This window comes from Mustela putorius, unplaced genomic scaffold (genome assembly GCF_011764305.1).
Source record: "Mustela putorius furo isolate JIRA1106 unplaced genomic scaffold, ASM1176430v1.1 tig00000107_pilon_pilon_pilon, whole genome shotgun sequence".
In the NCBI taxonomy this organism is placed as follows: domain Eukaryota; kingdom Metazoa; phylum Chordata; class Mammalia; order Carnivora; family Mustelidae; genus Mustela; species Mustela putorius.
In genome coordinates this window covers 2,635,114-2,707,202 of record NW_025421284.1, presented here as the reverse complement: position 1 = coordinate 2,707,202, position 72,089 = coordinate 2,635,114, and the positions used below count along the sequence as shown (strand labels likewise).

The 72,089-nt window shown below is 47.2% G+C and overlaps 1 long non-coding RNA gene across 3 annotated transcripts; it reads left to right on the top strand.

The window, feature by feature from the left end:
* The first annotated feature begins 26,515 nt into the window (after positions 1 to 26,515).
* Positions 26,516 to 36,113, top strand: LOC101687758. Of its 3 annotated transcripts, none has more exons than XR_006609328.1 (5): positions 26,516 to 27,015; positions 31,227 to 31,355; positions 32,824 to 32,901; positions 34,439 to 34,542; positions 35,951 to 36,113. It is a non-coding gene; the product is annotated as an uncharacterized LOC101687758 (long non-coding RNA). The 3 variants fall into 3 exon arrangements; XR_006609330.1 differs by lacking the exon at positions 26,516 to 27,015 and adding an exon at positions 32,322 to 32,472 and having other exon boundaries at positions 31,007 to 31,355; XR_006609325.1 differs by lacking the exon at positions 26,516 to 27,015 and having other exon boundaries at positions 31,007 to 31,355.
* The last annotated feature ends 35,976 nt before the right edge of the window (positions 36,114 to 72,089 follow it).

Sequence of the window (72,089 nt, the reverse complement as noted above, 5' to 3'; positions counted from 1 at the left end):
ACATACCTGCCAATGGGGTTCTGGGTTCTCTAGGGGCAGTGAGACGTCACTGTTCCACACCCCTGGAGGGTGCCTGGTCAATAGTCTTCAAGTCTTGCATGTTTAGTAAAACATTTTATCTGTATTAATTCAAAAGATATCCTTGTTTTTTTCCCAAAATATATTGATATTCAAGGCAGTTAATTCCACTTTCCAATTAAGGAAAATATTTTTGTTTTAGCCTGGTCAGTTGATGGGAATATCATCCAAGCCACATTTCTTTGCTTACCTGTAGGAACGAATGCTAGGACAACCCTTGCCTCCCAACCACATGGAGCGGGCTGTGCTGTGCCTGCTGGGTGCCCTATAAATATTTGTTGATTTGATTGGAGCCCCTGGTAAATAAATATACTTTCAAGACTGGAATGATTCATATGCCCTAACATGAACAGGCTTCAGTTTAGAAAACAAAGGCAGAGAAAAATGAAAATAAACACAACGTAGACAGATTTTAACCAGAGATTTCAAAATGCACAGTAAGTAGTAATCTGTCGCCATCATCTTTGCGATGACATTTCTTCGGAGGTCAGGAGGGACTCACATAAAGGAATACAATTTGCCTCCCATCCAGTTCAAGGTTCTGAGCAAAACAGTTAAGACCTGGAACTGGGCAACGTGCCAGCACTGCTGGTGAGTCTCAACTTCTTTATAAAAACTGTTCACAGAGAAAGGTACCAAATAACTCAATGCCACTCTTAAAATGTGCACTCAGCAGCTCCATCCAGAGTTTTAATGAATGCCTCATCCATGCTCACGACCAAGGAGGAGCTCCCTGGTAGCTCAGTAATGTGCTCTGTGAGGCCGGCAAGGGAAATGACTCATGGTACCTCCATTTGAGGGGCTGTTGGCCCACAGCGCATTCGGACCAGAAGACCACACTCTGCAGGTGACCACTGCGAGGGAAGATGGGTGTATTTCACTCTTTGACACCAGATACTCTGACACTTTCAGTACTCAATGTCAGAGATGGCTTGTGCACTGATGAAGAGAGAGTCCTGGTGATCATCGTGGTCAGTCCTGCTGATGAGCCCTCACCGGTATCACCTATGTTGAAAACCCACCCCTAGCTGTGTCCCATGGTTTCCCATTCCGAAGTGATATTCGTGTTTTAGTTCTTCCTTGGGTGGCCACCTCAATAGACCTTCTGCAATCCCACTCACTCATTCCCTTTTTTCCACAACATGTACCCCCTCCTCCTGCTCATATTCCAACTCCTCTCTCCACCTACCCAGTGCAATGTAGTCCGCTCAATACTCTGAAATATTTCACTGAACTACTTTGCACAAATGCTGTCACAGAACTGCACAGCTCCAAGAAGAATGTATCTGTCAAGCATCCATTAACAAAATCAATGTTATTGAAGGCATGCGTATTGAAAAGATTTTGGCAACACGCTCCACTCTTGCATGAACAGGGAGTGAGAATTCTATAACTTATACCCTCAGGAATGGTGCCTGAAGTTTAATCCCTAAAGAGATTTATGCCCCGCTATTGGACCAAATAATTTTGTATGGCTTTGTGCCAACCCTATAGATAATAGAAAATTGTTTCCAGAATGTAGTTACATCAACCATGAGCTTTAACAGGAGCAAACATTTTGTGCAAATTGTCATCAGAGAACTTCAGAAAGTAAAGAGCTGGCTGATACTCCATCATGAGACCATAGTGCGTGTTGTGCGAATCCTGTGGACATTGTGTTCTCCCTTACCCTATAAATGAGGTTGTATGGGATTACCAATATCAAGCATTTTGGAAAGTATTCAAATGAGAAATACCAATGAGAAAGGAAGAGTTAGCAGAACAAATTGGTTTAGGTTGGTCATTGCTCCATCGTGTGGTAGAATAGGTGGTGATCCTTTACAGGGATAACACATTCTGGGACGCACCTTGAAGGAGGACTGGAGTTCAGCCAACCAGAAATGGGTAGTGAAGACACTCCAGATGGAAGAAGAGAACCATGAGGAGAGCAACTCAGCCCAGTCTGGATGCACATAAGAAGCATCCTCATAGCGAGAGAGTCCATGTGCATTCAGCCCAGATGCAGCCAGGGAGCCCCGACACACACCCACTGCCTAAAAATGAAGTCCCAGTAAGTCTCTGAGAGCCCACACTGACCCCTGCCATCTGCTCAGCCCCCTGCCCTATGCCTCACAATTAACACTTTGCAATGGTCACATTAGCGAGTCACCTAGAGGGTGCACGGGCTCTTGTTCTCAGGGCTCTGAGGTCCATCCCTCCCCACAGTGCTCTCCTCTCCTGTCAGGTCCTTCCCTGGGACACCCTGCTGTCCTCACAGGGTTTGTCACCTTCATGACCGCAGCGTTCTTGGGCTATTGCTCCCCTGGCCCTCACAGCCCTCTGCAGACACCCACCCTCATGTCCCTCATGTCAATACATGTCCGTTGAGCTGTTTCTGGTCTAAACTGCTACGGAGCTGGAGACACTCAGTGTGTGGACTCATCTGTGCTCCACTGAACTCACAGCCATGCTGACCCGTGCTTGCCTAGAAGCCCTCAGGGGAACAGTCTCTTCCCTTGGTCACTGGCCACAAGTGTGGCATAGGAGGAAGGTCATACAGCTGAGTCCGTGGCTTCGACAGCCTTCACCCTTCCCAAACTGGCCTTTGCTGGGGAGCCTCCCACATGCTCCCAGACCCCGCCTGTCCCGACCTAGGGGTCCGAAGGCCCACACCTCCTGAGTGCCCTCGTGGTCCTGAGCTCACTCAGGGCAGGAACCCCTCTCACTCATCCCTTCATTCCTGGAAGACCGCCAACGCTCGCAGAACGTTTGCTGAGGGCAGGAACACAGCAAAGTCTGTGCCTTGTGGCCAGGTGGAGAACTGACTGAAGAAGATGTGTCAGGAGCCCATAACGGTACTACAATGGCCGTGGTCATCACAGGAGAGCGCAGCATGCGTGTCGCTGCCCAGAGCGCTGTAAGCCTTGGCTGGCTTGATCATCACTGCAGCTCCGCGTCACAGACGTTTCCTCCCCATGTTACCAAGGAGGACACTGAGTGACCCAGCGAGGGAGGAGCAGAGGGCATTTGGACTCAGAGTCTCCCATTCCGGATGAGGTCAGAATTGTTCCACTTACCAGTTTAAGAGAACCAGCACGACAAGGCACGCACAATCCTTACTTGGATGTCGGTGATTTTGAGCACATTATACAGAAGAGAACGATAGAACTCTCGGGTTGATTCTATTCAAATTCAAATCTTTAACCTGCCCAAATAGCATTAAACCAGCAGGTGGCTAAGAAATTCTAGTACACTAGGACAATGCCTCACAAGGAAGATTTGGTCTAATTCCATCCTGACTGTTTACTTGGTTCATAATGAGGGAGATTGAAAGAAAAAAGAATACGGGAATCTTGTTCGAAAAATGTATGTGCTACTCATTATCAGCAGACTCTTCCAAGGGCTAAATTTAGCTCAGTCACAGGAGGACTTTCTAAGGAGATAAAAGAAATAGAATAAGAAAGAAGAAAGGGGTTTCGGAGTCTGCTCAGCGGCAGCCCTGCATGGACATAGGCAGTTTAAGGCAAAGCTCTTCTTCCTGCCCCCCCTCTGGGTTTTTTCAAGGGTAAGTCACGGGGCTGCACACACAGCTCCTGACCCCAGGCCTCTGACAAAGTCTTCCTGCTCAATTAACCCCTTTACAGAATCAAACTGAGCATCCGTCTCGGGAAGTGGCCACCTTTTTGATGTTTTTTAAAGGAGCTCGGCTCTGCAAACCTGGTCCCATTCACTTACATTTTGAAGAGAATCAATGAAAGCCTAAAGCAGAAAGAGTTCCGTACATAGAGCAACGGCTTTCCAGAAAAGAGAGCTGGGACTCTGGCTGTGACGTTGGAATGCAGCAGGAGGGCTTTCCCCGGTGAAGTTTCTGATTTCACTTGAACTCAGTCACCTACGAAGACCAGCTCTAATGTAGGTGCAAACCAGGTGTTTCCCGGGAGCGACGGTTTAAATGAGGGCACGCGCGCTGCGTTTCATCTTTCTATCATTCGCAGAGAAGCTGTAGGTCGGCCACAGAGCATCCCATGCTTTATTTCATGTTATTATTCTTTATGCCCTCTGCCTTCGCTGAGTTGTTATTAGGCGGCTGTTATTTGAAAATGGAGTTTGGCCTGAGAAAAGAACCTTCTTACCCCAAAATAACAGGGCTCTTCTGTCGGCTCCTCTTAGAGCAGCTTCGGGGCCACAGGCTGGGCAAGGCAGGAGCAGTGGGCCGAGGCCCCTCACCCCAGGATCTGGGCTCACCGCTTGCGCCAACACCTCCCCTGTGACTGCCCCAAAGCCCATCCACCCCAAAGGCGCAGAACACCTGAGTGGTGGTGTGCTTCACTTTGCTTTCTGTGACGGCTGATTTGTTGTCACAAATTGACAGTAAACGTGGTCACTCTCAGAGGTACATCATTGTTCCTGCTCATTAAACTGGAAGTGATTCATGGACTCAATAATATTCTGAAATCAGCCCGCTTAATAATTATCGTATCATCCTTGTTTTCAATCATTACCGGCGAAGCACTGAGCGATGCCAGGAACTGGATTTGCTGTGATTTCTACAGCAGGGCCCACGGGAAGCTCGCTCTGACAGCGTCCTCACCGACCGAAGGCCGGCATGCCTGCCCATTAAGAAATCCATATTATTGAGACCAGATAAATTAGACATCATTTTCTTTAATTGCTCTATGTCTACAAATGATTTTTAAAGCCAACACGTGGCCTTGATCTACTGTTAGAAATTCAACTGAGCTAAAGTTGTCAGAGCAAGAGAGAAAAAGGAACTGCGTCCGAAAATGGTATTGCGTAGAAAGATTTCACGGCTATACAATTAAAAAAGAATCTCTTCCACTCATATTTTCCAATATTCCATTTTTATTAGCAAAATCAAAATCCTAGATTTCCTAGAAATCGGTTCCTGTAGTTGAATCTCTCAATTCTTCCTTCCAGATCACGTCAACACCCCCCTTGCGCCCACGGGGGTGATTGGTACACGAGGCCACAGAATCGGTCTTTCAGGGGGAAGGAGGCTGACTTCTGTGATCCTGAAACCCAGTGAGTGCTGGAGAATCCATGGATCCCCACCAGATCCGTCACCCAGGTCTGAGGAAGGGCAGAGGTGGGCCCAGGAGGGGCTAGAACCCCTGCTAGCACAGTACAGCAGTGTGAGAGGCAGGGTTCTCCGGCGCGTGAGAGATCGTGTGATTTCTGCCAGGAGCGGTGGGCCAGCAGGGGTCTGGGCTAAATCGTGCCCCCCAGATTCCTATGTTGAATCCTTGGTGCCAGTACCTCAGACGCCCGGACTTTGGAAACGGGGTCTTTACAGAGATGCCTAAGTTAAAACGTGGTCATCGGCGGGGGTGGGGGGTTCCTCTTCCAGTAGGACTAGGGTCCTTCTAAGAAGTGGAAAGGCGGCCAAAGGCTCACACGCAGGCCCAAGCTCACCGGGAGACAGAAGGACACCAGGGATGCTGACAAGCCCAGGGGACAGGTCTGGGCTTCACGCAGAATGAGCCAGCCCTGCCCACAGCTGCCGCTCAGACCTGGAATGTCCATAGCTGTCGGAAAGCCCCCCTGGGCTGTGTGGGCTGCCCAGGCTGTGGTTTTCGGTCCCAGCAGCCCCAGCACATTCAGGCTGGTTGGGGGTTGCTTGCTGTGAGGGGAGAGTGAAGGTCGTGGCCAGAAACAAGAGAGGACTGTGCTTCTCAGTGTAGCCCGCAGGACGTCACCACCCTGTCCCTGTTCAGGGGTCATGGAAAGGTATTGAGCGGGAGCAGAAAGGCTCACATTTACACCCAAAATCACCTCTCCCGCAGCAACACGGCGCTGGCTTGAGGATCACGCACCTCCAAGGTCACAGTGCAGACCCCAGGCCCTGGGAAGGACACACAGGTGCCAGGGCAGGGAGAGGAAGGGCAGCGGGAGATGCCAGGTGGCGGGCAAGGGTCCTGGCAGGTCCCTGGGGCAGCGGCTGCGGGAAAGAGCGTGATGGGTGGTGGAGGGTCTGGGAGGGCCCACGTCTGCTGGTCCCCAGGCCAAGGGGACATGGAATCTGGAGTTGCCAGCACACACGACAGACCGACCTGGGCCGCACCCAGTGGTCGAGGGGCTCTGTACAGGCCCCCCGGGAAGCGGGCCACAGGCAGAGAGACAAGCTGGCGGGGACTGAACAGAGAGCCAGGGAAGGAGGGACAGCACCCGAAGCCGGGGCTCGAGCGTTTCCGTAACCTCCTCCTTCGAAAGTTTCCCACTGGCACCGCGTCCGTGACCTCCTAGTCCCACAAACTCCAGCAGCAAGCGTGGCCGCCGTCCTCCAAGCGCAGAATAACCCCGTCCTGTCGGCGCTCTTCACTACTCCTCTGCCGTGACCTCTGGGCAGACGGACGAGGGATTGCTCCCACGTCCAAAGTCCTTGGAATCCGTCCCATTCAACAGAGCTCTGAGCATTTGAGCAAATGCACACACCATCCGACAGACTCGGGGGAGACATATTCACAGACCCTCAAGGAGTTTGGGGACTCATCTGAGACGTAAATATTGATATACGGTACTGCTTAAACGGACCAGCGCCTTTTATTATTGCAATAAACATTTCTGAAGTAATTGTGTTTCCATAAAAAGCAAACACACCAATAACTACTGCAAAATCGTGATATCTGAATACGGCTCCAAATAGGCAAATTGTTGAAATCATGTTTAAATATTATCCGAGTCCCACGGGCCTACAGAAGCTGTCCGACCCCCGTCCCAGCAATTCCCTGAGTTTTACTTCTCTTCCTACTCAGCTGGTGTCCCGGGCTTTGGAGGGCTCACCCTACCTGTCCCACTGAGTCAGAATCTTTGAGGCAGAGGGCTTGGGCGTCTCTATTCTAAATTAGCTCTCTTAGATCGATGCTTAAGAGTATTGGCTTTGAGAGACGGAGGACAGCCTGTGAAAATAATGATTTCAAAGTTTCTGTGGGACCCACCACCCATCACAGAGGGATCTGCAGACATACCTGCATCCCGACTTTGAGCTGCCCACGATGTACACCCCCGTAACATTCTCACATCCCCAAGACGCCAACTCAATTCCATGCTCTTCCCCCGTCGGGAGCACCTCAGCCCTGGGCTCCCCTGTTCTCACAATGTTCCCCACCTGGCTTCTTCTGTCTCTGCAGAACCACCGGGGAGACATGGTTCTTCTCAAATCCGGTCCAGCCAACTCTCAGCTGGTTCCTGAAAAAAAACACCTGTTTGCAAACATCCCCCTGCGGACTGTGTCTATCAGGTATTTGTTATTTCCAGCCACATACCCCACTGCAAGCTATTCTCTCTCCGTTTTAGATCAGGTTAACACTTATCTAGCAGGGGTAGGATAAGCCAAAAGATCAGAACTACGCACAGCTTTCCCAGTCCTAGATTAACTTTGACAATGGTTAGGAGGGTAGGCACAGCCCTGGCAGGACACTCAGCGATACAAGGCTTTGCCTGATGTCATCACTGGCTTTCACGTTATGCAGATGCAAACTTCCTCTTTTCTGGTCAATGCAAAGTATATGTGGAAAGAGTTCTAGCAGCTGGGACAGAGCCGCGGCTCACAGTGTGTGCCTCCACCAGCACCTGACTGTGTGTGCCACAGCCCTGTGACGGGCCTGTCAGTGCAGTCACGTTCTACCTGTGAGCTCTATGGTGCCCACTGCACAAGCATCTTTATGCGTAACTGAAAATACTGTTGAGCATAAGGACACTGTAAGCAAATGTTTTCCATTCATAGTGGGAGAAATCGAAATATTTAAAACATTATAGAATGTTCCCACAAATAACAGATGGGGACCCCTGCTTGGAAATCCTGAGGGAAGGCTCCAGTTCCCCAGTATGGCCTGGGGGTTTGTAAGGGATGCAGCCCCGACTGGGTCTCCACACCTGGACGCCTCCTCATGGGTCGGGAGTGGCTGCTCCTCGAAACAGGGGCCCCTCAGCCTCGCCATGGGCAGGCGCTCCCAGGAGACGGTGCCACAGGCAGGCTCGGAAGCACCTTCCACGCAATCCTGCACGGTTGCTATGGAATGAGAGCCCCCCACCCCCGAGGGCTGTGATGTGATGAACCGCTCGGTCCCCGCTGTTTTCCTTCACCAGCAAGAACCCCCGGAATCAGCTTACACCTGAAGTTATTTACGTCCTCATCAGATCGGGCTATTTGATGTTTGAAAGGAATTAGAATAAAAGGAAGAGTTGTGCTTTCCCCTTCCCATAATGCTCTTACCTTGATTATGCAAATGACCTTCTGCAGGCGAGAAACCCGCCCGTCTTTCCTTTTCCTGGCCAGAGTCAAGAGGAATGGGCATCTTCGAGAAGATTTAGAAACACATCGTGGGGAGCGCCTGAATGTGCCTAAGATTAGTGGTTCATATACAAGAAGACGTTCATCAAGTCGCTCCTGTGGATGGGGCCGTTTTACTGATGGCGATTCTTAGACCCATTTTACAGATGGAGACAATGAGTTTCAGGGCTACTTGGTTAAGGGTTACTTGCCTGGCGGACCACGGCTTAGGCGGGACCGTAAGTGCCCCAGGGATCCGGGCGGGCGGCCCTTCTGTGCTTGTCCTGTTTCTAGTCTGCCTCTCTAGGAAGACACTCCAGCCCCAGCTTCTTAGCTTAAGTCATTAGCTGATGGGCCCTACTTATCACATTCAGAAGGCAGCTTTGCTTCTGAAAAATAATATTAGTGTCTTGTTTTTAATTAAGGCCGGCTTGAAGATTGCCATGAACAGTTCACCTCACACTGCTTTGTGGCACCCAGCAAATGTGCATGTAAACGTCTCTGCACTGATGTCCTCTTTCCCACGAGCCATACAGCGATCGCCGCGTGTGTTCATGATCTCAGTGAGAAATGAATTTTTCTTTATCTTCATGGAAAATCTTATTAGGTGTAATTGGGTAAAATCCAGAATAGACAAGCAGTCACTCCTCGTTTGGGTTCAGGTTTACACGTCCGTCATTAGACGTGGAAGGTGGACTGGCTCCTCCCTGCGGCATGCGTGTTCTCTGCAGTGGGCGCCACCATGGCCAAATGTGACTCCGTCTCCAGCAAGGATGCAGTCGCGACAGCAGGATTTAACATCGTCTGCGAGGGCTTCACTAGGAAAACAAGTATTGTGTTGGACATTTGTGGTCTTTTTTGAGGAAGACAAATGCAGTTCACCAGCGCACCCTTACTAATCTGTGAGAAGTAACACAGGGGGGCCCAGTGTGTGTGACACAGAGAGGAAAATGCACTTCTGTTGGCCAAACCATGAGGAGGGCAGTGGGGACGCTCCTGAGTCCCGGGGACTTCCACGTGCTCGCTCCTGCGTCCCTGAAGGACAGAAGAGCCGCACGCCCACGTCCCCCCACCAGAGTGTTCAGCGAGTGGATCACAATGACCCACGTCAACAGGCTTGCGCTGAACCGCAGGAGGGCCTGACTCTGTGCTGGTGAGTGTCCCACAGAGGAAAAGGCGGGGAAGGTTTCTCTGCCACCGGGAGCCGCGATCTGAACGATATGCTCCTGTTTCAATCAAACAGACACATCTAGAAATCCAGAGTGTGAGAGCAGGTAGGGCACTAAGAGACGACGTTCACTTAATATCCACATTTCTGCTTCGAAATCAGAGGCTGAGGTGACGACGGCTGGGTGTGTGGCTTTGAGGTGGTGGTTAATGGCAGAACCGACAGAAACACACCTTCAGATTCCCTGTGCACGGGAGTGAGCACGTGTTTGCAAACCATGTATATTTGACCAGTGAGATGAAAGACCCAACGTACTGCTACACCAAACCCCAGAATTCAGACAGAATCTAATCTAGTCGCTGCTGTAAGCCTTTTCTGACTACGACTGATCTAGCCCATTCACTTTCAAACCAATCAGTTTGGAAAGAGAAGTGTTGGACTTAAGGGGTGTCTCCAGGTGAGGAGGGGGCACAGGCCGGCCCGCCGTTGTCCGTCTTCCTGCTGGCCTTTACCTCTTCCGCCTCCGTCCCGCTGTGGGCCGTCCACTCGGGAGCACAGGCATCAAGGCTCAGGGACTTCCTGGTGTTGAATGAGTGCCATGTGTCTGCTCTACCCTGACGGTGGGGTGTGAGGGAGAACTCAGAGCCCATGTCCCGAACCTGCGAGACAGGCTCCATCGCCACCCTCTCTGTGCTGGAGGGCCAAGTCCAACTGACTTCCCTAAAGTCACAGAGAAGGAGGAGCGGGTGGAGTAGAGGTTCAGACCGTGCCCGTGGATTCCAGAAGCCACCCGGTAACCCTGAAGTCATGTGCTTTCCGAACCCAGCCCCTGGCTGAACCTCTTGGGGGTGCCTACCCTCTGGAGGGTATGGGGAAGGCTCAGGTGGCCCCAATATTCCTCTGAGCTGCTGGAGAGGAGATGCGTGTTATGCCCTGCACCTCTCTGTCCTGAATCACCCGCCTGTCTGTTTCTCTAGTTGTCCCCACTCCACAGAGCACTTGGGACTTCTGTGTAAGGGTTATTCTACCCTGAGCTATAGGAAATGAGCTCCTATACCCACCCAGAGCAAGTCACCAAGGCCCCCATCCCCCAACTCCAGACTTCTGATCGTCCCTCTTCCCACCCTCTTCATAGTGAAAATACCTTCTCAAAGCCCTTCACAGGGAATGAGCTCTATTATTCTCCCCTCTTCGACCATTAAAAAGTATCTTATTCTCAGAACAGAGAGAATTTGAATCTCCTTTCCTTGATGCAGGACAAACTGGTACTAAAATCTGCATAAAGTTTGAAAAAACCTCCAAACTCTATTCAGCTATACGTTATGGGCTACCCTAGGGAGAGGACCAAGCAGTAAGTAAATGATGTTTTCAGCCAATTACTGCTGAGTAGCCACAGACTGAATGAGTTTGAGAACCAATTCTCCCCCAGTTCTTCGTTGAGATTATTGCAGTCCTGGGCAGCACCACAAGGACAGTTCTGCTGGAGACTGAGTCAGAGGAAGCCAGCTAAGTCTTGCCTGGAATCCTGACCCTGAGGAACCTGAGATGGTAACAAATGTTTCAAGTTACTATGTTGTGGGGTAATTTGTTACACGGAGCCAACAACTAGTATATATAGGTTTTGAGCAATTTGATTAGGAAGAGACTTGATATCAGTTATTCATGCTTCTTGTTCGAGGGGCTCATTTAACTTCTGTGGGTTCATAGTTTTGATCAAGTTATACTTCTGTGGCTTACAGCTTTATCAAATTTTGAAAATGTATGACCAGGGGCATCTGGGTGGCTCAGTGGGTTAAGACTCTGCCTTCAGCTCAGGTCATGATCTCGCGGTCCTGGGATCCAGCCCCCCTGTTGGGCCCCTTACTCAGTGGGAAGCCTGCTTCTCCCTCTTCCTGTGTCTATTCTCCCACTCAGGCTCTTTCCCTCTCTCTCTCTCAAATTAAAATAATAATAATCATAATATCATTTTTTAAAAGAAAAAAATGTATAACCAATATTCTTCAAAGATTTTTTCCTGCCTTTCCCTCCTTTGAAGACTCCAATTATACCCATTTTAGTCTGAAGTTGTCCCACAGCTGAATCATGATTTGTTTTGTTTGTTTTTTTGTTTGTTTTTTAAATTTTTTAAAATTTATTTTCAACATAACAGTATTCATTGTTTTTGTACCTCACCCAGTGCTCCATGCTTTTTTAACCTTTTTGGTTTTTTGCCCTCTATATGTCTTCTTTCAAATTGTATCTATCACTGTCTCTTCAAGTTCACTAGCATTGTCTTTTGCAATATCTACTGTGTCATGATTTACACGCAGAGTACTCTCTGTCTGAGACTATACAGTTTTTCTCCTTAGACCAAGACTGTGCATCTCCGGAGTCCTTTCTCTGTACAGTGCTGTCCCCTCCATCACTCTGCCCCACAAACTCCATCTACTATGTTCTTCCTGGGCTCTAAGCTCTTGCCCCTAGAGGTGATTTTTCTAAATGTTAAAAATCAGAATTCCACTCACCAGAGAGTACTGTCTCCCTAATTCTGTACTTCAGTTAGCTAAAGCAAATGTTTTCTTTTGGTTGGTTAAAGAGGAAAATTATCTTGGGTATTGAAAAGAGATTATTCTTGTTGTATTACTTGAGGATTACACAGTGACCCCAGGCCCCTATACATCCTCACAGAGCAGGAAACGTGTCTTCTTATTTGACTTGTTATTTTCAGCAGCAAAGTAGGACATCTTTAATTTTCTTCCCACCTTGCAGAAAAGTGTGCTGTGTGCAAGTACACATTTGTGACACCTGGAAGCAGTTTATGATGTGACTAGAGCCCCTGGGATTCCTTGCGGGGCCCTACTCGTTGCTTACTTTATGTGCAGCATCGAAAGGCATTCCTCAGATATTTACTGAAATTTGGTGTTTGGTCTCCGGAATATATGGACATAGATTAGTTCTGATGATAGAATTACATAAATTTGGTTATTCGTCAAAACATATCAATTAATGTATTTAATTTATGACATATTTACATATAAATGTTAGCTGCATTCTGTTTTACTAAGATTTATGCTGAATTCTGATGAATTTACTTACTTGAGATTTCCCTGTTGCTGGATGAAGCCATCCACGTGGCTGAGTCTGCTTTTCTTATCTTCATTCTAAATATTTTTGTGTTTGCTATTTTACATAGCTTAAAAATATTTTGAAATACACATTACAAAAAAAAAAAAAACCTACTAAAGGTGTACTCAGAACCTTGATAAGATGTTGACCTTGGTTATATTAACCTCCCCAAACCTCGAGATTCAGTGGCCTCATCGGTCAGTGTCTAGCTTCACAGATCCAATCACTGACTCTATTTTAATTAGAACTGTATGTTGCGTTGTTGTAGTAACACTTACATTTGTTCTAGGTTTAAATATTCCCCAAAAGATAAAACTCTCAAGGTATTTCTTGAGGGTATGGTACTAAATCTCTTTCGTAGATATTATATAACAGAGAAATACCTAAATCATATGAAACTCAGGGGACACTTTAACATGATTTCTTGTAAACATTTGGGAAACTGATGTGAAATATGATGCTGTCTCATGGATCTGACAATCATGACGTAGACTTCTCTTTATTTACAGCCAAACTGGCCCAAATAAATCTTCAGGTGAATCTTAACAGGCTCTTTCCCGAAGGGCATGGACTCAGAGTCCCTGAATTGTTGACACCAAGCTATGTCAGTGGAACAGAGATCAAAAATTTTTAATTACCAAGATCGTGTGGATGGAGTCTTAAGAGCCTCATTTCTGTTTTTCACTTCAAAGCCCTGCATTATGAACGACCCACAAGCCTGATGGCTACCCTCTAGAAGAATGAGACAAAAGGCAGCTTCTCTAAACTGTTGACCAGCCATTGCTAGAATTCCAGGACATTTCATCTTAGGAAATAGCATTATCCATGTTTTGAGGTTCAAATTTTGAAATAAATAATGAAACCACTTTCTGATCCTGAATCTGGGAAATCAATCGGTGACTTAATGTCCTTGATGGAAACATTAGACATTAAATCATGGGTCTTCCATCACTTTCCAAATAACCTGAAGGAGGGACAGGGTCTGAGTGCATCTTTGTGCCCTGTGATGCTTCCACCAGGGGGCCTGCACACAGTAGAAGCTCGACAAACACTTGGCCACAACACTGAACATGAAGCCTTTGCTTGTTGGCTTCATTAGCTGACAGCCCTCCAAGCACGGCATATTCTAACTCATGCACTAATGCAACAAAGCCCATGTCGGATTTCCCAGTCTGCCTTAGTAATGCCATCTTCCCCACTTCTCCTCTCCATTCTCCCATGGATGATGGACTACGAATGCAGAGAAGCAGAAAATAAACTCTGCGCCAGGCGCTTCCAGCTGCGCAAAGCCTCACCAGTATGCCTGTGGAATATTTTTTGGTTCATGCCCCAGTTTGAGAGTCTAAGAAGGTGGAGGCAAAGAAGAAAAAGCCAACAGATTCATCTGGTCACATCAATTTGTTGAGTCTTCTTGGATGGACTGAAGAATGCTTTGGGTTTCCCAAATATTTCACTTTGGCCATGAAAACCAATTTTCCTAAATACTTCTCATTTGACTCTCCTCTGTCACATGTGTTCTCTTGGTTGCAAAAATGAATGTTCTGTACTCTGGGTCATGATGTTCATAAACAACTCAGCTGATTTTATAATTTTTCGAGCTTTTTGGGACATGTGCATTTCTCTGAAGTTTACTCGTTCCATAATTGCTTTTGGAGTTTGTTGGTTACTTAATAGAGAAAAAAAAATAGTCTGGATTTCAGTCAGGAAAGTTACTCTTTCATTGTGTCATTGGGTCAGTTTGTTCTTATTCAGAGAATTGGAATACTCTTGGGCAAAAATCCTCATGCACAAACACTTCATAGTAGGCATCATGGGAGGAAGGAAGGGCAGATGAGTCAGTCATTAAGTCGATCACTCAATATTCTTAAATGCTTTTCATCTATCACTCGGGTATGTGCTCTAAGACTGAAATAAGTCCCGCCTGGTGTTCAATAATGTATAATGTCACCATCACGGTCAGCGAAGACCTTGCTAAGAGAAGCTGGAAGCTGCTGCCTTCTGTGCCATGCTCTTCATAGGGGAGCATCCTTTCTGTCCGCCCAGCTGGTGGCTCCAGTGCAGCTGCTTTCTGACTCACAGACCTTCACGTTGTGACTCCAACACTCCAGATCAGATCAACAGGAAAGCAAAATATCAAGTATTTTCTATACGACACAGAGCATTCTATTTGCACATCCATAGTGGAAAGCAAGTAAAGTTGTTGTTTTGAAAGTTTATTAAGGGACATGAAGCAATCTTCACAGAAATGTGAAATTAATGCATCACAGATGTTAACAGTTCTTCCCAATTATGCCAGTCTGAGTGTTTTGTCATATGTGAGATGAAATCTAATCTAATTATTTTTCTGAGGTTGCCAAAACTACCAAACTGGCTGCATATATCAGTATATAAATAGACTTTTTAATTTTCTATCTATACCCAGGTATCTCAATCTTGGGACTATTGGCCTTTGGGGCTGGGTAATTATTTGGCCTGTTCTATCCTGTGTATGGTAGGGACTTTAGCAGTGTCTCTGGTCTCGTGCTGGTAGATCCCCTCACCAGTCATTGCTGGCTGTTCCCCAGGGAGGTAAAGCCCCCTGAACTGAGAACTGCTGACTTGTATAACAGAACCAATCACCTCAAATATACACAGATTTCCAGTACCAATTTCAGAGGTGTATGGCTACAACGTTTTGTCTGGGCTTAAATGAACAACAGAAAATCATGTCATTGATCTTTTCCCCCTTTCAATGGAGAGCAGGCACACGAGCGGTTCATTGTGACGTGTCCATCGATGTCTCCCAGCGCGTTCTCTCACAATGCCAGTGGAGCTGAGCAGATGACGATCTTCACAGCACCCTTGAACATTACAGCCGGGGCAGACAGACACCACTCCTTCAGCATTCAAGGTCAGAAAGGCAGGGAGAGCTGAGCAGCGAGGGTGACAGTGCAAGGGACCACCACTAGGTCAGCGCAACACGAGGCCACACTATAGGCACAGGGGAATGCATCCGCAGAGAAGGGTCCACGCCACTGCGGGCCAGCCAGGGGCTTTAAGCTACAGCGAAAACGTCTCAGGAGGGCTCCCTTTTCTTTCACACACCCTCTCACACCCATTCGAAGTAAATTTGAAATGTCAAATTGAAAGACATTTGGGAATCCAAAAAAAAAAGGAAAAAACAAAAAGGAAAAACCTTAAGGAAAACGTGACCCGGAAAGGAAGGTGCAGGTCTCTGGAATGTGTGGGAGGAAGACTCGCACATTAGAACCTGGACCGCTGTGTCCAAGCGCCTGGGCGGACAGCCTTTCTGAACCTCACTCAGATCATCCCGAGGAGCGGAGTCCACCTTACTGAGCTTGGACTTGTCCAGTAGGACAATAACGCCTGCCAAGCAGTTCTGGGAGAGGGAACAAGGAAGAACACAAACCCACAGTCAATTCCCATGCCCACTGCCCTAAAATCCATCTGAGTGGAGTCTCTGTACCCACGTAAACGTATCTATACGCATTTTACACATACGGCAGAAAGCTGGGTCTATTTGACACAGTAAGGGGGCTCTCTTCTTTGGGGAACACAGCCGTTGCTTTTACTGTTTCAAGGGTTGCCTCTCTGAGAGGGATTGCTTGTGCTCTCCAGATGAGCAAAACCAGACTGATGGATGGACTCTGCACGCTGCATCGTAAAGGTGTGAACGTGGGTCCAGTCCAGTCCCAGGGGCTTCCTTCCCCACCTCAGTATTTCTGTGAGCTCAGAAATGACTCCCTGCCGCCAGCACCATAGATCACCATGGCCCAACCAACCACAAAATCTGTTCCAGTGCTTGGCTACTGCAGTTGATGAACTATGAATGCAGAGAAGCAGAAAATAAGCTCCGCGCCAGGCTCTTCATCAAGCAAAGGCTCACCAGTTTAATGGGTCCATAACTTCTCCCTTCTGCACCAGAAGAGACGGGCTGCAATATTGTCTCAGCCTCAGGTTGATAAGTTATCTCACAGATCTCCCTGTCCGTATCTCACGATGAAACCATGCCAGGATTGACCTGAGTGGATCACCCCATTCTTCTCTCCACGCTTCATAACCATGTGGCGATAGTTTATCCATCTGATCAACTGCATACACACAGGGACACACACTCCCACACATGTTCACACACACCATGATGAAAACATGCACCTTCATAATAGGTGTAGGTTCTTCCATCACATTTAAGATTCCTCCTGCAAATTATCAAGAAATCAGAACCTCCTCTGGAGACTCCTGCCCTCTCCCGGCTCTCCCCAGAACCTTGGAGTCAGAGTGAACTTCTCTGATTTCAAAGACTAATCAGAGAAAGGAGGCAGAGGGCTTGTGCTTGGACCCGTTTCTGCATCTGGGACACTGACAGATCTTTGTCCGCCATGGGGCTCATTTACTTATTCGATGCTCTGTCACTGACACTGACCCCTGAAGACCTCTGTACTCCAGGCTTCCCAAGACATGACTCCCAAGTCAAGGAGGTGCTGTTGGGGTATATTCCAGCCTTCATCACATACTGAGCGGGACCCAGATGTGCCCTGTAGGCACACGGTCCTCTCATCAAGGCACTGTGCGCTCGTCCTGTGATGCTCGCCTCGCATGCTCAGCCCTGCTCCACCCTGCAAGAGACTGAATCCACCTGATCCACACAGAGCACCCCACGCACGAGATTCTCACCTGGGGCAGACTGAGGGACATCTTCATCCCTCCTCCCTAATGAGACTGGGATCATCATATACTATCAACCTGCCTACCCCATGGCAACCGCATATGCCAGGGCCCAAGGAAGAGGCGAACGTGGGTACCCAGGGCAGAGAGTGGCTACATCTGATGCATTTTCATAAACATGTCGGGCAGAGCTGAGGTTGCTCTCCTCTAAGGTGACTTTGTGTGGGTCCTTTTTTCTTTTAATTAAAACCCAACTCAACAAGCCGTACAAAACTTCTACACTTATCTGCACACTCCCACACACGTGGGTACACACATATACTATACTTTAATCAAGCAACTCAATAAATCATGCAAATATAAGGAGAATATCCCTCAACATGCTCACATCTAGGATGGGTCTTCACTGTGCCCATGGTGCTGGTGTTCTCCACAGCCCCTGTTCTAATTCTCCACATTTCATAAACACCGTTTAACTTCCCTGTGGCTTCTCCGTGTCTAGTTTCTTCTCATTGGAAAATTTATGTCGTCCTTTCTATTGAACACTGACCTAGTCCTCTTCATGAGCACTTCCTGGAAGAAGGGCTGTGGGTGAAAATGGCCCCATCAAGCTTCCCGATCAGGGGCATGTAAATGGCCGAGGTGTCAGAAATGATCACAGACGTGTACTTCTCAGCCCTAAAAGAAGCTTCCTTCTATCTACTACTTTGGATGATTTAAATACAGGTCAAAATTTAATCCACATGGTCATGCTTTCTGGTGGGATTTTAATCAGGCACAAAATTTCAGGAATGTGATTTGTCAAATGTATATTAAAATTAAAAATGGGAATACCTTTCAGCCCAGAATCATTTTTTCTAAGATTTTCTTCTTAAGGAAATAAAGGCATGCAAAGTATAAATGAACAAATATAGGGTTAAGACAATAATAGTAGAGTAATGAACTTAAGAAACAATGTAAATTCAAAGATGATGGAATTTCTAATTAAATTAATAGTCATAAAATGGAATGTTAAGGCATCATAAAACATTATATTAGCAAAATATGTTTTGTTTTGGAAATTATCTGTCTTGTAACACAGAGTGAAAAATAAGTCTTCACGGCATATCAGCGAAGGCACAGAATAATGATGGGAAGAACGTCGGCCGAATTATAAAAAAACACTTACGTGCGGGTCAGGATAGTATGTCACCTTCTTCTTCTGTATTGTACAACTTTCCTTACGATGCTTGTAGATTCTTTAACCTCGAAAGTGCCGGGCATGGTTGTGTAATGCAGAGGTCCCCCCCCAGCCAGGAGTGACTTTTATGTTGCCCCCAGAGGATATACCCAGCATCTGGGGACATTGTTGATTATCAAGACTAGGGAGTGGGTGTTTCTCGGCACCTGGTGAGTAGGGTCCAGGGTCCTGCTAAATTCTCTCTAAGGCACAGAACTGCCCCAATACAATAATTTTGGTCAGAATTATCTGACCAAAAGTAACCTCAGTGGTGAGTTTAGAAACCTTGAAATGGGAAAAAGTACTCAGAAGTCTGATGTCAGATCCTGACCCTTTTGCTTAATAACTGTGTAGCCCCAGGTGAACCACTTGGCCTCTTTTTGACTCAGTTTCCACATCTGGAGAATGGGACCATTACCACATCTCTCAGAGGAAAGCTGTGAGGCAGAATGGATCAGTGAATGTCAAGTTACTCGGCACAGGGCTGGACAAGGACAAGTGTCGGCAAGTCCCCCTGTGATGTGACAGCTCAGAGGACAGTCACGGCACGTCTACATCAGGTAAATGCTCAGAATAACCGAGAGATGGTATTTCACCTTGTTTTCTGCAGATTCTTCTTCAAGCTTAAGGTAGTGCTGAACTTAGGTACGATGCCATCAATCTGACTGTTGGCCTCTCTTTGCAGCCCAGTTATCTCCCTGCTTTTCAATCAGGAGTGCCGTGGGTGTTCTCTGAGATCCATAATGTCAGCCTTTCCACAAACAAACACACATATGGATCTATCTGTCTTTTCATAACCCATGTATTTTATCTTTTTAAATACCAAAATCGTGTTATGTCACTTATCTAAAAATACTCATTGTGCCGCCCTCCTCCAGAATGAAACAAGAATGTGCAGTGGGAGCGCCTCCCGCCACAGCCCTGTCCTGTCCTGCAGGCTGCCACGGCATGCCTTCCACTTCCATTTTAAGGAGATGGAAACAATATGATATAATCAATAGCTAATTGCATCCTTCATACAATTGATCAGCTTATCTCGTCCTGCTTTTCCCACTTTGTTCTTTCGGAAGCTTCCCTTCATGAATGACACAAATGACAGGAACAGCGTTGTCGCGTGACTCCATCAGCTCCTCAGCGGGGCCGCGTGAATGGAGCTTCTTCTTCCTCGCTTGGAAGTGAACTCACTGGGTCTGAAGGGCCAGGCCTGCCGTTCCTTGCTCTCCGCTCTCTGCAGGTGCATCATTTTATGATTTCCTAGTTTGTTGTCGCATAGGAGATGCCTCATGTCAGCACGGATAATCACACTGGTAAGTTTGAGGTTTTAATAAAGTCCCTGGTACATTTTCTATTATTATTTTATCCTATGTGATTTTAATTCAAATAGATCTCTTGTAGACTGAGTCTGTTTATTCTTCTCAGCCTGGAATGTGTGCTGACTCTCTGAGAGCCCAGGAAAATGTGTGACCGCCACGCTTTGTCACGCCATCATCTCTTCTTTTGGTAGAAATGCCTGACCCTCTTCTTCAGCCTGTATGGTGTTTTCGTCCCTGTCTTCAGCTGTGACCATCTTCTCCGCAGGGCGCCCAGGTTTTATCTTCCCTATTGGGTCTTTCTAAAATAAATGGTTTATATTTGATTTCCAGGGTTTGCTATTGGTTCCCTCTCATATCAGTGTCCTTTAGGGGGCCCCTGGGTGGCTCAGTAAGTAAGGCATCTGACTCTTGACTTCAGCTCAGGTCATGATCTCAGGGTCACGAGATGGAGGCCAGTGACGGACTCCATGCTCAGTGGGGAGTTTCCTTGAGATTCTCTCTCTCTCTCTCCCTCTGCTCTGCCCTGCTCCCTCTCTCTAAAATAAATAAATACAATCTTTAAAAAGTGCATTTTAATCTGTCTATTTATTTTTATAGACGTTAGATGTCCTTTCATTTATTCATTTACTGAATAATTCAAGCATCTTTTGTTGACATTACTTCCAGACCATTTTGTCTATTCTACTTTCTCATGAGGTATTCTCTCCTTTGGCAAGATTTTTTTTCTCTGTATCTTCATATATTTTAATGTTCCTCATGTGCATCAAGATGTGCTGTGACCATTCAGGAAGAGCAAGGGCTACTTTTGTCCTTATTCAGAACCAGCTCTTGAGTTGGTAACTTTGGATGATGCTCCTCCAAGATCCCAAAGGTTCACGCTGGAGCCAGCTCATGGCATGAACTGGTTCCTGCTTGTGGTGCTTTTGGTTTTCTTGCCTCAGTTGATACATCGTCCATTCTCAGCCATGGCCCTGGACATTTCCAAACTTTTAGGTCCCTCTTTATGGGGAGTCTCTCTGCATAATCAAACCATTTCTCACCTTTCCTATACCTGCTTTTAGGGACGATTAGGACTATTTCTCACTTTTGCTAAATCTCAACTTAAATTTCTTCTTTTCTTCCTTCCTCTTCCTCTTCTTCCTTCTCCTCCTCCCTTTGTTCTTTTCCCTCTCCTCCCCCTCCCCTTCCCCCTCCCTCCCTCCCCCTCCTCCCCTCTCCTCCTCCTCCCCCCTCCATCCCCCTCCCCTTTCTTCTTCTTCTTCCTCCCTCCTCCTCCTCTCCCTCCGGCTTCTCCTCTTTCTCCTTTTCTCTCTCACCATTTTTTTCTCTTTCCCTCCCTCCCTTCTTTTCCAAGTGCCTTTTAATTAAAAACATTGTTAAAAATATTGTCAGAGCAATCTACTTATAGTGAGGAAGCATTTGCTCTCTAGTCAGAGTCTTGCAAATATACAGACATAAGTTAGTACGCTCTCAAGCTATCTCCTTTCCCTAGCCAAATCTGACAAGTATTTGAATGTTATTTCCTGTTGCTTTCCACTGTCTTCCATGATCTTGGGTCCCTGGGAGCCAGCATCAGTGTTGGTGGCTTTGGCACTTTGCTTCATCCATCATGTCGGATTATTCCAGTCTCCCTGGCGAGATCCCTCTTTTAGCCGATCGGTTTTAGTGCATGCCTTCGCCTGGGGCTCCTCATTGCTTTCTGTTTCCATCACATGGGGCTGCGCTCAGTATGGACTGGGCGTATTTGAACATGTGACAAGGACAAGTCAGAAAATATCCTGTTGGGACGCCTGGGTGGCTCCATCGTTAAGCGTCTGCCTTCAGCTCAGGTCATGATCTCAGGGTCCTGAGATTGGGCCCCACATTGGGCTCCCTGCTCGGTGGGAAGCCTGCTTCTCCTTCTCCCACTCCCCCTGCTTATGTTCCCTCTCTCTCTCTCTGTCAAATAAATAAGTAAATAATCTTAAAATAACAACAACAACAACAAAAATGTTGAATTAATATATTAACATCATTTCCTTTGGCCAGACCAGAGCTTTCTCTTCCTAGGACAGCGATCTTTGTTGGTTCACGATGGATCTCCAGCAGACAGAGCAGTGCCTGGCACAAAGCCAAGACTCAGTGCAGCTGTCCTCGATGACTGCGTGAAATCCTAAGGCTCCTGCACTATCTCATCATTGAAAAGTTAATGTGGCATGTGTTTGTCGGTCTGAGGATGCAGATTCCAAAGTGCCTCGCGAATAGGATTATTGTGGCATCTATGTTGTATATCACTTTCCTCCCCCACTGCCAGCATAAGGCTGCTCTATTTCTATTCAAATGTAACTCAGAGTCTCTTGGAAATTCACGGATGGTTTCAGAGCTCAACTCAAAAAGAAGAATATTCAATTGGAGTCTTTAAGGTAATTTCCAAGAAGTGTGTTGTTTGATAGCATGAAAACATATGGGAAGAAAGCATCTTCATCTCCTCCGTATGGTACACTGGAAATAAAAAGTTGGAGTTGCCGTGAGATGAGGTCCATAATTAAAAACAATTTGGGTTGATTTAACAGTTGGTTAAGCAATACTTTCATTTCTTCTTTGCATCATCAGAGACTAAGATAGAAACTTCCTCTCTGATTGTCAATTATTCTTTTTTATTATAGTCATGGCACTGAAGATTTTCTCTGTGCTTTAGCCATCTCTGTAATTCAATATTATGGTTCGAACATTTATTTCTGCCCAAGTTTTCCTTTCAGGTCTCCAGCAGGAACATCACCTACACTTCTCCTTGAAGACTTACAGCAAGTCCAAGCCTGCAAATCTCACATGGGGTTCCTCGGGTCCAGATGTGGCACGGCGACACGGTCTCCCCTGCCTCCATGACCAGCCTGCAATGCGAGTCTATATTCTCAGAAATGCAGCTCTTCCTTCTTCTCTGCATACTACTCCTAGCTGTGGGGTCAGTACCTGAAGCAGAGGATCAATGGGACCCTGATGTAGCCAAGCTGTGATATTTCCAAATTCCTAAGTGTTTGTGGGGTTGAATCCATGTGCCCCTAAAAGATATGCTGTTTTCCTAACCACTGGTACTTGGAAATGTGACTTTCTTTGGAAATGGGATCTTTTCAGTGTAATCAAGATGGAGACATTCATATGGGCTCAAATCCCCTGTGACTGGTGCCCTTGTAAGAAGAGAGGCACAGACAGAGGGAACCGAACCACCGGAAGCTGAAGCGGAGAATGGGGTGATGTATCCAGAAACAAAGAATGCCAAGGATTGACGGTGGGTCTGAGAAGCTGAAAGGTAGGCATGGTGCAGATTCTCCCCAGAACCTTCAGAGGTTGCATGGCTCTACTAACACTTTGATGTTGGACTTCTGGTGTCCAAATGGTCAGACATTAAGTTCTCGCTGTTTAACGCCACCCCCTTTGGGGTGCTTTATATGGCGGCCCTCAAGCTAATGCAGGGCCCAGGCCAACTGTTCAGTGAGGACAGAGTAATGGTCCAGCCACCCCGAAAGAAAGGAAGCCTGAAACTGCCTGGACTGAGACCTGGGTTCTCCCAGCTCAGTGTTCCTGACGTGGCTGCTGCACGCCGGCGTGGGTCCACCCTGCCTCTGCCCAGCCATGGCAGCCTTCGAGCGGGGCCTCCCTTCAAGCCTTGGCCGGAGAGGCTGAGATGCGTGCACAAGCCGAGGCATTGCCCACGGCAACTGTGCAGCCGGACCAGTCCCCGGAGACACGTGGACTCATTCCTGTTCATTTCCATCAAGCACATACCCCCGCCACAGCTTCTGGATTTTGCTGCTTGCTTGTTCCCATTCCGAATGGTGAAATGCCTACCTCTTTCTTCATTAAAAATACAATAACAACCTCATCGCTATCCTACGATGTTTGAGTTCACAGCCAGCTAACAACCGTGCGAAGGAGACCGTTCACCACGTGAGCGTGTCTGCTTCCTCGCCTCCACCGGTTCCTGAACCTGAGCCCTGTTGACTGTGGCGGTCCCCTTTGTCCTCTGCTTCAGCCCTGGCTTTCCTTCATGGCTTTTGTATTTCGAACTGCTTGCAAATTGTTTTTGCAAATTGTGAAGTATTCGCCATGTTGTGGCAAATATTTGCTAACTTGTACTAACTAGTTTTTAAGGAGCATAGGGACATGTGCATTTGAAGATTCTGCATGAAATCTAAAGTTTACAAACAATTTCGTGGATTATGTAATGATGGGATATATCTCAAACGGATTGTATCTTACTGCTCATGTCACAGTTGACATCTGGCACTATGTGAATTCCCATCAAAAATCAGATTACATTTCTAGTAACACTTTACCAAAACCACTTTCCGTTGACGTAAGTAGTGTTCTCCTTATAGACCGGCACCTGACTCAGCGATGGGCTCCGTGACCACAGAGGGTTAACATCACAGCGTCCCACCGAGACACCTCCAAGATAATCAAACAAGCCATTAGGTTGAGGAAAGAATGTCAGTATGATGTAGAGAGTCTCCTCAGAATCGATGATTCTGTAGATTATGGAAAGTATAAAGAAACTTTTCCAGGCGCGGGCATTTCGTTCAAGTGTCAATTTGTCGATTAGACACAGTAAAGGGGTCACTTTCTTTGACGGAGCTCGGCCACTGGGCAGAGAATCCTATTTCTGCTGATTAGGGCCAATGAAACCTGCAGCTGCGAACTCCGCGACATCAGAATCCAGTCACGAAGCCTTATACACGCAGGGCTCGGCCGTGGTCACGCCTCCCTCAACTGGGCAGGGTCGTCCACCTGAGGGGTTTCTGACCCTGCCGTAGTAAAGCAGAGTCGGGGTGTAACCCGGTGACCTACACAGGCGATTCCCCAATAGTTTCCACCTTCATTCCTTTTCCGCACACACTCAGAGGCGTCCCGGAGAGCTCATGGGAAGAAGCAGGTAAAGCTGTTCTTACTGTTTGCTTTCCTCATAAGCTGAGTTTCAAGGTTCATCCTGGATCAATGTCATCAGTAGTACCTGGAAACAGTCTGTGAGAATAACTGTTCCCGGTTCTTCGCCTCGCGTCCCTCGTCGCTGGATGCGGGCCACAGTGATTCACACCCATTTCCTTGGGCGCAGCCTCTCATCCCCGCCCTATAGGGAGACACTTTGTGAACATTCTTTTTCTCAACAGGACAGTCCGTTCGAGAATCGTAATGAAACGGGCCTTATGGCTGCAGACCCCCAGCTGGCCTGCGCGGATCAAGGCTGAGTGCGGACCTTCAGGAAGAGTCTCACTGTAGACAGCCTGAGGTCTCCACGGAGCAGAGGGGGGTTATGGCATTAGCCAGGCTGGGACAGAACTCAGGGACATCGGGTCCCACATGTAGGCACAGCAAAGGATTTGGGGACTTGTTCAATAGCTTTATTCCCATCAGTAGTTGGCCAGATATCCTCTCTTCCGGAGCGGCAGTCTGGCATGAAGTGTTTGGGTTTCTCACCTGGGTTCTGAGGGACTTAACGTAGGTCCCTGACGTCTCCATCCTGCCCTACACTCCCTGCTCCTGCTCCCAGCCTCCAGGATCATCTTTGTTTAAAAACTGAAAAAGGAGACATGTTTTGACAACCACCTTCAGAAATCATTCCAAAAGGGTCTTCCGCCCCATTGAGGGATGGGTAAACTTGCTTCTGTGTGTGAGGCTCACCAAAGAGATGGCGCAGACCCAGTCACAAATATTTCCTATAATCATCATGGGGAAGGGACCGGGCCCTGTATTTCAATCATGTCTTCAAATAGGTTTCAATTCTACACGCCCATGACAAAACATTCAATTGTGCATTTCCATAGTTCCCTTAAACAAAGACTTTGCAAACATGCCCTGCTGGTCTGGAAGCACCAGAAGGAAGGAGTGCCCTGCGTGTCAGCCCGGCACCCCTCTGGGCCATCAGGGCCTGATTCGAGGCAGATCCTGGAACCACATGCGGCTCTGTGCGGAATGCAGGTTCCAACGGTGAATTATTTATGGGCCTGTAGACTTCCAGCCTCCTAGTGAGCGCTTACATGCACCTCCCATCCTGGGCACACGGTGCTCTCTGTCCCGTGGCACCCGCCGCCTGCCCCGGAACCCGGCTTCGCCGTTTTGCACGGGGGCCCAGCAAACCCCCTCTTGGCCGTCCGACGTCATGGAGGCCGGGCCCTTGTCCGTCTGTCCGTTCAACCACTAGTGCATTCCAGGAACCGTGCACCCTCCTCCTCCGTGGCGCAGGAGGCCAGGCGGTGAGTCCGGGCTGCACCTGCTGCCAGCACGGGGGTCCCGGGGGAGGACACCCCCTCACCCTCTGCCCCGCGGGGATGCTAGACGAGGCCCGAGGCGCGCCCCCTCCTCCCGGACGCGCTCTCTCCCCGCGAAGGCCTAGGCTCGCGCTGCCACAGCGCGCACCGCGGAGATGCTCCTTCTCCAGGGCTGCAGACACCTGGCAGCGGGAGCCCTGCGCGGGGCGGGAGCGGGACCGGAGCGGGGGGCCGGAGCGGGGACCGGAGCGGGAACCGGAGCGGGGGACCGGAGCGGGGGACCGGAGCGGGGACCGGAGCGGGGGACCGGAGCGGGGGACCGGAGCGGGGACCGGAGCGGGGGCCCGGAGCGGGGACCGGAGCGGGGGACCGGAGCGGGGCCGGGGGGCCGTGGAGCGCGCGCGCCCCCTCCAGGCCGGCGCCCGCATTCCCGGCTCGCAGCCTCCGCGGCACCGCCGCTCCCCAGCCAGGACGCAGCTCTCCAGAGCCTTCCTCCGGGGATACCCACAAAAGCGCTGCTGGGTCTCCGTGCTTGTGCGCGGTGAACCTGGCCCGCCGGGGGCTGGCGGGGGGCTGTGCGCCGAGCGGACCAAGGAGGGGCCAGCTCCCAGTGACCCTGCAGGACAGGGCCTGCTGTCGGCGCTGGCTGCGGTGGTCCCTCAGCAGAGCGCAGGCACGAGTGGAGGAGGCCTCGGCGGGAGAGCCGGGCTTCCCGCTGCTGCGGCCGAGAGCTGACCTTTGCCAAGTGGCTGGCCGGCTCAGAACCTGCGGGTGCGGACCAGGAGGGGGAGGCAGCCTGGGAAAGGATGCTGAAACATGATCTATATTCCGTATCAATACGCCTGCAGTTGAGGCCTACCTGCACTTATTCCAGTGTGACTAACATAGAGCACGATCTTAGCTGCGGGTGGACAATGCAGTGGTTGGACCCTCCATGCTTCTCTGCGCGCATCAGGGTAAGTGCGCTCCTTCCCCTGTCCACCCCGCCCCCAACCTGGCAACTACCAGTTTTTTCTCTGTATTTAAGAGTCTGGTTTTGTTTGTGTTTGTCTCTTTTTTATTTTGTTCATTTTTTTTAAATTCCACATACGAGTGAAATCCTACAGTATTTTTCTTTCTCTGATGGAACGTTATAAATATATAAATATATATATATATATATATAGATAGATCTCCATGATATTTTATATTTATATGTCACATGAAATGTATAAATAAAACGGCCTCTCTGTCCATTCTCTCCAACCCAGCCCCTGAGCCCCAGTCCAAAGCTGGTGTCTAGGAGCCCAAGTGTCAGTACGGAGCAGCGTAGGTGGCTGTGCAGGAACACGAGGAGGCTCCTTTTGTGTTCGTGGGCTTCCCTTCAGAGAAGAGCTTTTTCAAGTCAAGGCACAATGCAGGGATACACAGGCATGTCCTGTGGAAATGTGAAAAAAATTCTGACTTGTCGCAGACACTTTTGTTCTGTCTCCTTCCGACGGAAAAAGTTGCCACATGCATTGACCTCCTCTCCACCCTGACCCTTCAGAATGGACTAGCCTGGGGGGCCGTCCTTACTCCGGGACCGGCTGCCAGGCTCGGGGAAGGCACAGGCTCCCATCACAGCACACGGGCAGGACATTTGCTGCCTGTTACCCCGGCACTGCCGGGCAGGTCTTCACTTGACCACGGAGGGGGCGTTGTGTCTTCCTACCAGATGCTTTTCCAAGAGGGTCATGGCCCTCAGCCAGGCTCCCCTGCACTTTGGATAGTATTTACGCTTGTGTGTGTGTAGCTAGGGGCTCCCCTTCCAGGGATGGTGGAAATATAGAAGGAGAGCGTGACTTCGGATTCCAGCTGGAGGGACCCGGACGGGCCTGGAGCCCCACGGTCACCTCGCTCTGCTGGAGGACAGCCCCCTAACTCCCTAATACACCCTTAGGTCTCCTTCTAGAAACTTTCAACCTGTTGAAAGAAGTATTTACTGGAGTTTCACTGAGTGGCTTCAATCATGGCTGCGTCTGCCTGCATCTCAAGCATGCAATTCAAATAAAGAGCTCCCCAGCATAACTCTTGCATCTCTGGAATGTTACATACTTGCAGTTCTTCTAAGGGCCCTGAGCAACAAATGTTCTTATATAATGACTATAAGGAGTTACTCTGATCTTTAATAAAGCATTTACAATAATAGAAATAGTGCAGCCTTGTCAGAGAAAGCACACCTAGAGAAGTCTATGAAGCAAAAGATCAGCCTTGTCCTTTGAACCTTCCCATCATGTTGCTCAGAGAACACCGACAATAATGTCTTGTTTCTATGATCCGAGTCGGAACTGCTGGCAGAGATTCCCGAAGCCCCACTGAAGCTCCGCTTGGAACAATGCAGGCACTCAGAGGAAGGTTCTCTCTCCGAGCTGCAAAAAGCCTCAAGGAAAACAGAAGGACACTTTCCTTGCATGGTGTTCCTCTAGCGTCGGACACAACGCCACCACAAGGCACCTATCTTTCAGACCCGCGATTAGGAAGAAATAGAAGTATGTTGCCCATATCCCACTGGATCACACACAAATCTCTTACATGGTTCGTCCGTGCCTGGTTCGTCCCCCCAGATTTTTCTCGACATGGAAAAACTAGAAATTATTCACATTCAAAGCGATGATAAATTTGTACAAGAATATATGAAGTTAAAGATCTACACAAGAACATCTTGTAAAATTGTATAAAACACAATATATAAAACACAATTTAAGAGAAAAATGTATTTTATGCAAATAAATTATGTCCTTGAAGATCAACTGTATTGAAAATGCAAAGAGCAGCTAAATAAAGTGTTTTATGGAAACTGCAGGAGGGTTTTAAGAAGGTTTCCTAGTAGGCAAGGAATCCTGTTTTGCAGAGCTATAAAAGTTGCTTTCTTTTTTTACCTTCGGAAAAGTTCTAAAAAATATTTTCAGATTCTTGAACCTGCTGAGAGTCTGCAAGAGTCAAAACAAATGTTAAATCGCCCTTTGCCATGCATCTGCTCTTAAGAGTTTATGATAAAACTTACTCGAGACAAATAATGTCTATGCTATGATTTATGTAGGTAACTAAATAACTTAAACAACAACAATGAGATGTATCGTACGGAGGACTGGGGTAGTTCTGAGTCCTGTACTTACCGCATAAAATAGCCTTGCCGTACGTCACACATTAGACATGTTCCGCATTATTTTAGGATAGAAAACAGCCCACAGGGCCTTCCTTACTTCAGCACCAACAACAGAAAGAGGGCGTCTGAGTAAGGCGCCAGGAGAGGTATGACCAGAGAGATCTTGGAGACCCAATGGCAAAAAAAGAAAAAACAAACAAACAAACAAAAAAGCAGGACCCAGTTAAAAAATGTGTGATTCTGGTTAAGAAAAATCTTCATTTATTTTGTGGATTTTTCTTAAAAAATATCCCAAAGTATGTTATAAGGATTCTAAGATAAACTGCTGTCATATTTAGAGCATTCGAAACAAGAACATATTGATCTCTTCATTTTGCAGCTGGGAACCCTGATGCAAATGAAACACACTTCTGTTCCTCAAAGGATGTTGTGAAGAGGAGGGGAAGGCAGCCACCGAGCGGGAGAACACATCTGAGATACACATATTTGTTGAGGTCTCACATACAACGTCTTCACTTCACTAGGACCAAGACAGAGACCCTCACTCCAGAAGGATAAGGAGCTTAAATAATCATGGAAGGGCTCTGAAATATAGGAAAAGGTCCAATCTGGTTAGTCATAGAGGAAGGACAGATCAGAATTATAAGGACATAGCACTACCTAAGCAGCACCATGTTTATCACAGACTACAAATCCACACGGGTCTGTGAGCACGGGGAGTGTCCGGAACCTCAGACACTGCCTTCAGAGGTGTGATTGGCGGCCATTTGGAAACGGACGGCGTCTACTCATTCCGACTCAGACAATTAATCCATGGGATCAGAAGTCAGAAGCACGGCCGAGGGTGGGGCTGTGCTATGGAACCGGGGCCGGGGGGAGTAGGGATGGAGACTTGGCTTTCTGGATCTTCAGCTGCACGCCAGTCACATGAAGGTGTGACCTTGGTAAAAACACACCTAACCGGCACAGAACACACTGGGGATCCTGAAGTGATTCCATCTACCCCACAGACCAGGACCCCACTAGCCATGGCAGCTCAGTTTCTAGGTAATTCACTGGTGTTCTGCTCAGCTCTAGTCCTCTTGCTATAGGAGAGACAAAGACCTCTGGGAACTCTTCATTTGGGTAGCCCTGGGAGAACCTTCAGCAATCTTAAGATTTGAGAATATGATTGTTCTTAGGAAGCCCTAACTGGGCGCAAGCAGGGACCAAGTTGTAAAAATGCTCCTTCCCCAGTGATGAGAACAGCATGGCGGGAAGCAGACTCCAGAACTCACAAGCATTATGAAAACCAAATTCTCGGAAAACAAAAGCATTTCATGCTCGTTGTGTCTGGAGAGAAGAGAATGGTGTGGAAGCATCGAGGATGATATGGTAGGAGCACCCATGCCTTCCTGTTTCCGTAACTTCAACAAGCCATCTGCCTTTTCGTGCATCAGTATTCAGGGACGTGGACACATAGGTCCACAGCTGAGCTTTGAATTTCGTGGATTCAAGATACTGACCACAAAGGAAGCACAGCCAGGCTTCCACCACTTCTGGTAACGAATTCCCAGATACATAAAAAGTAATGACAACTAGAACTATCGACAGCCAATACACAAAACATATCTCTATTCCTTCCCAACAATGGTATTGGTGTTTGGGGCGTATTTTCTTGTTTTGTTTTGCTCTTACTGTCTTTCTCCCCATAGAATGTTTACTCCGTAGGGGGAACGGCATTCTCTGTCTCACTTCCTTCTGACTGCGTCAGTCCACCTCACAGTCCAGACACACAGTACCTACTCAACTGATGCCTCCCGAGTGAAAGGAATGATGAACCCCCATGGCAGGCTGCTTTTCCTTGCTGAGCGGAATATCCCCAATTGTTATGTCATCAGCGAAAGATGCCTATGTCACAACCGTGATTAAGACAGAGCTTGTTTGCTTCCACTTACAGATATATTCCTTTGGCCTAAAATATTTTTAGTATACCTGGACTGCTTCCAGAAGTTTGTTTGTTTGTTTGTTTGTTTCCCCCCTTGACTCACCTGGAATTAGGGACTTCTCTGGAACAACGATGAGCTGTTGAGAATCTTTGGCCCCAGAGTGTTGCAACCTTCCATGCTTACTCCGGGGGGAAGATCTGCACCTACAACACCAAGAAGACATGAACTTGGCCAGGGACAAGTAAGTCCAATGGAGCTGTTAGGTGACTATGGAAGACTATCACACAGACCAGTTGATTCTTTTTTTTCTCTTTTCCTAAATCACCCTAACCCCTATGAACTCAGCATATTTTGGAATTCTAAACTAACACTAATGGGTACTTATTTAGATTGTGCCCGACAAGGTCTTTCAGGCTGATTCTCTTTTTATTTAAATAGTGATTTTGATTCTGTTTTTACTGAATTAACATGTTTTTGGAAGTATTCAATAAACTATTTCACTGCTATGTCCGGAGAACCTAGTCTGTGCCAGGCATTTTGCTAAAGATTTTCATTTTTTTTTTCTCTCATTAAGTTTTCTGAATAGATTGATGGGTAAGTGATGATGTTATTAGTCTCTGGTCACTGTACATGTTAGGATAAGCTTAAGTGTAAGTAATAGAAAAAAAAAGAAAAAAAACATAAAGTAGCTAAAAGAAAGTAGGGTGTTCTCCTTCGTATTTGAGAATGTTATAGGTCATTAGTTTAAGGCTGCTGAGTCCTCCATGGCTTCATTATGAACACGTCTCAGGGTTCAAGATGGCTGCTGAATTCCAGCCATTACATCCCCTTTGCATCCAGTAGGAAGAGCAGAGTGGACGGAGAGTAGGGGAAGGAGGGGAATAGGACATGCTCTTCTTCAAGACACGAACAGAAGATGCATCATAACTTCTGAATAGTCCATTGGCCAGAATTTAGTCACATGGCCACATCTATTTGTGACCGTGTGCTGGGAAATGTAGTATTTGTGATGGGGAGCCAGGAGCCTAGCGAACATCAGAGTGTGAAATTACTAAGGGCAAAGGGGAAAGTGGATATTGGAAGCTAAAAGTCTCTGCCACAAGGTATATGATCCTTGGGCAATACAACGTGGTCATTAAAGTCAAAGAATTGAAGACTGTATCCCTATAGATTCTAAATTGACTTCCGCATGTGGTCACATTTCCAGAAATTCAATGTAAGTACCGGCTGTTGTTCCTAGTTCACTACTTGGAATTTCGTCAACAGAAATTTTTCCTATTCTGAGAGTTTTTCTACACTGCAAAAATTGCACTAAGAAAGATTAGTCTGCAAGCATGCTTCCGATTTATGGAAACCGAGTAAGTAATAATACCAAGCTGAGCAAAAACTATAAGAAAGGAAAAGAAGAAAGCAAACAAATAAATAAATAAATAAAAATAAAAATCCTTTGTTTTAACAAGTTTGAAAAGCCCTCCACTCCATTTGTTGGAGCAGAAATGGGCTTAAAGTGACCCTCTGGGGAGGGACCGGGAGGAAGACCGCTCCTGCTTATAGAGAGACGTTTCCCCTTCACCTTTACTCTCTGTGTTCACCATTACTTCTCATTTACCAGTTTGAAACATACCCAGGAGTATGGCGAAGACACCCAGTCGTGCTCCTGGTCCATCGGGCCAAAGATAACATTGTTTAATTCACGTCTTCAACTATAGGGAGCCAAATCTAATCCAGACGCATTCACAGAGCTCTGCCAGCAAGGGCCCTGCTAGAGCAACAGCAAACCTTAACAGGTAAGCAAGTCTTTTCTTTCCCGTCCCATGGACAGGGGTCTTTTAGGAGGAGGGGATTCATTTGGGCTTGAAGCTTAGGGTGATCATAACACTCTCGTCAACGAGAAATGATTCTTTCTACTGTTCAAGTTCCTTTTTCTTTTGAATGATTCTTTATAATTTTCAGTTCTGATTGTTTCATTCAATTTATAATTGTCCTAACAGAAGTGGAAAAAATAACACAGAAAAAGATTTAGAAGAGCCAAGATTCCATGGGAGCCTTACTCCGTAGCATTAAAGATACTCCCTGTCAGTAGACCCGGTGTCGGTACCTGGGACACAAAGCACCAAAAAAAGCAACATAGAACATTTGAAAAAAAACCAAACATGTAAGGTTGGGATTTCTGGAACTTTAATAGCTTTCCACTTAAATTTTTGGCTATCATGCACTTTAGCTAAGAGAAAAAAAAAAATAATGAGTTTTACAACATTCAACTTGCTTTATAACATATTACATAATGGCGTAAGCTCCATAAAGAAAGTTGTGTGCAATGCTGTAAAACTTATTAGGTCACCGATATTTCTAGTTTCATATTAAGAAATTAGAAATAATGGTTCAGATTAGAGTTACCAGAATTATTAAAAATCCTTTGAATTGAATTGGTCGTTCCCAAGAATACACTAATGAATTTGTAGCCTTAAAAAAAAAAAAAAGTTTCATTTATAAATTCACCTGAGGTGAAAGAAGTCATGTTAACATTTTAAGTTTTATGTGGACTTTCCATAGGCTGGCGCGCTCTCTCCGCTTCGCCTCCTGCTCTATACAGCTCACCTTAATTTCCATTTTGTAGGCCCCAATGTGAGAATGATTTTTAAAAATCAGACATTTAGTCTGAATATAGCAACGACTAGCTATCCTCCTTCAAATGTTATTTTAAGTTTAAATGTTTAAATTCCATGAAGTCGTTTCAAGTCCAACATGGTCTTCAAGTGCTCTTTGTCCTCTGTCCCCTTCTCGTTTCTCCGCCTTCCACGTCTGGGCAACATCTCTCACTTCTGGGTCCCAGCTATGGCCTCTGCGCATGGTGGGGCGGTGGAACCCCGGTCCTATGGTGCCTGCTTGTGCTAACATTGTGGCCAGGTGCCCCCAGCTAGCGCACGAGTTTCTTGAGTTGGAACTATGCAATGCGGAGAGACCTTAGAACGGGGCTGGAGATGGCTCCTTCTGAACATGAGTGGGAGAAGGAGGGTAAAGGACTAATGTCCTAGTTTCTGCTGAATGCTGTTTCAGCGGCGTGTCGGTCCCTCCTTCTCTTTGAAAGCCCAAATGGCAGCAGGCAAAGGGCTGATTCTTGATGCAGGATATGACTCACTTGTCCTGCTCTCCGTGATCAAAAGGTGTTTGGGCCGCACAAAGTGAATCTCCCTGCTTTGGGGGGCAGAGTGACAAGACGCAGAGAACATTAACTTGTTTATTAGCTCCCCATCTCTTGCGGAGAGAACACTCCTTTATCCCGATGTGTTCTGTCTCCGTTGATTCCATCCGTCCACCCGCCAGGAACTGTCCCATGACCCAGCCCGTCACCCGCGCATCTCACCGACCAACCAGCCAGCTTGACTCTACCCCCCATCCAGGACTGCTACACCCAGGACTGCAATGCCGTAGGTATCACCGATAAACTCGCCGCAGGCCATCCAGGCTTAATAGAAAACAGAGAAACAAAGCAAAAGTTAGAATACACAACTGAGATTCGAGGGGAGTGGGGTTTCCGACAAAGATTCTCGGGCAGTGGGATCCACTTAACTTTCGGGAACTACTGAGATACAGATCTGTGCTTAATGGCATTCCATTCGTGAGCTAATTTAAAGCAAACAGGGGGGCACATGTATTCCTTTACACTACATCTAAGCCATGTTGCTCTGCAAGATGTACCTTGGTTTCATGTACTAGTAAGAAAAAATAGCAACATGGACACTCTTACAGGAGACCTGTCTAGAGTGGGGTGATCAAACAGTCAGGATGTCAGCGTGAGGATTAATGAAAACAGAACCAGAACCCAGCGAGGGACGGGGAGGAAACTTGCAGGTCTCAAATCTGCCAATGGCAGAAAAATATTCCAAAATCTTCTCTAAGAATTTGCACCTCACACTGACATACACATGCACTCTTAGTTGGAATCCACATTGCCAGTGAAGTCCAAAGACCCTCAGGAAGAGAATTCATCTCCGAGTGGTTTAAAGCTGATGGGGCTCCCAGATTAGGAAAAGTAGCAAGCGCAAATTCTGTTCCGAAGAGTCCGATCTCCATCCAGGCCTGCAGTGATGACATGACAGCATTGACGGAGAGTTGAATGTCAACTTCAGAGAAGATAAAATGCAAACATAAGTCATCACCCCAGAGCCCTTATTCGTAGGCATGCAGTCATGTGAGTTGCAGGTGTGCGTTCAAAATGTTTGTCTCCTGCTTGCTGAAACAGGTTATGAGACTCACATGGCCTGGACTACTTACATGTAAGGCCATCATGTAAATATGCGGCAGAACTTCGGTAAAATTGTTTTTGAGAAGTTTATTAACCATGCATCCAGTAAGCAGTGTGCCATGGGTCTCTCCTCGCTGAGATGCACATTCTCCTTCAAGTCACTGTTCATACAAGTGCAACAGTTTGTACAGAGGACTCTGCTCCTGTGCACACACTTCTGCAGTGGGTAGATACATTTAGAACACCTTCTTACAAGGACTGGGATCTTTTCCCTTCATGATTGCCAAAGAAGAGAATTTTATCTTTATTTTTATTTTTTAAAGATTTTATTTATTTATTTGACAGAGGGAGAGACAGAGGGAGAGGGAGAAGCACAAGCAAAGGAAGTGGGAGAGGGAGAAACGGGCTTCTCATAGACACGGGAGCTCCATGTGGGGTTCGGTCCCGGGACCCTGGGATGATGACCTAAGCTGAAGGCAGACACTTAACAACGGAGCCACCCAGGTGCCCCAAGAAGAGAATCTTAAAGAATAAAAAAGGGTAGGGATCCCAGGGTGGCTCGGTCAGGTAAGCACCTGTTTTCCGCTCAGGTCGTCATCCCAGGACTTTGAGACGGAGCCCCAAGGTGCACTCCGCACTCGGAGGGAGGTCCGCGGCTGCTGCTCCTCCCTCTGCTTCTGCCCCACCGGTGCGCGCGCTCGCTCTCTCACTTGCTCTTTCTCTCTTAAATAAATAAAGTCTTTTTAAAAAGTATATGAAGATGGATGTTATATTGCCTTTATTTATGAGAATGGGGGCTCTTGATTAGCCTATGGGTTTTAGTTTTTGGGTGTTTTTTTTTTTAACCAGAGTTTGGAATGAGTATTAATAAGCCATTCTAAGTTCTTTAATAGAGGTATTAAAAAGTTTCACTTTAGCAAGGCAGCTTCAAGGGTAAAGTCTGAGTGACATGGAGAGCCACTTTCAAGAGTGAAAAGAACCTTGAGACCTACAAGAAGCAAGAGTTAGAGGTAGACGTAGGACTTGGCACCACGGGAGGTTCCGAGGGGCTGATGTGCACGGCTGTTTTGAAGGAGTTCCTGTCATTACCCATGGACTTAGAGCCATGGGACCAGAGCGTCGGGGGGTGCCTCCACGTGTGGGGACAGATGGGGACCTGCCTTCTTTAGTCCTCAGTTCCACATCACCATGGCATCCATTCAGCAATTTACTGTCCTAATGTCTACTCTCAGTGCTCAGGGCATAACGTGGGATCAAGCCATGTAATGTGGTGGGTACACGAAATCCTTGTGAGAATAATGTGCTCACTCCTGGAAATGTCAGAGTGTGACACCCACCACATTACGGCATGCCCTCGGTAATGAGGGATCAATGATATTATCATGAGAAAAATCAGTCATAGAGTTCTCAACCGTGGAGTTGAAAACTTTTGAGTTGAGAATATTTGTGACTCTGGAATATTCAGAGAGGTAGCTTTGAAGGAAAGCTTTGAAGGAAACATGATACCAGGAAATGGAAACATTCCCTACCAAAGTATTAAAATGTAAGCCTAGGGTGTGTTTATTTAATTTTTTACTTAAATTGTCCATGAAAATACATGAACTTTACCAGCAGGATCACCTCTGTTTTATCTTTTCCTCTCTTCTTGATTTTTTTCTCCAATAATCTTTGTTGAATGGCCACCCTGTAACAGGAGATTGCTGAGCAAGGCATGTACCTTATTCAGGTCCAGCAAAGAGACAGACAAGTAATTAAATATTAAAAATACCCTGTGACAAATGTTATCATTGAAAGATGCAAAAGGCCTGGGAGCTGGTGATCAGGGGTGATGGTTGTGTCTGCCTGGGGCCAAGGGCAAGGTGAAGTCTGGTAGAAAAGAAAGACAAGAGATGAAAGATTAGAATATGAGCCATATCCTAAAACAAGGAGGAAAGCAACCCCGCTGAACTGAATTTGCTTGCTTCTATGCAGTCAACACTTCCCCCCAAGGACCTGCTAGGACAGACCTTCCCACTGGGAGAGAGTCACGGGAACCACACCGACACGAGTCACTCCCATGTTCCTGGGACTGGTCATGGATTCCAAAGAGCTTCAAATATATCTGTGCATTCTCAGACGCAAGGGATTGAAGACACGTCTCCACGGTCATGTCTGAGCAGAACGCAGGGCTGTGGAACTGCTGCAGGTCAGGGAGAATCCAGCCGTCGCTCCGCTGCTGTCCCACGGCCCGGGTCCTCAGAGTGCACATTATAGACAACGTGCAGATTCTAGCTGTCACGGAGGTGCGCAAGCATCCTTGGTTATCAGGGTCAGTCCACGAAAGCTCCGTGAATGGACGCACCACGGAAAACTGTTTCTTGCCCCCGTACCCTATAAGGATTTGAAATTCCAAGTCCCGCCTTGCCTTTTAAGACATTGCCCTAGACCCAAAATCCTCCTGCAGCTTGCCTCATGTTTATTTTTATGGACTTACTTAAGTTGCATTCTTGAAGACCCAAATTAAGGTGGTTTTTTTTTTTTTTCTTTCAAATAAAACAAATTGAAGTTAAAACTAACCACATGCCTCAGTGAAGTCAGGCTGCCTTGCAATTCTTGAAAAATAAAAGTAAGTGAGTAAGTGCTTTTCAAAAGTGATATTTTAACCTCCTGCCAACACTTTTGTAGTAAAATATGATTTTTTATTATTATTCAAATGTGAGTTTGGGGACATGATTGAGGTTTTCCTATAATCTGTAAAAATGAGGAAACAACTTAAAAATGTTTGGGCAACCTCCAAATAGAGAGGAAAAAAGTTTTTAAAGGTGAGTGAGTTAATGTAGCACATGTTATAATAAAAACCCAACAAAAAGTAGCCCTTATAGTCCAATATTCTGGCACACAAACTCAGCCATTCTTCAGGGAGACTTTACTACCTTATTTCTAATAGAGAGCCCTAATTATAACACAAACAACATGAAATAACATTGGGAAGGTATGAATAATTATCTAGTGCCGTAGTCACGAGTGGGTGGAACCAAGTCTGTATCCCGTCATGGGCTTTTTCTACCCCTTAAAAATTCTTTCGATTTACAATGTGTGACATTGGGGAAAGAAAAAAATCTTGTCACTAAATGTAAAAAGTGAGGTAGCAAAAAGCAAAACTTTCAACTGCATTGAAAGCAGCCCTTTTTCTCAAAGAAGATAGTGTCTCGCTTTTATGACAGCTTTCACAGATACATCCCAGTTTCAGCTGCCCTCCAGTGTTCTCGCCACCAGGCCGAACTTAAGACGTGCTTACACAGGTCCTTGGGAGCCCTTGGTTCTTTTGACTGAGTTTAAAATTTGGTTAGTTTCATCGAAAGTGACGAACTCACCATTACTATAGCCTAATATATTCTAACTTTGCTGTTAAGCCATAGGCTCAAAGTTTATGGCCTAAAATATGTTTGGTTATCCACTAATGACATATTTGACCACCAAGAGAAAAAGCATTTGGAAATAGATTCGCGTGAAGTCTCATGAAGTCGTCACCCGAGGCCCCGCCTGCCAGAGCTGGGCAGCCTGGAGGACAGTGGGAAGCACACCCTGCCGAGCGTCAGCGGACATCAAGGACACGCAGGTGCCCGGCGTGTTTGTGGAGCCTGAACTCCCACAGCCCATGGAATTCGGCGTAGAGTCTGTTCTCGTGGGATGGGTTTTATTCTGCTGTGGAAGAAAGTTGATCAAGCCACTGACCTGCATATCGAACTGATCAATCTTGGTGCTTTGAAGAACACACAAAAATTAGCCTGTTTTCAAATTCCAAATATGCTTCAAGACTTCATGCCTTGTCACCAGCTGTGACATTGGGTCATTGCAGAAAGAGGCAGCCAGAAGACCTGTAGGGCAAAGAGTGATGGGCATCTCAGGGGTGCCTGTTTCCCGTGAACAAGCGGCATGAAATAACTGCCCTTCCTCCTAAGGACCCCCAACCGAAGGTGTGAGCGAGGGTGCGGGCGAGGGTGCGGGAGGCCCCAGACAGGAGACAGAGGTGGTGGCAGAGATCTGATGCAAGTTGGCTGCATAGACTCCTGTGCGAGTGTTTGAAACAAGTGTGGAGTCAGGCTCCCGAGTTGAACTTAGGTGAAAGAAAATGTGTGTGGGAGAAACAGGCACCAAAAAGCAAGGATGGAACCTCATGGCCATAGTCCAGCACGTGAAGTTATTCTGTCAGAAACAGGGAAGGACCAGTGATGGTGACTGATTATTTTTTTTTTCCCCCCAGAAGACCATCAGCAGAAAACCAGGGCTTTATTCAGTGACCAACGTGTATCAACAAGGGGTGGGGATTCCATTTCTGACCAGTATGTCACCTTGTTCGGTGAAAGGTTGAGTTCATCAACTTTTTGTGTTTTCACATGAATGCAGAGCGGATCCGCTCTACTCTTAGCTTCTCCAACAGCCACATCTTTCTTCACTGGGGGCACTGCGGTAAGTAGAACGCGACCACCTCATTACAGATCAACGCGCAGACGTGTCTCTTCAGGGAGCAGCGTGTTCAAGAGGGCACATGTCGTCAGAAATCTTTCAGTTGCTAAAAGAACTACTGTTTGTTTTGACACGTGTGTCTGATAAGAATATTCATTCGGCCAAAGCCTTGTTTTACTGTTGTAAAAATAAAATGCATCTTCCTACAGCAAAGAGATGAAAACTTGCTTCATAAACAGGGTATGTGTCCTCTTTTGAAGAGCCGAGGGCTTGCTCCCTGATAGAATGATGGGCCGTCACTGGTTTAACTCTGAGAGTTTATTCTGAACCTCTGTGTCCGTCTGCCTCTGCGCTGCTTTTGATGGGGGGAACAGCAAGTTCCCACATTTGAAATAACTTCCTTCCAACACAGCTGCCTCTTGCGGAGGATTGCTGATCCTGAACTTCTGAAGTTAACAAGGGAAAAGTCAGGGAATAAGATCAATTCCTTAATCCTCCTCCTCCCAAAATGCTTAAAACAATTATGTTTTATTGGATAATTCAATGTTAGGGTCTATTTCTAAAAACCTCCATTTTCTTAAAAAAACCACAATGTTTTCCTTGAAACAGAAAAGTTTTGAAGGAGAGGTATAGAATTTTATACAACATGGCAGTGATTCTTAAAAAAAAAAAAAAATGTCATCGTTCTGCACTTCTGTATTTCTTTTGGGGGTATTTTTCCCTCTTCCTAATTCAAAGCTTAAAGGAGTTTCTGGAAGCCAACAGGGGAAAAACACCATTAGTCCAACTCAAAATGTAGAACTTTAAAGTTATGTTAAATTTTAGGCCTAAAGGTTTAATTTCCATGCTTTCTGGTTTTAAGCCAGACAGACTCCAAATATTCGCTTAATATGCTTTCTTATGCCTTAATGTGTAATAATTTCAGCATTTTAGAAATTTATTTTCCTGAAAAAATATGTAGTCCACTGATATTTCTGAGGGGTAGAGGAGAGAATGTTTAAGCACAAACTTAACAATGAGAATTATGATGCTCATTAGTATAATTTGAAAAAAAAAGCATAAAATAGTCCACATGATTTTTCCCCATTTAACCTATATTCCATCCTAAAAAACATTGAACAAAGTAATTAATAATAAAACTGTGAGTGCAATTTCATATTCAGATTAAAATAATCTGATGAGCAAATATGAAACCCTACATGTGTCCAGGATGGCCCGTGACATGCTCTTGGTTCAGAGAATTCAGTCTGGCCTAGGACGCAGAGCCTGCCTCTGCCTCACCTGCCGGACAATGTCTCTGTCTGTCGGAATCCGCACAGTGCTGGAGACAGCTTACCGGCTGACCCGAGTCTGGCCGGACCCCGAGTCTGGCCGGACCCCTCTTGCGTTCGTACGCGCCGGCGAGGGCGAAGTGGAGGAGGCAGGAGCGCAGGTGCCTGGCACGGGTGCTGACCCCCAGCCGCGCCCATGGCGCTCTGCCCACCTGCAGCGGCGCGGGCATCCGGGTGCGGCCAAAGGAAGAGGGAGCAGGACTCCGTGCAGACAGTCCATCAGACCCTCAAAAGGCATGATAGTGCCGACGACCTACATTCATAACATTTTGTGTAGCGGGTTACTTTGTGCACCCTCTAAATTGTTGACCCTTAAACTGAGAAGAAAATGTGCTTTCCGACAAAAGGAAAATTAAAAAAAAAAAAGGAAACAAGTGTCACATAGCAGGAAGGTGAGCATACACTTGGGGTGAGCGTTAGGGTGGAAATTACGGGCATGTTTCCTCAGGCTGTGAAAGGATTCTCGGGGGTCCGCAAGCCTCCTCCTCTCTGGCCGGGAGCGGCCCCGTTAGAGATGCATTTCTTTCCTCCCCCGCCTCCCTGCGCTTATTCGGATATTCTGCGGAGCGGTGGGCCGATGAGGAACGCTCTGTACGTCTAACGCAAGTCTTTTTCTCACGTTTCCTTTGTCCGCTGGGAGAAGCAGCATCCGTCCCGGGAGTGCGGAGTGACAGGCCAGAGGAAGAGGAGGGAGCCTGACCGTCAGGTGCCCCCCGGGTGACATCACCCGAACCTTTGCTTCACTGGCAAGAATTTTTTTTTTTTAATTAAACATAATTGACATACAACCTCCTATTAGTTTCAAGTGTACATCCTGGTAGTTCAATATTTTATACGTTCTGAAATGATGTTCCCCCTTGATGAGTGCAGTTTCCGTCTGTCATCATACAACGTTAGACACTGTCCTCCTCCACGGGGCTCCCTACCGTGTCCATTACCTGCCTTGGACATAGTCACGGTGTCACTGCGGCTCCGCACCTTATATTCCCTTTCACCCGTCTTGCCTACCCCCACGGGCTCCCTTCTGGTAACAAGAGTTTGTTTCTTGTATGTACACGTCTGTTTCTGTTCGGTTCCTTCATTTTGTTGTTTCGTTTGTTTTTTATTTCAAGGTAAGTGAAGTAATTCAGTATCTGTCTCTCTGTCTCACTTACTTCACTTGGCAAAATGCTCTCCAGGTCCATCACTGGCAGAAGCTCATGGTTTTTTCCTGAAAACATACCTGAGAGCAGTGGTTCTCAAAGTGCCTTCCAGGAAGATAGCAGCAGTTTTAGGTGATTCTTGGTTATCCCAGACGGATGAGCTGGAGACTCCGGAGGTGAGATACCCTGTTTCAACAAGCGTTCTGATGTTTCAACAAGGTGGTTCTGATCAGGGGAACAGCAGGTGGTTTCTCAGACAGCCTGGGCCAAGCACCCTAATCCTGCCTTGTGAGGACCGGTCACTCCTCTTCCTCAACGTTCTTGCAACAGGAGTCTCTGGGGAAATGGCCTCAAAACTTGTCATTTTAACAAGTTCTCCAGGTGATTCTCCTAAGCAGGGACTCCGAGATCCAGGCCACACTGTCCACAGCAAGGAGCAGACCCCACTGACCGAAACAGAATCTGTTTGTTCGCGTGTTGACCACCGAGCTCCAAATTCTTCATATCCCTCTCTAACTTGTCTCTTGGTTGAAGGTTTCTCCTTCTTCTAGAGTTCCTATTAATTAAATGCGAAGAGACGAACGTCTCTGTCCAAAATTACCTGCATCTATTGAAAAATGAAATCATCTTATCCAATCCTTGAATCATAAAGTGATTGCACGTTTGGTCATATTTTTCATGAGAAAGATTCTCTCCTTTATCTAACAGAATAAACAGTCTGGGAGCACTTATGGAGAAAACGGACATTTCTTGTAAAAATAAAAAATAAAATGCAGTTCTAGGGGCAGCTTCAATCTGGAGACCAGTTTATGTGGAGGTCAATCTTAAGTTTCTATTCCCTACCCAGAGGGCTCTTGAATGTCAGACCCCAATCCCAGCCTCACTGACCTCAGACCACAGTGTAAGTCCCCACACCCAATTCTGCTCTTTGAGTGACAAAACCCCCAGCCCCAAACGGTGATTTCTCTTGGGTCCTCTTGACGGAGGTGCCTCCGCTTCACCCCGTCACAAAGCACGAATTTCCCTCGGCCCGGTCTCACCTCCCCCTTCCGCTCCACGTCCAATTGGTCCATGTCATGTCATCTTTTCTTCCAAAATATCACTGTTGCCAGTTTTGTTTTGTTTTGTTTTGTTTTCTTGAAGGGACTCTTCATCGCCTCATCCATCTGACGAGCTCCGGTGTTGTGTCTTCTCTTGCACTCCATTCTTCCAGGGAAGGATCCCAGGATGGAGTGATTGGCCCAATGCTTCCGGCCAGAGAGCTAGGATTTGAAAGTGGGGCTGCCCTAGAGATGGCCTGTGCCAAACCCCCGGCCTCCCACACCTCTAACCATGTCAGGCTGGTCGTGTCCATCATGTGGTCATGGCCAGAGAGGAAGCAAGGGTCATCCTCCAGACGGGTAACATGTGCCAGGGCCCTAAGTGCTCTGTCAGTGGTCCTCACAACCACGTTTAAGTTAAATTGTATATTTTATGTGTCAGAGTAATGCTATGGTCTGAAAGGTTGTGGCTCTCCAAAATCCATATGTTAAAATCTTAACCCCTAAAGAGAGTGATATCAAAAGTCGGGGCCTTTGGAAGGTGATTAGGTCATGGTAGTGGGATGATCGTGAAAGATATCTGTGCTCTTACGAAACACACCCCTGTGAGCTCCCCCACCCTGCCTGCCATGTGAGGGCACACTGGAAAGGTGCTGGCTGTGAACCAAGAAAAAGGCCCTCCCTCGGCCATGCTGGAGCCTTGACCCTGGACTTCCCAGCCTCCAGAATTGTCTGAAACAAATATCTGCTTTTATAAGCTACCTTGTCAGTGATATTCCATAACAGCAGCACAAACAGACTAGGACACGTATCTTGTGAAGCTCAACATTTTACAGGCAAGTCATAATGCAGAAAATCAGTTCTCCATTGGGGTGTGCTTTGCATTACCTGGGGAGAGTCCTAGAAATAATGTTCCCAGGATCCATGCCCACATTCAGGATGAATCAGAATTCCCAAGGGCCATATCAATCCCCGATCTCAAAGAGGCCCGGTGCCGGATGAAACGGATGTCCCCGCTAACAGGACTCTCCATGTCTTGGCAAACATCTGTCTTTTCGTCTGCGATGGTGGAAGTGGTCATGATTGAGTAACTCGCCCCACCTCCTGCTCATGATGGCATGTGGTTCTCATCACATCTCTGTGTGTTTGTGGATTTGGGGACTTCAGGGAGAGCTCTCAGCTCACACTGTTGCCTTCAGGTGGAAACTGCGTCGTCACGGTCTACAGTCCGTCTCCTTTCCTCTGTTTTCTTTGCCCTAGCTGGATTTCTGTTTCTAGTCTTTCACGGAAGTTTTCTGCTTATGAAACTGCCGTGCACACAGCCGAGCTAGCGCGAAGCCCATCGGCGACGGGCGAGGCACCATGGCTCGGGCACGGCTGGCTTCCCGGGGCTGCTTGCTGAGGGGCGCCAGGAACCTAGTGACCCTTTGCACCGACCAAGGGGGAAGCGTGAGGTGTTAGATGGATAACGGGGAGCATTTTGTAACAATGATGGGAATGACTCGTGAAAAAGATCATCAGCACATTCCCTCCTCCCGGTGGGACTTGAGTTGTCATCTGTGTCCATTCACGGACCGCTTCCGTGGCGTCACGCTACACTGGAATAGGAAAGCTGGACTCTAGTCCTGAGATTGCTGGTAATCAATGGTGCAACCTCAGTCAGCTCACTTCCTTCCTCGGATGCCAGCCTCTTGATTTCAAAGAACTTCCCTGTCACAAAATGTCTTCTTCTCCTTTAATTCTGAGGATTTTGCCAGGCACTTTGCAGCTGTGAACATCCATCACAAGTCCCTAGGATTCTCAATCTTTCATTCTTTCAGAAAGACGAGGCATCAGGCAGTATTTTTGGTCAGAGTCTGCATCTCCTTGGGATTTCTAAGGTTGTCTACTACCTTTGTATCATTTCTTTATTCTCTGCCAATATTAGCAAGAGAATATCTTGCTGGATTCTAAAATGGATGAGGTTGCTCCCCCCAAAGAAGAGGAATTAGAGCTAGATGATAAACACACGTTTTCTCCAGCCACATGTTTCTGAGTGATTTCTGTATGTATAATCACACATATGCATATCGATAGATCACAATAGTTTCTTATTCTATTGAGGGTCACAGTTTCTGGTGGTCAGGGGAAGAGCAAAGGTAGGAACAGACTCAATGACAGGTAAGAGACTCAACTTACAATGACTCATTTCGTTTCAGAAGGTAGATGCTAGGAGAAAAATGCACAGATGAACACATGTGGGTTCTGGGAAGTGATGCAAATGTCCTCGCACCCTGACAGGAGAGATGGGGCAGCGGTCCGGTCTGTCTGTCGGTGCAGGACACGGCCTGTGGACACAGTCTCCCCACGGAGCCACACCTGCATCTTCTCTCCAGGAAGTCGCTCTGTGGGGACCAAGTCACCGTTGAGAGAAGCATGAATATCTGCCACCCAGATTCTATTTTCAGTTACATAGCTTCTCATTAACACACGCACACACACACCCAAACTCAAAGATTGCAAAATGGATAATTTTGTTAGGAAAGAAATGAATAAAAACACCACTTGTGTTACAAAGCACTTCAACTGAAGGCTCTTAGGGAGTAAATCCTTCTTATGGAATTTTGGTGACTGTCTAACCTTTTGGCTGCTTTGGATTGAACCAAAGAACTTGGTGTGTGCTGGATTTAACTGTCCCGATGGTAGCTCAAGCAGAGGCCTTTTCCCAGACATGATTCTCATCTCCTCAGGGTAAGAATGTGGTTTCTGAGTTCCCTCTGGTTGGGGGCTGATTTATCCTTCTCACCCGTCGCTCCTCAGGAAGTTGTAAATAGACAACATTGCCAATTTATCTGGAAGAAAATAGGCCCACTAAATTTGGAATAGTCATTTCAATGGAAATTCAATAAAACTATATTGTTAAGCCTGGAAACTCTGATAGGATAATAATTTGATGTTTCAAAAGAAAAACAAAAGCCATTGCCTTTGTATGTATTTCAAAGTCTGGGGAAACAAAACAGGTTTGACTCCTTTAATACATTTCAATAACTACCAAATATCTTGAGTGTCACCTTCGTGTATGTACTTGTTTCCAAGGAAATGTCACGGGACCCCGGAGCCCACTGCTCAGGGTGAAGCACGTTCCTCACAGCCCTGGTCATGTCCTGAGATTGGGGGACCTGCGCCCTGCGATGGTCTTTGGTGTCTTCTGCTGAGTCGGGACTGACTGTGCTCTGGAGCAGCCCCAAGACGGGGTGAGCTGCCTCCACTGCGGGTTCCACACTGCTTTGCGTCACCCCGCTTCAGCCTCCGGGAGGACCAGGTGAGGGCTTCGTCCGTGTCTTCTTCCTCCTTCTGGAATATGAGCTCCCGGCGCAGGCAGAGGGCAGTTTCACAGCTCCCGGCACTTGGCAGAGAGGTTAGCTGTGGTTGGTGCTGCCCACACGCGGTGTAGCGCATCCTTGTGTAGCACGCACGGTCCTTGTCCTCATGGAGCTAAAACCCCAGAGGGACAGCCCAAGAGAATAACTGAGCACATTCAGAAGACACAGCCTAGCAGCATGTTGATGAGAGCAAAATACAGAAACCTTTCAAATGTTCAAAATTACGAGATTGGATAAATAAATTATGGTTTCTTTATACAGTAAAATGTTCTCTTATTATAAATGGTGAAGGGTCTCTATTTGCAGAGGCGCTGAGCAGCTTTAGTAACGTGATAAGTAAAATGAAATGGGCTCTACATGGTGTAACCCCACCTTTGTTAAGGTCTAGTTACGTATGTATAGATGACAAGGGAAGCATATACATCACAGTTGTAACAGTGTTTTTCTCTTAGTGATAGAATGATACATGTTATCTGTTCCATCTCCTCTTCTTCCCTGTGCATATCTGCACGTCCACGGCTAACTGAGTAATACGAAAATATCCCCAGCAATATCAGGAAGAAGGAGCAGAAGAAATGAATGACATGCGTGAGACAGATCTCAGCCCGTGGGAACCTGCTGGCCATCGGAAAGGACTTCTTAAGGACTCAGCTGTGCCCTTCCCCAAATTCCTATCTTGCAGTCCCTACCTCCAGGACTTCAATGTCAATGCATTTGAAGATAAGGTCCTTCAGGGGTGATTAAAGTAAAATGAAGCCATCGGAAGGGAGAGGCCCAGTCCAATATGACAGGTATCCTTGTAAGAGGCGATCAGGACATGCCCCGCACAGAGGGGCAGCCAGGTAAGGACACGGGGAGAAGAAGGCATTGACAGTCAAGGAGAGAGGCCTCTGGGGAAACCAACATTGCCCACACCTTGATCTCCGACCTCCAGCCTCCAGGGCCGTGGGAGAACCCATGTGTGGTCCTCAAGCCACCCCAGCGCGGTACATGGTAATGATGGCTCCGCCACATTCACACAGAGGACTGCACTCCTAACCGTCAGCTCCACGTTTGTAGCAGACTTAGACCTTGACATATTTTATCCCATTTCAGCTTCCCCGCTACCCTTTGAGTTCAGTATTAATTTCAATTTACACATAAGGAAACTGAGGCAAACTCAAGGGTCAGTGCATTCCCTCCAGCTCAAAGCCTTGGAGCTCCCTGTCCTCTCTGCTGGTGTTCCCAGGAAGCTCCCGCCCACAGGTCACACCTGGTGAAGTCCCCTCGGCCCCGGTCCCCATCATCACGCATTCCTGATATCCCATCCCTGCCCATTAATAATGCAATTAATGCACTATTTTCTGACTTTCAATGCTCCTATGCTGAACTGTCTACGCCACTTGGCTAAGACCCTTGCATCCCCTCAAAGGACCCAGCAGAAAACCGGCTTACAGGGAGTTTTCAGACATCTTTGCGAAGTCATGTTAACAGTGATTTTATTTTTATTTTTTTGCCAAGTTTTTATTAAAGTTCCAGTTAGCTAACTTTCAGTGTCATATTAGTTTCAAGTGTACGATACACTGATTCAGTGTTTCCACACATCACCCAGGGCTCATCACAAGGCATCCTCTATCCCCCACCCCCCTGCCCTAACAGGGTTTTCAGGGGGCCATTTCTCAGGACCTTTAAAGTCCCCATGTGCGAGCAGATGAAGGACGAACAAATGGAGTCTTGCCTTGAACCACTGTGTTTTGTGTGGCCGTGCCACCGTAGGCCTCCTGTTACTAAGCCGTCCTCACTATCTGCTTCACTATAGAAGGGCACACTGTTTCCCGATAAAATGTAATTCACTATCAGGAACAATCTGGTGCAGCTATAGATTTTAATGCCCAGAGTCCCTGGCTGTAGGACATTTCCAACAGACAGTCCGGGTTGTCTGCATAAAGCTCTGTCCTGGAAATGAAATGGGATTTGCCAGAGTCACCAGTCTGTTTCCAGGACTTGAGTAAAATGACGCTCACGGCATCCCAGCAGTGCAAAGTTGGAATTCATCGTGAGAAGCCAATTGAGATGGATAAGTCATCTGTTACCAATGTGACAGGGATCTGTTATGGAAGAGTATCTTCCTGCAGAAATTAGCAATTAGAAGCATGGCAACCTTCCCTAAGAGGAGAGATGATTGCAAATTGTTCTAACAAAACTCTTTCCTTTTCCATTTCATGCATAAGATGCCCATGAAGAGTGATGTGTCTCTCTCTGCCCATCTTTTACCCAGCACAAGCCTAGCTTCCCCCAAGAAAAATAGTAAAAGCTATCAAGATCAGAATTGCATCCTAACTTTTATTGTGTGGGTTGCCAAAGGCCACTGGGTTTTGATTGTTCAGAAACAAGATGGTAACAATGTTCTTGCAATTGGAGCTCCCATGACAAGCCTACTAATTTATAGGCGTGGGGAGTTGTGTGCAGTTGTAGCTCTCGGGCTGGTAATAGCTGTGCTCATCTTCACCTCCGAGGCAGGCCACCCCGTATTGTGCGGCAGACTCATGCTGAACGGCCAGAGCAAAGGTGCTATGCTCAGCCATAATTTAAAAGACTCTGACACGAAGAAAGTGTTATGATGTTTAACTTATAGGGCATCCAAATGTCATAGACCCAAGCAAGCTCCTATTAGCAATAACTCAGGTCCTCTGAAGGGATTTGACATTCAAAACTGATGAGCACTGGTCCCCAGGGCCTGCTCCGACCTAGCCTCGCCCAGGCCACTCGGTAACCTGAGTGGCCCAGGGGTCAAACCATGAGAGCCCTCTTCAATTTAAAGAGCGGCTTCTCTCCGGCTGCTGGGGTTCTGACTCGGCACAATAAATTTCCCAAAGAGCATAAAGAGCCATCTAGTGTATATCAAATCAATATCACCGGGGCGCGCAGCGGAGTCTGAGGCTACAGTTCACAAAGTAAACCAGGCCAGGGGCTGGATTCCTGCCCTTGGCAATCAATCAGGCTCCCGGGTCATGGATTTTAGTGTAAATTAACACAGCAGAAACCATCACGCTCCCCAGACGATGATATAATACAGGATTTGCTTTTTTTTTCTTCTTCTTCTTCTTCTTTTTTTTTTTTTTTCCCCCTGTAAACCCGTTTCATTGCTTGTGCTCGGAGGTAAAGCTACACGAAACAGGAATAATAAGAAACAGTGGTTAGGAAGGTGGTGGAAATCGTAAAGTAAAGCATTAATATTCTCCTGACAAATACACAGAAAGCATGTTACATTAGGTAAACAGTTACGAAGTACGGGAAAGAATCTAATTGCCTTGGAACGTATTCAGGAGTGCAAGACTTTTGCAAATTGACCTCGTGCAGTAGATAGTACAAATTGCATCAAATTAGTATATGGGTATCAGGGAAACGCGCAGTGGTGGCTATGTTATTACAGTCTTTTTCCCCGTTTCCAGCCCCATTTTACGAAGGGGCAGCAGATATCCCTTTGAAACAATTAACATGCGCCGCCCAAGGTACCCCTCCCCATCCCACCCCGAGTTACAACATAAACAGCTCCCGTAACTTCTCAACTAGGAAAATGTGTGCTACTTATTGTCCTGGCTTGTGTGCTGACAAAGAAAGGTAATCTTATCTTCCAGGGCGAGCCACCTAAGTGTCTCCATAATTTATAATGTACACTTGCATATGGAACCCATAAACAACAGTAAGGTTTAAAAAAAATAAAAACCTGCAGGTTATAGAAACTTCTTGAACACGACGAGTGGGTTTGAGAGAAGAAGTCTGCACTTAATTTATTCTGAAGGAATAAAACAAATCCTCACACACCTTGCCGTACTTCTTTAGCATTATACAGCCTGTCAAGTCAAATTGCATGTATACGTGTGATGTACGGTCCATGTTTCCCCTGGAGCTTATGATACATAATATCTGGGCCCGGATCGATACCTAAAGATCGTTCAGATATTTGAATGAATACTTTTTAAAGTAATACATTTTGTAGCTTATTAAAATGCATGTTAAAAAAAATGCATGTTAGTGGGCAAGATACTGTTTCTTTTGATGTCACCTTAGAAGGAGACCCTCATGCTTGCCAAAGGGGCCTAGCTACATTGTGCACAGGGGACTGAGCTCCTGGAGCAGTCGCCAACCACAGCTTAGGCTCCATTTTCCCAGAAAGGAGTACAGAAGGGAGTCTCTGGTCCTAAATGATCTCACAGGGTTTTTGACCATCTAGTGAAACAGTGTAGGAAGGAGAACGTGGAGATTTTAAAAAATGAGTTTCGCATAAGAGGGTATTACAATTATTGTCAAGCAGAGGTTTACACTTCTGTCACCTTGCAGTTTCTTTAGGAGTATAATGAAGATCTGCCTAAAGCCTCAAGAAAAAAAAAAAAAAAAAAAGAAAGAAAGGAAGAAAGAAAGAGAGAAAGAAAATAGATCTCTTCAAAAAAAAAAAAAAAAACGGCAGGCCCTGAGACTTTTTTGTCTGAGACTGTCTTGAACTAAGCCAAATTTCTAAGACAAAAGGTCGTTTAGTTGAATATTCTTACGACTCTTAAAGCAAAGCAAATTGTCGTCGTCAGCCGAACAGAAAACACAGCTGCCGCAGCAGAGCAGCCAGAGCGCCATCGGGAAGAAGGCCGTGTCGGGAGGGAGCGGACGGGAGGACCGCGTCCCTGTCGGCCGCCGGCCGCCCGTCTGTCGAGAGGACCCGTGCTCTGTGCCACCCAGTGGCCTGAGCTCACAGTGAGAGGCTCCATGTCAGCTTCCGTCCAGGTTCCACCCCTGGTAGCCTCGCTGAGCTCATGAATGTAGCCCACTTCTGGGCTACCTTGTCACAGGGACACATAGGACAGGGGACCACTCTCTGGCCTGCTCCTGCTAGAAACTGAGTTTTGCAGATAATGCCTAGAACAGCTTAATTTTACAACAGACACGTATGGGTGAGCTTCACTTCCAAGTCAGCCTATAAACCGTGTCAACACCAGTGGGGTTTCCTTAGAACAGAAAGGCTGAGTGTGAAGAACTCTAAGCAACTCAGGGTGGAAGAAAGCAATTTTGGTGCAGAATTCCTGCCGACGGACAAGCCGTCTTTGATTCGGTTGAGTTGTGGAGCAAGAACAGGGCCGTGACTCCAAGTGAAGGGCTGGGAGAGAGCAAGAGCCAAGCAGAACAAGACATCGTTCCAAAGGATCCAGTATTTAGATGGCCCTCCATCTCACCTTCCCAAACTTCATCCCAGCACGGTCGCCCAGGCACTGGTCATGCACCCCCACGCTGGCAGGTGGTGAAGTAGCGGGTGGACAGGGCCTTGACTCGTCTCTGCTCCTCAAGTGCAAGGAGAAGCCCGAGCTCAACAGCAGCGGGGCTGGGGCCAAGACCTCTCGCTCCAGGAAGGGACCGTTCCCATTGCTGTTGCTTGAGAGAACACGCAGAACCCCAGCCCTACCTGCCTCCAGAACTGCAGGGTCCCGCTGTCTGTTTAGGATCTGAAGCCAACATGACTTGACTGATGAGTTGTGACTGCACTGAAGGACCATGATGGTGATTGGGCCCTTGTGTGGGCAGTTCCTAGGAAAGTGCCAGTCAAGAGAGTTCCTCTATGGGAGGAACTATATTTTCATTCTCCTAAACAGGTCTGGCATCAGACAGAGACGTTTCAATGATAATGCTCTGAAACTTTCTAGGGAAGGCCAGACAGCTGGACCAGTAACTGTCAGAAACATATCAGAAGAAGAATTGTGTCAAAACCAGGTTTCTGTTTTATAACAAGAATTCTGAATTGTCCTTGGAATTAAATATTGTCTTTTCCATATGTCACATATCATGTGGAAGTTGTCTAGAGCTTGGAAAAACAGCATGAAAAGCCTGCTACGTGTGATGTGCGGAAGGTGGTCATTGAACCAGATCATGGAGTGGAGATCACGGACCAGATTAGGGACCAGATCACGGACCAGATCAGAGAACTGAGGCACTAGTTAAAAGTGGATAAAGGAAGCAAAGGCGGTGCTGACGGCCGTGGCGCCAGGAGTCCAGGAGTGAACAGGACAGGCTCCTAGAAATCGTTAGCCACTGGAAGTCTGAGGAAAGAGACTAAAAGACCCAAGGTCATCTGGAGACTTCATGGGAACTGAGAAGTCAGGATCAAAGAAGACAGGAAGGCAAACATTCAATGCCCTAACCTCCTTCTGGCCCCAAATGCCCGAAGCCACCCTTGAGTGTCTCCTTTTTCCACATTCTACATGCAGGGCTTTGCTAAACCTTGTTGGAGTGACCTTTACGAAGGACTCTTTTTTTTTTTTTTTAATGATTTTATTTATTTATTTAACAGACAGAGATCACAAGCAGGCAGAGAGGCAGGCAGAGAGAGAGGAAAGGAAGCAGGCTCTCTGCTGGGCAGAGAACCCGATGTGGGGCTCGATCCCAGGACCCTGGGATCATGACCTGAGCCGAAGGCAGGGGCTTTAACCCACTGAGCCACCGAGGCGCCCCTGGAGTTACCTTTAAAGCAGACGCAACCCCCACGTGTGGTTCCCACCTCCTTTGCTATGACCCTGGCCTGAGCCCCCATTGCACTGTGCCTGGGTTCTTCTGTGTTCTCCTGGCTTCTGCCTTTGCCCTTTTGGAGGTTATTGTCAAGGCGGTGCCCAGCGTGAACCTTATAAGATGTGAGTCAGATTGTGCCTCATCTTTACTCAAACCGTTGCAACGACTTCCCCTTCGATCCCCTCCGATGGGCCCATCTGCTAACGCTCTGCTCCTCTCCATGGCTCCCCAGGTCCTGGAAGCTCTGCCCTCCTTTGTGGATTCTCACTTGGAATACACACGCTTCCTCTCTCTGCCCCTAACAGCGGCCAGTCCCTCCCTGGGAAGTCTCAGGGCTGTCCCAGGGGATGCCTTCACCTTCAAATCCCACCTTCTCAGTGATCCCTCTCCTACCTCTCTTCTTTCAGGTGCAAGCACGTCCCTCCCCCAGGCCCCCGGAACTCCCGCTCCCCGGCTCTCTGCCACACTTCGCCTCGAACACGGCGTAGCATTTGCTGGTTGATCCCGTTCCTGTGGATGGTCCGAGCTCATTGGGAGAATCCAAGCCCACTGAGGGCAGACATCTTGTCGCACTTTGATCACTCAGGGACCCGCAAGATCTTAAATGATATCTGCCACATGGCAGGGGCTCAAAAATTGTTTACAGAATGAAAAAACAAAACAAAACAAAAAAAACCAAAATGGAATGAATACTTGGCAACCCTTTCGTTTGTTTTTTTGTTTGTTTGTTTTTTATAAAAATGAGAAAGGCAGCCTGCTATCGTGAGACAGCTGGTTTCGCTTTCCTCTTCAATCTAATCGGATCTGGGCCTGGGACCTGAGACTAAGACAAGTGAAACTGCCGGCTCGGACCGGGGCCGGTGTGCGGGGACCAAACACAGACTCCCGAGAAAGACATGAAGCTGGCGCGTCTGCATGTGTGAACAGGTGTGCCGTGTGGCTGGGACACTGGGGCTGGGGCCGCTCCTCCCTCCGCCAACATCTCTTCCTATTGTAATCTTGACCGAGTCGAGGATCGGGGGGACCCTCTGAGGCAGCGTGAAGGTGTGTGTGTTTACACGTATGGTCGTTAAAACACAATTTGAGATAAAGACATTGTAAGATATATAGGATATATAAGATTTATAAGATATATAAGATATATAGATATAGGAAGTTATGAAACAGCCTCAATTTAACACATGGGTTAGTAAGGTTTTTATTAAAAACAAACCGTTAGATGGCATTCTATCATCCCATTTACCACCATGTTTCAAATCTTCCTATCGGAAAACATATAAGAATAAAGAGGATTATTAAGAAAGCATCCATTTTATTGTACTATTTTGTTTGTACAGAAAAAGTCGGCACCTCCAATCATGGTACTCTCCCCGAATAAATCTGGGGATAGTGTGTCCCCGTGGCTTCCCAGAAGCAGAAGGAAGGCTGTGTGTTTGAGTGTATTAGCCCTTTGTGCTCATGGTGCCAAACACCAATTTGAATAACTTTTAATTTATTCATTTATCCATTTAGATGACAGTGAAGAATATATATATCTAATTTAGAGGTATGTTTTTAATTTGGGACAAATATACAGAAATCCCAGTGGGTACAAGGTGTGAATCAAGCAGCCAAGAGACATTTTACTATCTGAAGTGATGATGGTAGCATCTGGGTTTAGCGGATTTATTTTTTGACAAAATGTCATAGTTTCCAAATTCCTTGCTAAAATATATTTACACTTTGACCTAATATGATTAGGAAATCACTGAGTAGGAACCTTACATAGGTTGGTTTTCATTATAATTTATGCAAAATGTTGCTCCCACTTTCTAGGTAGTAATGAGATGCATTAAGGATGAATGATTCCTTCGGGGCTTCTAGTGATTTTTTTTTTTCCCCAAATTTGGGTCAAGGGTCATCTGGGGTGGAGAACAAAGCCTGTCACTAAGGAAGACGCGGATCAAAGCTTTTGAAATGAATCAGTGGTCAGGGGCCAAATATTTGGACATTTAAATTATCATAACACTCAAGTGTTCTACCCTGAGCTGTACCTTCAAGTAGACTTCTGATACAACAGGACCTTACACTCATGTATCACTGGAGCTTTGAGATACAGACACACTTCAAATTAAATATATACTATGTATCTCAAACATATATATGTGTGTGTGTGTGCATATATACACATAGATGTACACACGTGTGTGTGTATATATATATACATATATATTTTACTAAAATTAGATATACATGCGTATATGTAAAATAAATGCTTTATACATGCTTTACTAAAATAAATGCAGGTTTGGATGAAACACAAATGTATAATTGGTAGGCAGGTGGATGTTAACAAAGGAATTCTATTTTCGATCTGGGTGATTTTCATTGTGACTTTTTTTTAACTTTCTTGGTATTTCTGAGTCTCTCCGCCCCTCCACATTACGGGGTGGTACACTAGATCATCTTTAAAATATGCCCAAGCTATAAAGCCTTCAATACTTTGTAATATTTGTTGTTTTATATGTTTTGTGTGAAAGGTCTACTTAAATATATCTCAGAGCATCTTCAAATGGTAAAGTTTCTCTCTTTTTTTTAAGATTTTATTTATTTATTTGACAGAGATTGAGAGAGATGGTGAGAGAGGGAACACAAGCAGGGGGAGTGGGAGAGGGAGAAGCAGGCTTCCCACTGAGTAAGGAGCCTGATGTGGGGCTCCATCCCGGGACCCTGGGACCATGACCTGAGCTGAAGGCAGATGCTTAATGGCAGAGCCACCCAGGCCCCTCTAATGTTAAAGTTTCTTTTTAGAAATATTTATATGCATGTATCTTTTGAATTTGCTCCATGCAGTTAATATGTTTGGATCAATTTCTGTTAAACCAAGTTTTCTTCTTCATTTTCCAAAGAATCTCATCACAAATCTGTTCCTTTTTCTCTTATCCATCTTACAGAAAAATTCTACTTAGAAAAAAAAATCTAAAATAGCATTCCAAAAATGAAATAAGGTGTTTATATCTAGCAAATAAAAATATAGGACACCCAGGCAAAATTGATTTTCAGATTTAAAAAAAAAAAATTCGGTATAAGCATATTCCAGATTTTGCACAGAACATACTTATGCTACAAACAAATGACTTGCTTATATAAAATTCACATCTGATTATGGATTTCAAACTTCAGCTTACTTCTTTAGAGGAGTAAATACACAGAATATCTGGAAAAGGCTAAATTGGAAGGTAGAGAGTTCATTTTCTCAGTGCACACAGCTGGAACTGACCTGTAGATTATGAACACTTTGAGGTTCGAGGTGGCATTCCCAGCCCCTGAGTCCCCTGGACCCCAGCTCAGCCCTGGCTGGTTGGCCGATGATCTTCCGGAGGCAGTGTATGGTTTATTTTATGTGTCCACTTGACTATACCACAAGGTTCCCACATATTTGACTAAGTCTATGTGTTTCTATGAGATTTATTTTTGGATGCATTTCACATGTACATCGACTAACCGAGCAGATTGCTTTCTTGTGTGCGTGGCTTGCATCTAATCATTTGGAGGCCAGAATAGGACAATAATGCTGACCTTGCCCTACACAAAACAAGTTTTTTGCTTTAAGCTGGAACATTTTTTTCCCCCCTTTTGACATGAAACTGAAACATGGGCTCTTCTTGGATCTTGAAACCAGAACTACACCCCGGCTCTCTGCATCTCCCGCTTGCCGGGGACAGATCTCGGATCCATTGGCCCGTAATCACCTGAAGAACATGGAATGAGGGACGCGCTATCGGAGAGTGGAGGAAAGGCTGTCCTGGTCACCGAGTGTTAAAGCGTGTGGCTGAAGCATAGGAGAGAGTTTTGCAGAAGGTAGAACGTGTGAATGATGAAACAGGAAGCTTAGCAGAGACCATTTCTAAGCCAGGTGTTGAAGCAGGAGCTTGGTTTCTTCAAATGATAGAGGGAAGGAATAAATTAAAGGAACTTGAAGCACAAACAACCAGAGCTTAAAGATTTTGAAGATTCTTAGCCTGTCCATCTGGTTAAAAAAAAAAAAAAAAAAGGCGGGCTTTGCTCTAAAGAGAAAACCGGGCATATGGCCGAGCAGCCATGGGACGAGATCATGGGGACAACTGGTGGGTTTCACCAGCTCTCTCAGCAGGGGCCAGGAGGGGGCGGGACCGGGACACATCAGCAGAGACAGCGCCAGTTTAAACTGAAGGAAATATGAATGGGACAAAATAGAGGAAAATGTCTGCATTTCTGGAATTCTACAGGATGTGGTGACACGTATCCCTGGACCCAACGTTGTGGTGCCCTTTGAGAACAGGGAAAATAACCAGGACGGCCACAGGGGATCCTCAAAGCTGCCATGCCCAGCACAGGCTGAGGGGCAGGGCAGGTCCCTCCTGGATGCAGAAGATCAGGGCTCCCGTTTAAGTTGCAGGGGGAGGACGCCTCTGCTGAGCCTTGCGGGAGGACCGTCTCCCCTGCGGTGCATCTGCGCTAGCCGACCTGGTGCAGGCAAGAAGGGAATAAAGCTGACGAGGACTCCTCTCAAGCCTCAAGTTCGAAGTAGAAGTTCCCTTGCTGGATTTTGGAGCTGCCTGGGGCCTGTCGGGCTTTTCCTTGTCCTCATCTCTCCGTCTGGGAATTAGAAAGCTCATCCTGTGCCTGTCCCACCCTTGCGCTGGGGAAGCTCATAACCTGCTGTTCCCACAGGCTTGGGGCAGGGGTGAACTTTTGCCTCAGGACGACTCGTGGCTGGGCCCTCCCTGCCACGGGATGGAGATTGCATCTCGAAGAGACTTACGGGCTGTCGTCCAATGAGATCAGTCTTTGGGGCTGAGATGAATGAGTGTATTTTCATGAGAGAACATACATTTTGGGGTGGAATGTGATGGATTCAAAGTTTGTTGGGGCACCTGGGTGGCTCAGTGGGTTAAGCCTCTGCCTTCGGCTCAGGTCGTGATCCCGGGTCCTGGGATCGAGCCCCGCATTGGGTTCTCTGCTCAGCAGGGAGCCTGCTTTCCTCTCTCTCTCTCTGCCTGCCTCTTTGCCTACTTGGGATCTATCTCTCTGTCAAATAAATAAATAAAATCGTAAAAAAAAAAAAAAAAAAAAAAGTTTGTTTTCCCCCAAAATTTGTAGTAGGAACCCTAACCCCAGTGTGGCTGTATTTGGAAAGGGGACTTTCAGGAAGTCAATGAAACTAAACTGAACACAGGGCAAGGGCTTCCAGAACCACAGACCATAGGATGGAGGTCTTCAACTACGGACGTCATTATCTCAGGGCTCTGGAGGAAGACACAGGTTCTCCCCGATTCAATTTCTGGAGAGAGAACTCTTCTGGGCTTTCAGATGGATGGCTTCTGCTCTGTCCTCTCACGGCCTTTCCTTGGTGTGGGCTCCAGGAGGCGGGCAGGGAACACTGAGGCCTCCTCTGGTAAGGACACTAATCCTATGATACTAAGGCCCACCCTTATGACCTCATTTAGGTTTGTTTACTTCCTCTTCCCCTTTATTTATTTATTTATTTACTTAAAAAAATCCTTTCTAAAATTCAATTTAGTTATCATATAGTGCATTATTAGTTTCAGAGGTTGGGTTCCGTAAATCTTCAGTTGTCGTGGCCTTCTGGAACTAACGGTTGGGACTGCGGAGGCTGTCATCCAAGAATGCCGGACAGCCTTGAGCTGGCAAGCCCTGGGGACTAACACAGGGTCTAAGTGTGAATGCAGAGCATCATCGGAGGAGAGCGCCTGGGGGTTCTCGACCTGCCTCCACTGCCAGGGACTCTTCTCAGAGGCAGTGATTCTAACGGACATTGCTGGTTCCTGGTATTCGGTCTGAAGGTGGGGGACCAACCATTGGATGCAGACTAGGACCACCACTAGTACCACCCAGAGCACATGGCGCCTTCCATGCTATTCTGAAAATGAAAACTCTGTTGCCACATAAACCGGTCATTTTGCTTTGCATCATTTAATCGATAATGGAAATGGCAGATCCAAATATTACAGGAATGTTCACCTACTCTAGAGGCCAAGCTTTCACACTGAGTGTGGGAATATTTATGAATTCTTCATGCAAGAACATTTCCATGGGTGGTTGCAGGCCTCTACCATTTCAACTTGTAGACAAATTAGTGGTCTCCAAAATAATATATTTCTCTTCAGATTCTCAACTGCGCCTTTTCTGACAGTTGGGTGACATGTATTTTTCGACTAAATAGGAAAAGGCATTTTCTTTTTGTTTACACTCAAGCAGCATGAGAATAAATAATGGGAGTAATTATTGCCGTATCTCGGTTATTTTCATCATTCGTGGTGATGGGGCTGTTCCATAGCCATTTGAAATGACAAAAACTATCTTCAACATATTATTTGACATATTTCAGTGCTTTGCTGACAGAATATCTAACAATATCTAACTTTTTAATTATATTTATTTACTTTTATAATTAAACAATAAGATTTTAGAAAATGGGTTCAGCCTTTAATTACTTGGGATGAAATACGACAGCTCCAATTACCGCATGTCAAGCCTCTGTTTATTTTTGTTTTTCTTTTCATCTTTTCATAGAAAGGGAGACCATTTTCCAATTACGGCTCCTATTTTTCATCTCCCTTTTATTTATTGCAGCAGGAATATTTTTAAAGCATCCACTTGTTATAATTGCCTTGTGTCACTAGAACCTCAAAAGTAAATGTCAAAGTTCTGTACTTCTTGCTATTTAATATTGATAGAAAGTAATGCCCAACAACACCTCCATTGATTAATTTGTCAAATATTACGTAAAAGTCTTGATAAAATGTTGTCATAAAAATATTCTGTCTATTGAACATTGACATATGAGGCATCTGAGGAAGGGCTCTCGGTAAATTGACTGTTTTCACATCACAGGAAGTGTTCCTATGCTGCTGGTGTCTCCCTCATCACTGCTGAGCTCGGACTGAGCACCTGGCAGTCCAGGTCTGTCCTTTGGTGCATGAGTTAGCTGCAAATGAGGGCTGCTGTTCCTGCTGGCTTTCACCGGTAGTGCCGAGGCTGTCTCGGTTCAACACCATCAGACTGCCTAAGACTTCAGAGGATTAAAAACAAAACAAAACAAAACACAGCTTTCCTCACCGCTTTGGTCATCATGGGATTCTGCCCTGTTGGGTGAATGAAAATGTTAATTGTCAAAGAGTCGGATACGTCTCCCCTCGCAGAAACTGGTCAGTGAGCATTGCGGCCGTAGATTGAATCTTTCCTGTCCTGAGGTCTAATGATGTCTAGCTAAGTGCTGAAGAAATCTGAGCTTATATCTCAGAATAAAACCAAGACTGCTAATGTGCTGGAGAACATCTGGGCATGCGCCGCTGGTTGGCTTCAAAGAAATCTCCACTCTTTCTAGTGAGTGTCGTGAGGACACCTAACCAATGTGTAAAATGTCAGGCTGGCCCCCAAATGGGTTCTCTGTTCAATGCAATCGGACCAGACGCCTGCATGGTTCGTTTACATGGACTTCTGACTGTGTTAGAACCGCGGTGACAGGAAGCAGCTCCGTGGCTAGCAGGGGTTGGCGTGTGGAGAGGACATTGACAACAAAAGGGCCCAAGAAGATGTGCGGGTGCGCCGAGATGGTCTGCGATGGGCTGTGCTGTGCCGCGATGTGCTGTGGTGGCTGGAAAACATACATACATAGTTGTGAAAACTCTCTGTATTTTCTCTTAAAATAGGCAGCTTCTAGTAGATCCATGTTATACATTAACAAAGATGATTAAGAAAAAAAATAAACAAAAATTCACTTGCTGACAATGGACTTTTTTTCCTACTTAGAGGGAAAGCACAAATTAGTTTTTGGCGCTTCTTACCTATTTATCCTTCATGGATTCCTTTATAGGAAAACTAAACAATAATTGGGGACATGCAGTTGAGCAAGGAAGTACAACATTTTATGTATTTTAAAGAAGTGCTTAAAAATGTGTTCATGGTCTGACCTTGGGTGTCCTTGTCATTGGGAACTCCTGTTTTTTGTTTTTGTTTTTGTTTGTTGATTTCCAATGAGAAGGGATCTGGTCAGTCCTTGCCTTACCGTGTCCTGGGGTCAAATGTCCTGCCGCACCCGGAGCACAGGGGAAGCACTATTGTCAGCAGAAGGGTCTTCCGGCTTCCCGGACTCGTGAGAGGTGATTGGGTCTAGTTTCCAGCTTATTGTCATCGGTAAGATGTAAAGGAATTAGTAACATCCAACTTCAGCTATCAGCAAAGATTTAAAGGCCACGTCTGCAATATCTAATCCTTGAAAGAGATAACTGGAGACTGGCTAGTTCTCTTCATTAAAGCTTTTTAGGTCATTACAATTTACATTTTCTTCCTATTTGTGCATTATTTATTTAAATTTCATACCTGGAAAACTTACTGTTTCTGACTACAACGAGGCTTATTATCCAGGCTGTTTTTCAATAAAATGGTGTTATTTGAAATTAGCATGGAGGGATATAAACCTGAGTCTTATGCTGGCTCTTAACGACAACTTAACACTTCCAAATTGAGATCCGTCTTTATCTATATGAAGTCAAAAAGCTCATGTCTTCCCACGTGGAAGATGCAAAAGACTCAGCAGGTCTGAGCTACTCAGGCCAATAGCACAGCAAACAAATTAACACGTATGATCCGCTGATGCCATTTTTCTGGACTGAATGTTTAGTACCATGAAGATGAGTAACATTAGGTCCAAAAAATGTGAAATGTGTGTGTGTGTGTGTGTGTTTCAGTTAGATGCAAACAAATAAAATAATGAATCACCAGGAAGCTTGCTACCTCAGTGACGGGTCAGTGGGGTGATCCACTCAGCGCTGAGCGCAGTCTCTGTCAGATGTGTGTTTGGGTGACAAGTTGGGGAGCTACAGAGGGCTCTGGCTAAAAGCTGAATGCAGAGCCCTGAGCTCGAGAGGTTTACCAGATGCCTCAGACTCAAACCTCAGTCAGTGTCTGACACAGTAATAAGCCTTCAGCAATGATAACGGCTTCTCACCTGAAGGGCTGACAGGGTTTGAGTTCTCTCAAAAGCAAACGAACAGGTACTGCTCAGGCTCCCCTGGCCTTGGCGTTGACCTAGGGACAGGGTCAATCCCCCACACACTGACCCTACAGGTCTCTGAGTCTTCCCACTTATGCTGAGGTTCAGCCTGCTACCTTCAACAATTAAGAATGCTTCCTTTCATATGTTTTGGCCACAGAAGTGGGAGGGGGGGCTGCAGTCTCTTCTGAAATTATGTGTCTGTGAATGTATGTCGAGAGAAGGCAACTAATTTGAGCAGGACAAAGGCACGGTTTCCACACGCAGACGGGGTGAAGATGTCCAGCAGGCCCGTTCCAGGGCGCCGGAGACACACAACACTCATCCATCACTCAGGGAGGCCCTGACTGATGCGTCTGCCAACACCGATCCTTCTTCTGAAGGTCATAAACAACAAGAAAATATTCTGGAAAGCAATAATCCGCTGGCCTCCTAATGTAACATAAAAGTGTCCTGACTGGAACGGCATACCGTCAAAAATCATTTCTAATTATTTTAAGTAATATTTAGATCAATTCATGGTAATCTTATTAACTTTCATGTTTATGTCTGAATTAGATTACTTTCATGTTTGTTTAAGCTCTTTTGCTTTTTAAAACGTCTCTTTCAAAGACAAATTGAGCCTGGTTAAAATAATCAATGGCTTCTGGGGGTTCAACATATGCAGAAGTCAGGTCTCCTGCTTCCTTCTGGAGGGGCCCTACCCTCCCGTGGCTGTGCCAGCAGAAGGTGACGGGCCAGCGTGGGACCCTCCCTGACCACGCCCAGGTCCCTTAAGGAAGACACTTGCTTTATGTGGCTGCTGACGAATGTGCTCCTTTAAAGGACTTTTATTAGGGGACGGATTTGGGGGTCCTTTGTAACTCAAGACCTCACCTCCAGAATGTTCTCACTTTTGCCACAGACACATGCTCACATATAATGAAAATATAAATGAAGAAATTGGAACGTGTAACATGAACATGCCAGTATAACCCATGCTTTTCCTATTTTTTTTTACATTTTTAAAATTAACTTAAAAAATTAAGAATCTTTCCAAGTTAGACCATCATTTAATGGTCATTTAATTCCAAGTTAGACCAAATTTAATGGCCACTAAAATGACATCATGAATTCACACAAAGGAAAGACTGCTTTTGTACCCTGTTTCTTTTTTAGAGAAATTTATTGTGAATAGACCAGCAAACACGTATTCACTGTTATCAAACAACTGGATGATATGGAAACCCTAACGTTAAAAACGAGCGGTTATCACGTTGTAGGCGCGGAAGTTCGGCAATACCGCCCCTGGTTTGCAAATGGGGCGAGGGGGAAGCGGCTGGGAGGTGCGCTGTGCTGGTACAGAAGGTTTCTCTGTTGACCCTCGGTACCTAGGGGACTGGTGGTGATTTTTTGCTCTTCTTGTGGATCTTTGAGAATCTGATGAGAGCTGAGAATTCTGCTCCCGGAAAATCACTGCTGTCTGGGTTGGGCCACATCATGGGAAGAGTTTCCTGGGTGCGGCCGAGCTGGGCAGCGGCACCCAGACCTCCCTCGAGATCCAGGAACCTAATCCTGCAGCCCACGGCTGTGCGCTCCTGACCTCACAGAGCCCAGTGTCCCTCCAGAAATCTCTCTTGGATGAAGGGGGACTTCTGGCTGGAAATTATGCCCCCATCTGCACTCAGTGGCCGCCCTGAGATTCACACGCCCAGCTCCTTTCCTCAGCTGGGGACAACTCCGAAGTTCATCCCAGGAACAGGCCTTGGAAGGCCCCCCCTTCTCTTGAGGCTGCCCCTGTAGTCCGCCCCCTTCCTCTGCCCAGCCCCGCGCCCGCCCTTCCCCGTTCCTGGTGCTTTTCCCAGTGAGCCTCCTGCGCATAATCTCGGTCACCACAACCTGCCCTTCGACGACGCTGGGCTTCCAGGGACTCCTGAATCGCAGGGCACTTGGGATCTAGAAAATACAAAGAGAAACCAGTGCTTGCGTAAGGTGAATTCCATCTCTCTCGAGAGACGGAGCACGGCGCCCCGCAGGACGCCAACTCTGCTTTCCAACATTCTCTCCTGGGAGCGGCTGGATCTGGGGGCCGCGTTTCAGGTGTCGCAAGTGCCAAAGCAGGGCTGATGGATTCCGGGAAGGAGTCCACGAGTGTCCCCGTCAGAGTAACAGGAAGGGTAATCCTGGATGAATGAAGGTGATGGGGACCCCTCGGGCCTTCCTTGCTCTTCGGAATGTGGCCCAAGAAAGGCCAGACCCGTGACAAAGCGGCCCTACCCGAGAACACGTGTGTTCTGGGTGCCTGGTCTCCACATTGGCTCCGGCACTAACCAGGCCCAGCCTAAGGGAAACGGGCCCGGGGGATGGTGCTCAGTCTTGCGGAGGTGACGGCAGGGTGAGCTGATGGCTGCTGTGCAGCATGACGTGGGCTTGTGGGAGGACCCGCGGGGTGGCTGAGGACAGACGGGCCGCCTGGGAAGGATACTTGGCTGGAAGGTGGAGGAACAGGCGGAGAAGATGTGGTCCCAGCAGGTTTCTGGGTGGGTGGAGGCCGGACGATTTCTGAACGAGAGCTCTGTCTGTGGGAATGGCTCCCAGGCGGGGGACCGCTTAGAGTGACACCAAAGCAGTGAACGGAATGGGAAGAGGCTGGGGCCTCAGGGCAACAGAGCTGCGCAGCCGTCAATGCGGGGTGGGCCTCGCAGCCGGGGAGCCTGACTCGAGCCCCCGTGCACGGGGCCCCTCCGCCCGGTGGAGGGTAAGTGTCGTGGTGAGGGCGGGACGGCCACCCGCCCTCTCAGCGGCGTCAACGAGGCCCATTCCCTGGGGCGCTCAGCTCAACTGGGTGCTCTTGCTCTTCCTTGCGTGAGCGCCTGTCCCAGGCTAGCAACACTCTGAAGCTGGTGGGAGCGTTTTCTCTACACTGAAGTTGGAAATGTGAGCCGGGAGGGACCAGGGAGCAGGCCCAAAGCCACAAGCTGCGAAGTCATGAGGCCGCGTGCGAGCCGGCCCGCGCGGTGCTCCCGGCCGTCTACAGCCCTGGTCTACAGGAGCCTTAGTCAGCAAGAGAAGGGTTCCTTTCTTTGGAAGCTGGGAACCTAATAGCCTCCCAGAGTTGGCCCAGAAGTACAGACATCCTTGGCAGGCCCAGAGCGTGGAGGGTCAGTCACAGGAACCTCAAGGCTACACGGAAGCCGCATTCTGTCTCCACCGCAGTGTGCTCAGAAGGGAGCTCCCGAGTCTGCAGGAGGAAGCCGAGGTCCTGGGTCTGCCAAGAGTCCCTGAAGGTAAGTCAGGCACAACTCCTGCCACGGTCTCGGGAACTAGATCTTTCCCGAATAGAGATGTCCCTCATCGGAGGTCCTCACATCGTAGCCGGGGCAGCGGACCCCAGGATGCTGGCGGTTCCTTGCGGTGACAGCACCTCTTCCCCCGACCCGGCTCCTGTCCTCTGTGGCTCGCTCAGGTGGCTCTTTCATACACAGCAGCGGCCGGAACCTTATGTGCCCCCAACTTCAACAACCGCCCAGACCTGCAGAGCCTCCTTCTGGGTCAGCGAGACACAGAGCAAGGAATGGGGACTCCCAGTAGGACACTCCTTCGAAAACACTTTCCAGGGTCTTGGGCCCATGCTCACTAATGGAAAGCGGAAGAGATAAGGCAATCCTAGTTTATTTTAGCTAGTTCCCCTCACCAACACTGTTCTTGATTTATTTTTCTTTCTTTAAAGTACAAATTTTCTTTTAAAATATGAAGCTCTTTTACTGACTTCAAGAAGGTAAGTAACATAGATCACTTGCCAGCCCTTCAAGGAAAGACACTTTTTCTATCTGAAAGTGCATATTTGATTTTTCCAGCCTCTAAAGAAAAGTCAGCGTCCTGAGGTAAATGATGTTGTGTTAGCAGTGTGATAAGTGTAATCGTCCAGCGCCAAGATGCTTCTAGAATCAGACCAAATTAAGGAGTGTCTTTCTTACGTTCAGTGAAGAGAATAAAATATCGATGCCAGTATGCCTTCAGAGAGCTTGTGTGGGGGGGGTGGTTAGGGAGTCAGATATGGCAGAGCAAAGAGGGCCATGGCCGAGTGTGTCCAGCCAAATCTCTCTCCAGATGCCCGGCCAGCTCCGGTAGGGTGACGCCCACCCCAGCTGCTGCCTGGGGCGAGGGCAGCATTCCCTCCCTGCTCATCTCTTCTGAGCCGGTCCCTGCTACAGCGTATGACTTTTTGAGGTGAGAAAATCTTGGGGTTTTGCCTCAAGCGGGTCATTAAGTCTTGCTAAGGATAGCATTCCTAAGGAAACTGGAAATACCAGGATGGGGTTTCATAGAACTATGGTACGTCAGAAGCCGCCCCCCGCCCCCAGATGTCATCACCGGCGTGGGAGAACTTGAATTGCCCAAGAGTATTGCCCTATTTTCAAACACAGTAGAAAAGAGCTCTGATCCCTGAACAAATCTTCCACTGCCATTCTCGATCAACAGCACCTCGGAGAGAAAGGCCGGCTGCCCCTGCCTGGATCTGGGCTACTGCCGTGTGATCGAGCCACATTGCTTCTCCCTGAAGTGCCCAGGCCGTCGGGATGAAGGGGCCTTCTACTCAGTCGAGCCCTTCACATGGGAGCTCCAGCTCAAGTAGCAAGTGGGTAAGAAGGAGAAATTGAGAAAGATCAGGGGTAAATGTTGGTTTGAAACAAATCACTCTGGAATTTTGGCTCAGCCACTCCAGCTTCTGAGTAGAAAGTTGCATGTGTTTTCTTTAAAAGGGTTGTGACCTAAAAAATTCATAAATAAATAAAAACCCGAAGTCTAAGCAGTAGGGGGAGAAAATGGCTACTTTAAGAATATATTTGGAGGCGCCTGGGTGGCTCAGTGGGTTAAGCCGCTGCCTTCGGCTCGGGTCATGATCTCAGAGTCCTGGGATCGAGTCCCACATCGGGCTCTCTGCTCAGCGGGGAGTCTGCTTTCCTCTCTCTCTCTCTGCCTGCCTCTCTGCCTACCTGTGATCTCTGTCAAATAAAATAAAATAAAATCTTTAAAAAAAAAAAAAGAATAGATTTCATCATCCCCTTTCATAAGACCTCTGTGTATGTCCGACAAGGGATGTCTGCAGCCGGCGGAGCAGGAAGGCCCGGGAGAGGCGGCAGAGCGTCCGGGAGCTGCCCTGCCTCTTGCGTGTGACTAGGGCCTCTTCAGAACAGGGCTCCACTTTTCCCAGGACCGCGCCGACCCACGGCGACGTGTGCCCGTGGGCGGGGATGGCGTCTGTGACCTTGGGCAGGCCGTGGGCCCGCAGAGTCTCAGTGTCCTCATTTATCAGTGCGTAAAGCTGGGGGACGAGCATCTGCGCGTACGGATCCAACACGGTAATGTGCGAAAGGTGACGACCTCGCACCCGGCACATGGACCTCAGTGGAGCGGGATTCGGCACCGTCCAGTTTTGTTAAAATGTTTGAAGTGTCAATGCAGCATCTGTTCATTTCTGTATTGATTCCTTCATCCTTAAGTTTCCCTTCGTGCCCCTGTCCTTTCTGAGTCTGAGCCCAACAATTTAGCATCCTCGGGGCGCCTGGGTGGCTCAGTCAGTGAGGCGTCTGCCTTCGGCTCAGGTCGTGATCCCAGGGTCCCGAGACTGAGCCCCTGCTCGGTGGGGAGTCCGCTTCCATATGGTTATTGCTACAGCACTAAGCTGAGCAGTGCTTCCCCAAAGTGTATGTTCCCCTAGAACCCCACACTGCAACCTTTGGGAAAGACATTCTTTACCGATGTAGCCCAATTAAAATGAGGTCATAATGGGTTAGGGTCATCCAAAGTCTGGTGTCCTTAGAAGAGGAGGAGACAGCACAGAGAGATAAACACAGAGACACAGACAGGAGAAGGCCATGTGGGGCTGGAGGAGACCAGGAGGGATCCTCTGGATGGAGCATGGCTCCGCCCCCTGGATTTCAGGTCTCTGACCTCCAGAACTGGAAGAATACATTTCTGGTGTTTGAAGCCAATGTCTGTGGCTCCTGGTTCACCACAGCCCCGGGAACTAATGATGCAATGTCCAGCGTGGGTAGCTCTGAGTGGACTGGCCCTATGTGTCTAGGACAGGCTTCGGCAGGGGGAGACATGGCTCTGGGAGATGCGTGCCCTTGTCACTCCCCGACAGCCGGGTCATGGGCGCGTGCACACCCTCTCTGTTCCTCAATTTCCACATTCGTGTAAAAAAAAAAAAAAAAGGCAGAAACAGGCAGTTGAAATAGTTGGTGTATAACATTCTACATTCTGACAAATACCCCAAACTCTGTTAATAGATATATTTATATTTGCCCCTTTGATAATAAGAACCTTCTGAAAAACATTTTCACGCTAGATCAAGATCAAATGGAATGGCATATTTGATGATTTCTGTAAGTAATTTAAAAAGAATTTAATTTCAGCTATTTTTGTCACTTTTGAAATATGTTTCATGTACATTTGAATTCAAAATATATTTAAAGTAAAAAAAAAAAAATGTGCATCCTAATAGCAAAGGCATGATAAATGCTGCTTCAAGTACAATTACAAGCCCGTTCTGGATATTTTGGGGGTGGGGGAGGGGAGAGATGTGCATATCATTCTATGCTCTAGGCGGTATGATTGTGTCCTTCCGAAATTTGTGTGTTGAACCCTAACCCCCAGTGTGATGGTGTCAGGAGGTTGCCTCTTTGGGAGGAACGTTAGGGAACACCTTGATTTTGGAACTTCCAGACTCCCAAACCGTGAGAAATAAATTCCTGTTGTTTGGAAGCCTCCTCGTCTGTTGGACTCTGTTAACAACAGCCCAAACGGACCCAAATCTTCTGTACAGGCAGCTAGGTTGACAGAATGGAAACCTGGTCGATGAACTCTGAACCGGCCGCTAGGAAAAGCTGGCGTGAGCCTAGTCCTCTCCTAAGCGCCCCACACAGAAGCCTGTGGCGCCGAGGGTGTGCGGGGATGCCCCGGGCTCAGAGCAAGGTCAAAGTCGGTAAGGATACGAGGGAGTTGAGGTTTGAGTCTCTGTCGCCGTGTCTCTCCACCCCGTGTCGCCCTGCCATTTCCTCCTCCGGGGGGTTCCTCCTCTTCCCGAGTCTCCCCGTGTCCTCCTGTGTGCTCCGCGCCCTCTTCCCTCCCGGCGTCTGCCGAAGGCGGAGGAGTCACGGGCAACGGCCTGGGCCACAGTCGCTGACAAGGAGAACACGGCAGCCTGGGCTTCGGGGAAGGCCACTCGGCAGCGGCCGCAAACACGTGGCAGCCGTATCCTCACGGTGGCAGGGCAGCTGTGGTTTGAAAGGGACACTCCTTCCCGCTTCTATGATCCTTCATGGCAAACAGGAAAAGAACAGGAAAATACATTCAAAAGAAAAATGCTCTTTTCTCACCTCAACAATATACTGATTTTGTACGTTCTCTTCCAGTATTTGCCCACTTCTACACAGATGCTTTACAGGATCATGTTCAAAGACTATATACATTTCTGTATCCTGCAGGTTTTTTTTTTCGTTTAACATACACATTTTTTTCTGCTGTTATGCAATTTTGTACACACAGTTTAAATAATTGTGGTGTTTCTTCTAATGAATGTGCTGGGCTTTACACTGGCCTTTACCCATAGACATTTAAATAAATTTTTCTCCAAATAAGAATTAAGCTTGCATTAAACACATAGTAGTCCTTTGGGTCTAGGTGATTAAACACGTAGTACGCAACTTTCAACCTATTGTGTAACAACGTGCTTCAGAATTGCAGTATTTGTCAGTGAATACTTCACGTGTATAAAGCGGGGGTGCCTGGGTGGCTCCGAGCCCACATGGGGCTCCCTGCTCAGTGGGGAGCCTGCTTCTCCTTCGCCCTGATGCTCTGCCTACTTGTGCTCTGTCGAATGAATAAGTAAAGTCTTAAAAAAAAAAAAAAAAGATGACACACCATTCTTGGTATACAATTGCTCATTTCCTTGGCATCAATTCTCCAGATGGAGTTTCTGGGTCAACCCTGCGTCACCATGCCACTGGTTGGGACCTAGAGCCAGTCATCACCCACATTCAGGGCTGCACAGTGGGTCATCTTTCTTCGCGGAACATGCTCCCATTAGGACAAGATTAAGTAAGTATTCCATAAATAAGATGTAGTATAACTAGTCATACTCAGTTCGCATGGCACTGTGGCCACACTGGATCCCTCCATCGTTGTGTGGTTAAGAAACATCGGGCACAACATCTCAGAGAGGCTCATGGGAACCGTGAGTTCCCATAGTGAGCTACTGATGAGACAGACCCTGCCTCACAGATTCCTGGATTCCAGGACGTGCTTTCTGGGGGTCAGTGCATCAGTGCTGGCATCCCACAAGACCAGGGCCTGTCCATCTAGACAGCCACTCAGGATTTGCTTTTTCTATTATAGTATGAATATCTTTTTTTAAAAGATTTTATTTATTTATTTGATACAGAGAGAGAGAGATCACAAGTAGGCAGAGAGGCAGGCAGAGAGAGAGAGGGAAGCAGACTCCCTGCTGAGCAGAGAGCCCGATGCGGGGCTCGATCCCAGGACCCTGAGATCATGACCTGAGCTGAAGGCAGAAGCTTAACCCACTGAGCCACCCAGGTGCCCCCCCCTTTTTTTTTAGTAAAAGAATCCGCTCATTTACTCATGCAGCAAACATTTAGTACCTACAATGGGCTCAGAACTCAGTTGCAGAAGTCCCTGTTCATCTCGCAAACACAGATAAGCAAAAAACTAAGGAACAAAGAAAGTAAACCCATGCGAGGCAGAGGAAGAAACCTGGTGTATGAAGGTGGTTCGGAAAGGCGTTTGGAGAAGGTGCTATTTGAGCAGAGTTCTACAGGGAGGGAAGAAGAACGGCATGCGCTGATGAAGGGAAGAGCAGCCCGGCCAGAGAGGAATCTGAGAGCAGAACCTCAGCCCCGGAAGGGGAGCCGAGAAATGGACAGGGAGGGACAGGGGCCCAGAGGCACAGCCAAGAAGGAGCTGCTGTCCGGCCCTGCCGTGGCCTGGCTGGTGAGGACCCTGGTGGCTACGGTGAGGACTTGGTGGCTACGGTGAGGACCTGGTGGCTACGGTGAGCACTCTGGTGGCTACAGTGAGGACCTGCTGGTTACGGTGAGGACCTGGTGGCTACGGTGAGGACCTGGTGGCTACGGTGAGCACCCTGGTGGCTACGGTGAGGACCTGGTGGTTATGGTGAGGACCTGGTGGCTACGGTGAGGACCTGGTGGCTACGGTGAGGACCTGGTGGCTACGGTGAGCACCCTGGTGGCTACGGTGAGGACCTGGTGGTTATGGTGAGGACCTGGTGGCTACGGTGAGGACCTGGTGGCTACGGTGAGGACCTGGTGGCTACGGTGAGGACTGCCATCTTTGTTTCTCCAAAGAGAGGAGAAACCATCGGAAAATCTTGACCCAAGAAGCAACTTGGTCTAAATTGCGGTGTGTGTGTGTTTGAGTGCACATGCACATGCGAATGTCCTCTGGCTCCCCTACGAATAGGCAGGAGATGGTCAAGGGAAGGAGCTGGAAGGTCCATTAGGGGACCAGGAAACGAATGCAGCAAAAATGCGGGCGGCAGATGGTGGCGGCGAGGGGCGCAGCCGCGGTCGGCAGCCTGTTAGGATGGCGGTGGTGGAGAGTGTCCTGAAGTGGAGCCAGCAGGACTCAGTGAGGAACTGGTTGTGGCGTGAGAGGTAAGATCGGAATCGTGAACGACTGGATTGTTTTTTCCCCTCAGCAGTCAGGGCGACTTGTGGGGTTCGTGTACAAGCTGGTGAGCGTCGTCGGCCCCCGCGGGCGCCCTGAAGTCCATTTAGAACCGCTCTCCAGCATCTCCCTGGCTGCACCTCCGAACACGCC